Genomic DNA, 60,948 nt, shown 5'->3' with positions numbered 1-60,948 from the left:
AGTTACCATGGATACAGAAATACCTGGAATTGTCAGGGGAGTGTTGATGGTGGTTGTTGATTTAATGGTGGAGTTCACATCGACAGAAAAAGCAAACTGATGGTGCGTTCGTAGAAACACGGAGAGTTGGGAGCTTACATTTCATCACACCTGTTGATTCTGCTGCAGTCTCAGGACCGTGGTTATGACTCTCCTGTTTTTTTGCGACAGTGCCATCTACTGGACGACTGCAAACTGAAAACTCAGGCAGTTTGTCATCCAAAATGAATACAACTTTTTCTAAAAACAATTTACAGTTTTAAGGATTTATTTTACACCTAAATGGATTTTAAAAAGTTTATTTCCCCCCAAAATAATAATTTTAACATCAATTTGAAGGTTTAGTAAACCCAAGTAATGTTTGTAATCAGTTAAAAGGTTTATTACACTTAAGAAAAATGTATTTTAAAATCAATTAAAAACATTTTTTAAGTTAAAATTCTAATTTAAAGATCTTTTAAAGGTTAATTACACACTATTTTTAACAACAGTTTAAAGGTTTATATAAGGGCTGTCAAATGATAAAGATGCACCAGTGTCGTTCTTTAAATCCCTGTGACTGGGGTTGGTTAGGGCGCGCGTCCCATGTATTGAGACTCTCATCTCGAGCGGTAGGCCCGGTTTGCTTCCACCCGTGGCCCCCTTCCGCATGTCATTCCCCGCTCTCTCTCCCTGGTTTCCGACTCTATCCACTGTCCTCTCTCTGAATTAAAGACACGAAAAGCCCAAAATAAATCTTAAAAAAGTTTAAATCCCTGTGACTACAGGGAGACACTGAGGAGGATTATCTACGGTGAGCCTAGAGGGACAAAATAACATGAATAATTGCTGACAGTCCTATGTACCCATGTATGCTGACTACCCTTCAAAATCAATTCTAAAATGTTGTACAGCTTATTACTTATATTGTATATTTCCAACAAAATAGCTTATTCACATCAATACTCACCTCTTCTTCAATAAAATCTTCTTCAGCCACCTCTTCAATAAAATGCTGATAATATCACACAGTGAGATGATGTTTTACTGGTTTACATGTGTCCTGTTACTGTATAAACTCATGAAGGTGGTTTTCGCCTAATTGACCAACATAACGTGTTCTAGAGTATCCAGAGATTTAAAGGTCACATATTCTCCTCCTCTTCAACCAGTTTGTCTCAGAGCTCCTCAAAACATGTGTGTGAAGTTTCTTGTTCTAAATCCACTCTGATCCTGTATTTGATCATGAACTATGAACCCCTCTATTTCAGCCCTGCTCAGAACAGACTGTTTCTGTGTCTGTACCTTTAAATGTAAATGAGCTGTGTCTGACCACGCCCCCTCTCTGGAAGGGCTTGGGTGTCTCTGTCTTTCTCGCTCCATGGCTGTGTCCGAAATCACTCATTTATTCCTTCTCCCTATTCACTATATAGTGAGTTTAATACAGTGGACTATATAGTGCACTCACTCAGCAAAATAAAAAAACCTTTCGGACACTACTTGCTCACTCACCGGCCGCTGACAGTGACGTCATTGTTGTCGCGCAACTGAAATGCGCAGCTTAACAACGGTCGAGGATCAATAACAATGGTAAATAACAGCATGAATTTCCGTGATAACTTATATTATACACTTGTAAAATATTGAATTTTACAAAATGAGACATGTTTTCAGACCAAAACTAAATTATTTAAGATCACAGACTCTGGTTTCTTGTCTGTCATCATCATGAGGACAAACTAACATCACAAAAGTTGACGATCTTTTAATCTTTATTAAAACTGATCATAGATTTCAGTAAAACGCTCTGAATATGAACTTTACTGAGTTTCTGTGTTCATGCTGCTCGCTCCTCTCGTCCATTTGAGAGCAGCCGAGTCAAACGCCACTCTCCACTCGTAAAAATCTTTTGAACCACAATGCATGATGGTATATATTGCTCGCATAGTGACCATCGATCATACACTACTTTTTAAAATGCATTGTGGGATACATTGAGTGGACTATATAGGGTATGACCATGCTCACTCAGAATTCGGACAGCATTACAAAATGACGTGTCCACTATATAGTGGATAGGGAGTGATTTCGGACACAACCCATGTCCTATTGTTTACGGAGAGAAGGCAGACTCAGAGGGCAGAACAAACACCAAGGTGTAGGAGTGCCCTTTGTGATGTCATGAAGGGAAAATCTCCAAACAGCCTGTTTGAGCACACATTTTCTGAAAAGTGGAGCAGGCATAAGACAGAGAGGATGGACTTTTCTCATCATTGGGGGGTTTGTAGACAGACTAGAGACACATGTTAGAGTTTGAGAAACATGGTGAGGTGGATTCTTTTTCAATATGTGACCTAAGGCATTGAGAAGATGCATGCATATATTAAACTTCACGGTAATGGACCAGAGGCGGCCACAAGCCGTTTTGTTTTGCTGAATATGAAGCTTACAAGAGATCGAATTATCGATTAAGAATCAAGGTATTTATAAGAATGTTCAGTTTGATCTCTGTCAGCCCACGTTTGGATGTACTTACTGACTACATGAACCAGTTTCTAAAGCTTTGGGGTAGTTACATTTATGTTGTAACTTTGACTACGACCACGGTTACATGTCTGTGGAAGGCAGAGAGACAGGCAGGCTGACTGATCATGTGACATGCACATAAATCAGACTGATACGAGGTGCTTCTTGAGCAGCAGAGAGAGATAGCGAGGCTGTCCGGCATGCACAGCAGATGGACCACCATGCAAGTGCAAGGACAGAGTCAATCTGTTCTCAGCCCAGTCCTCCTCCTCCCTCCTCCCCCTCCCTCCTCCCCCCGCCGCAGTAAATAAGCACCTGTTAGACAACAAATTAACTTGTTGACTGTAAAAACCAGGACAGCTTTATGCCTTTTTTTATGATAAGGAGCTTGATTATGGGACCTGGAATTATCTGTTAATTAGTGAGTCCTTCAGAGTCTGAGAGCAGAGGGCAGGGAGGCAGGCGCACAGCAATGCGGGCTGGTGGTCAAAGAGACGCGGTGTTTATCGTCTGAGGAGAGAAGAGAGAGGGGAGAGCGAGCAGGGAGACACGGATTAGAGGAAACACAATACGGGTGAGAAGAGGAGAGGAGTCAAAGTGTCAGCATTGAAAAACAAAACGTACAAATCCACTCAGTTGCTACGGGAGACGATTAGGACCACTGAAGAGAAACACACAGTGGGGTCGGACTTTTTTAAGGCTACTCACTCTGAAGTCAGAATCCTGGCATCAGGGTCACACTTTAAATAAGGTCACAATATTCACCTTTAACTAGCTGCGTATTAGCATGCTCATTAGCAGCATACTGGCTGCTTATATCTACTTTATTCTAAATGATCATCTAACAGGTCTTAAACTAAAGGGTGTTAAAGTCAAGACCACATTAACCGAGACCAGAGTGCTGTAAGACCGAGACAAGACCAAGACCAAGGCAGGGCGAGACTGAGACAAGACCAAGACATTTAGGGATCCAGAATGAGACAACACCAAGACCAAGACCAAGACCGAGACCGAGACCGAGACCAAGACCAAGTCAGGGCGAGACCGAGTCAAGACTAAGGCATTTAGGGATCCAGAATGAGACAAGACCAAGACAAGACCAAGACATTTAGGGATCCAGAATGAGACAAGACCAAGACCAAGACCAAGACCAAGACCAAGACCAAGACCAAGACCAAGACCAAGACCAAGACCAAGACCAAGGCAGGGCGAGACCGAGTCAAGACCAAGACATTTAGGGATCCAGAATGAGACAAGACCAAGACCAAGACCAAGACCAAGACCAAGACCAAGTCAGGGCAGGGCGAGACCGAGACAAGACCAAGACATTTAGGGATCCAGACTGAGACAAGACCAAGACCAAGACCAAGACCAAGACCAAGACCAAGACCAAGACCAAGACCAAGACCAAGACCAAGTCAGGGCAGGACCGAGACAAGACCAAGACATTTAGGGATCCAGACTGAGACAAGACCATAGCAGGGCGAGACTGAAACCAGGTGTTTTTAGTCAAATAAAGTGAAACGATATCAGAGTGAGACAAAGTAAAAAGGTAGTGCTGAGTTCTGTTCAAATCAGTAAATGAGGAAACCAGGAAGAGGACTCTAACTTAGAGTTTTTATGTCTTCTGTTCTGAGGAAGCTGTCGGAGAAGAACGACTTTAACGATAAGCAGGAAGTCAGAAATGATGAATGATGAAAACACACTTTGAGTTCCTCATCTTCCAAAGGTTAAAAACTCTGACGTCAGCTACCATGAAAGTCTTTTGGCAGTCGCAGTGGACCAGATGCTCTGGAGGTCTGCGGTATTACAACAGGGGTCTCTGAATCCATAGCAGGAGGTCACGACCTTTCCGCTCCGCTGCCAGAGCGCGCTGATGCTTCACTAGGATTACAGTCGTGTATGTGTGACATGTGGGAGCTCCCCCAGCTCACTGTAACCTGACAGGACCATTGATATCAAAAACAAGATCTGACACAGGTGTTGTGTCTGTGAGACGAGGGCCACACTCTGACCTTGACGTCAAACTGTTGCCATCCTCGCTTTGCCTCGACGACCAATCCAAAGCTGCGTGCGGCTTCCTTCACTGGATTTATCTAAATGGTCGTCATTAATGATCTGAAAAGGTCAACTAAAGGCAGCTGTGTTTATTGATCTCTGCACGTTTTGTTTTTTAAGATTTATTTGTTTTCCTTTAATGGAGAGATAGGACAGTGGATAGAGTTGGAAACCAGAGAGAGAGAGTGGGGAATGACATGCTGGAAAGGACCTACAGGTCAGATTCGAACCCGGAGCCTCCATACATGGGGCCCGCGCACTAACCACTGAACCACCAGCGCTCTGATTTACATTTTTTATGTTAATTCCTTCTTTTTTAGGAGCCCGGGAGATGACATGGATAACTTCTTTTTCTAAAATAGCCTACTTGTGTGCTTTCTATTTCAACCACGTTTTAGAATAATTGTACGCACTTATTTATTAAGACACATGTACAATGTATTTATCTGCACGCGCAATTTATTCACGCGCACACCTGACCTTCTTTATACTCAGTATTTATCTACCTCTGCACATTTGTGTTTGGTACGAGTCTTCTTCTTTTTTCACATGCCTGTTTTAAACTCTTTTAGTAAGTTTAGTAACATGGCTTCCTTTGCGGATGCTTTGAGGAGGAGAACATGATTTGTTTTGGGCGGCGGTAGCTCCGTCTGCGTGTAGCGGGTTGGGAACTGGAGGGGCGCCAGTTCAGGTCCCGGTGCGGACTGTGCTCGGAAGTTGGTGTGGTAATTGGAGAGGTGCTAGTTCACTTCCTGAGCACTGTGGAGGTGCTCTTGATCACGGCACCGAACCCCACCCCTCACCTTAACATCTCTCCATTAGGCCACAGGATCCCGTTTGTGCATGCGTGATTGATTTTCTCCTTGCGGGATCAACAAAGCAGATCTTCTTCTTCTTGCGAGTGCGTCTTTATCAACACGTGCTCACAATTCATGCTATTTATTTGTATACACGCTTCAGTTTTAGTAACTTGCAATAAGATCGAGATAAAGAAATTATTTGTTTAATGAAGATGTGCATGTAAGCTACTTAAATGCTCATTCATAATTCATATAACAGGAAAACAGAAAGCGTGCAAGTGTTTACAAAATAACCTTTTCCATGTCTCCTCTTGGGCTCAGAACTTTGACCTTCATACTCAGTATTTATTGATCTCTTTCACTTCTGTTAATTGAATTACTATTTATGCTTCTTTTCGCCTCCTGTCTTCATATTTCTAACGTCTTAATTTTAACTAACTTTTCTTGAACAGATCTGACCTCCTGTGTTGATATCTCTGTGACAAAGTGAACAGTGTTTTACTAATATAGTCACTAAATTCCTTTTAAATACAACGTTCAGACATTTCAGTTTAAAGGAATCTTTTGAGTGTCGTTCATGTGACACGAGGACTTCAGTGAACTGAGCTCCGTGTAGAAAAAGTTAATTAAATATGAAGCCGACTAAAGTCGAGACAAAAGTGAAAACACTTTTCTCTCTTTACCTGAGACGTTAATCTGGACCAATCAGGTGAGAGTTTCATATCAAAGTGTAATCAGGTGCTTTGCATTAAACTCCTGCTCAGTTGTTGCAGTGTGCAGCGCCATAGCACCACCTAGTGGTGGTCACAGCAATAAGCAGACTCAAACTCAGTTTAACTTTGAGATCTTTTATTATTTTTGTAACTTTTTCTCATTACATAAAAAGGAACAGAAACATTTTTAAAAACCTGATACGAGCTTCAACGTGTGAGCCGTTTGATTCCAGACGATGGATCCAGCGTGGAAAAAAAAGACAAATACAAACAAGACCTTTGATCCCTCAGAGGAGTGGCGTGCGTCACCACAGGGCCCAATCAGATGAGGGTGAATCGTTTCTGTTTTTAAAGATTTAAAGGAGCCGGTTTGTTTTTCCAAACTGGACAAAGCGTGGATCATGGAACTCAAACTTCTCACAGATTGAAGCGACTCTAAAAACGAAGAGGAATAACACGATACAGAGTAACGAGCATAAAAAGGAACTTTCAACGTTTCAAACAGCGCGTGGTTATGAGCAAGTATAAAGAGTTTACATGACAGTAACCTTTAAGGTGAACGCTAACAGAAGCAAAACAACGTCTAGACGGGTTTGAGACCCCCTCAGGGTTCTGCTCCTCTTCAGGGTTTCACTTCAGCCACTCTCGACTGTACACCTCGAAGAGCTTCTCATGTCACAAATTATTAAAAAGAGAAAACGTTCAAAAAAGTCTGTTAGAAAAACACCGTAACAAAAAGGTACGAGAGTCGTCGTCAGAAGGCGATCAGAATCTCCTCAAACACACAGAGGGTTCTCTCTCTCTTAATGTCGTGTTTCATCGAACTGTGAATGTGGAAAGTATCCGTACTACATGTCCGTCAGTTAGAGCGGGGGAAATCACATTTATCTACAGCTGTAGCGATTGGTCCATGAAGCTCGGCGTGGCTGCGTTGTTTATATTTAAAAGAAGGACTAAAGCAAAAAAAAAAAAAAAAGAGGCTGGTGGATCGATGAAGATATTTCTGTCTCTGGACCTTGATGTGAAAAAGGCTTCGAGTTACGCAGTGCACTGGGGGGGAGGAGGGGGCGAGGAGGAGGAGGAGGAGGAGCTGAAGACGGTTAACCATGTGTGGTGTCATCCTCCACAAAGTCTTTGGCCTGCTCCGCGGTGATCACATCGATATGACTCACCTAGACACAGAGAGAGAGAGAGAGAGACACACACACACACACAGAGTTAATGAATAATCAAAGCTTTTGTTTCAGACTCTCTGATTGAGCTGTTATTATGAATGTTATGAAACAAAACAAACTCTGGAGGATTTTGTTTTTCTACTTCAATCAACAGTTTGTTTATTTAGGGAGAAACTGAAAAAACAATCAGACGTTCCTGTGAAGCTGCTTGTCTTTTTTAGTAACCGATGGCAACAGCGATGAGACAGTTGTTTTTTGTGAATGGTTTCTGACACCAAGTGACAACCTCGGCTGTTGCAGTTCCTCGAGCGTCCACTTGAGGCTGGCTGCAGACGCCCCGTTTACCCACGTGTTAAAAAGCTTCATGTTTACAGTGAAGTAACAAACAGGAAGAGGTCGTAATCGCTCCTTTCTTTATGGGAACACCGCACACAGTTGGGGTTATATTGAAAGCTTTCGTGTCCGATCTCTGTGAATCTCAGTCCCGCTGCTCAGATTCCTCCCTCCCTGTGTGCAGATCATTAAACTTTTATGGTCCTGAATCTTGCTCCCTCAGCACGCCTCACCTTGTTTCTGAACTTGACACCGTAGAACTTGTCGGCGGACTCGAGCAGCTCAGGCCTGAAGGTCGTAGTGATGAACTGAGCGTGACCGGCCAGCTCCACGATCATGTCTGAAATGAACACAACGCAGAGATGTGATTGGAGCTCTCTTTACAAAGGCTGAAAGAGGAGTCATGAAGCATCAACACTGCAGCTTTTCTTGCTGCCAAGGAAACGAGTCGTTAACTGTAAAACCTGGAATACAAGTCACACTGGTGAGTAAGACGCAGTCGGTTTTTAGGGGTCTCCCAAAGAGACAAAAAGGTTAAAACTGTCCGGGACATTTAGCACCTTCTCTCATTTTCCAGGTTTTGTCCATGACTGGAAATATGGTCAACTGTTTCCAGGCTTTCCAGGACACGTGGGAGCCCTGGCTGTGCAGCTGTTATTAAGATTTATTTTGATGTCTTTTTATTTTAGAGTTAGAGTCAGAAACCGTAGAGAAAGTAAGGGAACAATATGCAGGAAAAAGGGGCTAAAGGTCGAATTCGAACCCAAGCCGCCAGCTCTCAACGACTTGCAAGCACCGACTGCTAGGCTACCGGCGCCCTAAGCTCTTTTAGTACCATGTGTGACTACATGACGCATACACACCACACATTCCAATCTGCACTTTGACACCCTAGACACTTTACACTGTTTACATTATTCTATATTTTGTATATTCAAATATTTCTTTTTTTAACTTTACATTATATTTATATATTGCTGTATTTATGTGTATCAGTAATTTGAGTGTTTATTGCATGGCCTTGCGGAACAGTCTTTACATTTCACTGCACATTTGTATGAGCATGTGACAAATAAAAATCTTGAATCTTGAATGTGTTTTCACCATGTTGAGTTTGTCCCAGTGAGTCGTGCTGCCCGACTCTGCTGGTCACTCGTTGACTTTAATTGAGGAGTTCTTTTTTTAAAGATTTTTTTGGGGTGCTTTGTGCCTTTAATGGAGAGAAAGGATAGAGTAAGAAATCAGGGAGTGAGAGTGAGGAATGACATGCAAGAAAGGAGCCACAGGTGGGATTCGAACCTGGGGCCGCCCGCTTGGAGGACTACAGCCTCCAAACATGGGGCGTGCACAATAACCACTGCGTCACCAGCACCCCAATTAAGGAGTCTTTAATCAAACCAGCGCTCCATACGGTTTATTTACTGAACAGTTTACGTAATGATTATGACCTAATGAGGGAGAGAAGACGTTAAAAGTGGCATTGCTATGTTTCCCAGGAGAGCTTGCAATACACACTAAATGGTGGTGAAGTTTTAATCACATCAGGTGGCGTGCAGTGTGTGATGGTGGCGGCTGCACTCGCAGTAATGGCGGCGCGTGTCAGCAGTTTATTCTGGTATATCGGTTGCAGCAGTAAAAAGGACGCAACGCACTTTCTTTTATTAAAAAATTAAAGGTTAGTCGCTAAGGTTTTCAAGACTACTGGAAGAAGTATTTTGACACTTGGGTTAAAATACTTCTTCCAACAAAAGAAAATCAATGACAATGCAGGTTTCAAAGTTAAGGTACTCGTTACCTCCATGACTCATATTTACATAAAAATAAAAATAATATAATAATAAAATAAAGGTTTTAAAAGTGCGTCTGATACAATCGGCGTTACGGTTACTCGCTCTGTGAATGTCTTCAAAGCAGCACGTTACCTGAGACAGCTTTCCTGTGCTGGGCGTCGAGGGCCTGGTCGATCTCATCAAACAGGTAGAAAGGGGCGGGGTCACACTTTTGGATGGCGAAGATCAGGGCCAGAGCCACCAGAGACTTCTGACCTCCAGACAGCTGCTGCATCTCTCTCATCTCTCCCTGCTTCCCCGTGAATGACACCTACAGAGGGAGAGGGAGGCGGAGTCATTAAACCTCGAGCATACACACACACACACACACGCACGCTGACTTAGATTCTCTGTTCCGAGAAGGTAAGGTAACTTTATTTGTACCCGTAGGTACATTTGGTCTGCAGCGTGAGTCGGCTTCTTTTTACACAAAAAATGACAGCACAGGACAAAACATGATAAAGTGACAAGTCCGTCAGTAAAGAAACACAGATAAAGTAAGAATAAGACAAATAAAAACAACTGTGGGCAGCCACCTCACTCTCAGACCTCTCCATTAGTGCATGTCCATAGGATCCTGATTGTGCATGTGTGTGTATTTCGGCCTATGTTTGCATAGCATGTTCACTAGACAGAGTGTAAAAAACGAACTTCCCCTTGCAGGATTAATAAAGTATAAATTATTTATTATTATTTATAAAAATGAGACTATCGGTCAAGTAAAGTAAAAGCGAGATAAGAACATGATTTTACCACCGATCAATAAAACATGGTGAGTAAAAGCAAGGTAGAAATGAGACATTAGTAAAAACAAGATAAAGAAAGACAAGATAAAAAGTGCAGAGATTAATAAATAAACTAAAAAAGCTCCAAAAGAATGTTGCTCCTGCATTATGTCTTATTCATCTCACTGATGGCTGCTGGGACAAAGCTGGTATAGTATCTCTTTGTTTTGCAGGGTGGTACTTTATACCGTCGTCCTGACGGGAGGAGCTGGAATTCATTATTTAAGGGGTGGGAGTCATCTTTTAAAATGGAGCCGGATATCCTCTGTAAGTGTTTAATGTACAGGAATTCTGTGTTTAGCTGTGACTCTCCGATCAGAGAAGAGAGACGATCCAACAGATGAGCTGGATGCTTCTGGAGGCTGCTGTGACAGCTCTGATGACGAGCCCATGACCGGTCTCACCTTGATTCTTCTCGGTGAGGATGCTTCAGATCTCTAAGGGAGTGTTCTCGGGAAATACAGATGTAAAATGTTTCCAGACCAAACTAAAAGAAATCTATCACATCCCGAGGGTCCAGTGTGACAGAGTCGTTATGTTGTGGTTAGAATGGATTAAATAAATACTTGATTGGACGCTTACCCGAATGCCGACTCCTGTGAACTGGTCCACCGAGGGAACGCTGCTCTGTGAACCCGAGCCTCTCTCGCTGTCGCCGCCGCCCTCGCCCTCATCCTGAGATTGGCTGCCTTCAGCGTCGCCCTTCTTCATCACCAGCGTAGCTTTGCCACCCGGCACCAACTTCTGGAAAACCTCACTGAAGTTCTTCGACACCTGAGGAGGGCAGATAAGGAACAACGGCAACAAGAATCAGAAATACTTAATTTATCTGAGTGATGTCAGAGCGTACACGTCCCCGTGCGGACACTCTTGACGAGACACGTACCTGTTTGAAGGTGAGCTGGATGGCCTCGTACTTGCGCAGCTCCAGGACGTTCATGAGCTCCATGATGGATTTGTAGCCGCGGTCCAGCTCCTCCTGACGCTTGATCAGCTTTTCCTTCTGCTCAGAGAAGTTGACAAACTGGTCCAGAGCTTTCTTGTTGACGTGGCTGTACTTCTTCAGCTCCGTGTTGCACTGCTCCAGTTTCCGGAACAACTGTGAGAGTTTGAAAAGAAGAAGAGAGGAACGATTACATCACCATCATCTCATTAAAACTGTCTTCCTGTGAGGAGTCCACAACAGCCAGTTAGTGTGCAGCTGTATAGCTCTTTTAGTACCGTCGGTTTCCACCAGGTGGAGTTGTAATCCTGCGAGCTACTCGCATGCTACTCGAGCTCTCAGATAAGGTCGTGTTGACGATCGTGAAGTAGAAACCCACAGCATGAGAGTCTCTCTGCCCACCTCCTCTGCAGCACTCCGCAAGCTTTACTTACTGAACAGTATACCACCCGTTCTTTAAATGCATGACCATGACCCGGGTCTGAGATTAACACCCATCAAGGGTCTAATGTGGGCAGATTTTATCTTTGGCGAGTACATTTCACAGATCTATTAGCCACACGGTGGTTAGGTTGGAGTTGTAGCAGCAGTGGTGAAGTGGAACAATGTTTTAGTTGCATGCAATTCTTTTAAATTCTTGTCATTAAAAATAATTGTTCACATTTGTTGGACAAAATAATCAACCAACAACCACCCTATTGTCATAATCCGGCTAGTGGCTAACGGCAAAACACAAGAGGAGTCAGAATTCTACCAAAGAAAATTAATCATTATTTTGAAACTCATAAAAGAAAAAAATCAGCAGTGGTGCACCACCGCTAGATGCATATAGGGGAAACGTTGTGTTAATACCCGACATTCATGAATAAAAACTATGCTGAGTATTAAGTGTGTTTGATTTTGATGTAGCTGCAGCTCCTTCTCCCTGCTCCTCCGCTGAGACACACCAACATACATTGCTGCACGAACGCACGCCACTTCACACACCTGTTTACTCTTAGTGCAACAGAACATAGCTGATCAGTGCGCCATGCGGGCCGAGTCAGATACACACCAGGTGGTGAGGTTTTTTTTCTACCTTGGTCAGTGAGTGAAAACGTTTCTGACCCTGATTGTGATGTGGAAGAAACGTGTTTAAAATGTGAAGCTTCCAGCGTCGTCTGCGTTGCTACGTATTTCAGAATGCTTTGCATACTGAGGCAGCCCCTTGTGCAAAACACAGGAAAAAACGGGGCTAAGTGTCAATCACGTCATGTTGAGTGCAGTGAATGATGGTGCCGGCTGCATTTGCGGTCATGACGGTGTATGTCTCAGCATTTAGTACCATTCTGTAGGACGCAGTCCACCTTTGAGATTAAAAAATAGGTCATAAAAGTGAGTCATTTTAGGGTATATTAAAAAAAAGATAATCATCTTTGTCATCATTAACTTGCCGCACATAATCCTCCCACCAGATATGCAAAGTTCTGCTGCTCACAGAAGCAGAGTGAGCTTCTTAAGGGACATAAATTCAGATCCATTATAAACACCAGAACAAGTCTCCATGAATACTCTGCCAGAATCTATTTGTGCCTGAAGATGGCATGACGTGATTAAGAGCGAGCTCAGCCTGGCTCAAAAGGCAACACGCACTCTCCAAACTATAAATCCATCCGTCTGGATCTCTAATGGCCTAGGAAACATGAGCGAGAGGCATTATTACACGACCCTCTCATCCACTTCTGCAATCACTGGCAGCGTCTTGCCCCTCCGAGCAGAGACCCGTGGAGAAAGATTAAGTATGTGGAGTGTTTATGAGAAAGTGTGAGGGCTATTTTCAGCGCTGCCGAGGAGGTGGTAAGGGGGGTGACACACACGCATGCACATACACACACACACAGTGCATGCTCAGACACTTATGAAAGATGCAACCAAGTCCCTGCAGCTCACAGTCTGCACCCAGAGGGAGCTGCCCGGACACAGGGCACTAACTGGTGTCTGAGTCACTGTGAGTGGGAGGGATGTGACCGCCTCAAGCTTTATAGACCTGGGTCTGTGTGTGTGTGTGTGTTCCCACTCCTCAGTTTGACTCAGATAGTACGATGGGATACACAGAAAAATTGACCTTCAGAAGACCTACTGAGCTATTGTTAGAGCTGCTGCTGCTGTTATGTCTTTAGCGCAACGCTAACCAAAAGGTCACAGTGGGCTCGGAGACAGCTTTCTTAACCTCTAGCACTTTAACAATTTTCCTTCAGAGCACTTATCACCTCGACGGGCTCAGACCTGCATTATCTTTTGCTCAATTCCTCAAATGACTGTTTGTAATGTGTGATGTAAAAGCTTGTAGTGAAAATTCGTCTGAGTATTATCGCCCTCCTGCAGCTCCACTCAGCTTCAGTTTCTTTCTTTGTTCGGGTTTTAAATATATAATCCTACTATTTTAATGTTGGTTTCGAATGCTTACTGTGACCTCGATTTCAGCCGCAGACATTTTCAGCTCACAAAAAAACAGACCTACAAAGAAACAACAACGCTGCATGCCCACTTTTGTTGTTACAGATCACAAATCCCACAGTTCAGATCGGATCACAGATTTTTGACCAAAAAACACACCGGTCACATAGCGGAAGTGTGCATGTCTCTGTACGGGCTGCAGTGCCGAGTCAGACAAAATAATCGGCGTGCGTGCGTTTAGAAACGACATCTTAAGATTTTGGAGTGAACCCAGCACTCTGTAACAGAGTTTGTTAACATCAAGTTAACAGCAACAGACAACAGCAGGTTAATAGGATGCGACTGATTGTTGTCACGTGCAGCCACCAGCTGATGTCGGCATGACAGCAGACGGGTTGAGAGAGAACGCAGAAAAGACAAAGTAGTGTTTGAAATTTCACGCTGTATGACCCGTTTCTGTAACGTCTTCCTTTGTATAGCGGATCGACTTGGCACAACACACTGCCTTAGTTTCACAGCGCTAGAGTTGATCACACGAGAATCTGAGGATCACGTGCGGCCTGAACTGTGGGGGCTGATTCCAACTTGTCACAGATAATGGCTGATCCGTTTCACCGCTAATGCCCGCAAGGACGTAAAAAAATCATGTTAGATAAACAGTCAAATGTCTTAGACATAATACATGATTCATTCATACACAATTCATTGAGAAAGCACATTTAGAAATACAAGAAATACTAGCAAAAAGTAACTGATAGTCGACTGTTTACAAAACATAACAAATATTATATATACTAGTGTTATTATTTTTTAAGTGGGATGGTTTACATACCCAAGACATATGAATTTGGACTGGTGTTTTGATGTTACTGGTTTGTTTGATTGTTTTGTTTTTGTTTTTATAGTATGCTTTACATACTGGTATGTCTTTTCGCTATGTCACATTGGTGTTTTACTTTTGGAAAAATAAAGTACAAAAAATAAAAGAATTAAAAAAAATAATGCCCACAAATAACAGTGGACAGAAAGAAAATCCCTGCAGGTTAACTGGTGCAATAATTTGCAGTGAGAGGGACGGACATAACACCTACACATTTGTTGAAGAGACGACCAGAAACAGCAAAATGTATATTCAATCTGGCGGACTGAAGCACGACTCTAATCGTGTTTTCTCACATGCACAAAACGGGATAATTTCCCGTCATTTTCAGGGGGAGTTGCACATGCAATCAAACAGTGGAATTTTTCCTTCGAGCCCACTGGTTCAGTTTCTGCGTATTCTGGAAACTTCATCCATAGCGAGCAGTCGGCGTGATGACGTTAATGTCCTGTGACTGGTGAGTGTCGGGCTTCAGGCGTAACCTCTGAGCACGTAACAAACCTGCTTCATACTTTCTTTTTTGCTCGCCAGTATGTGTAAACCACTCATCTGTTGGTACTGTGAGGACGTCCAATTACATGTAGGATTGATATGAAGGCACAAACTGTCATCATCGCGTCACTCGTTTCCTTTGTCCAACATTATAGGGATGTAAGGTCACCAAAACAAAAGGGTCTCGATACCGTCGTGGCAGAAAGTGGCGTTCTGCTATGTGTGTGTGTGTGTGTGTGTGTGTGTGTGTGTGTGTGTGTGTGTGTGTGTGTGTGTGTACCTGTTTGAGTGTGAGTGTCTGGTACTTCTCGAAGGCCTCCTGAGGCAGCGAGCCCAGCTCTCTGATCTTCTTCATGCACTCCTCTTTCTTCTTCAGCAGCATGCCCTGCCTGTTGGTCATCTTCTCCAGCTCCTTGGTGTCGTGGTTGATGGCGTCGTTCTGCTCCTTCTCGATGTTCTTCCAGCGCTCCATGCTCTTTATGTGGTCCTTTATCTCCCCCTCTGTCTTGTCCACAAGAGTATCCAGATCTGGAAAAGACATGGTGATGTGTTATAATGATGAGACATTAGTGCAGCCATGTTACAGACAAGGCCAATCGCCCTTTGCACATGCACAAAAGGAATCTCTTGTTTAAAACCTAGCGGGGGCAGCCAGCACTCCCTATGATCATCGAGGCTCCTACATTTATAGTCAGCGTCCACCTTGTTTCTGTTTGGCTTGACAGCTTTTATCAACACCCTCCTAATGTGGACGCTTAGTTTTCCCCTTTGATTTTCTTTTAACAGATTGTTCAAGGAGGCATGAATACCAATCTAACATGAAAGAGTTCTAAAACAAAGGGCAGAATGTGAAGCCTTCTTCAGAAAGGTAATGTTGTGAACATGTCTCCAATAATTCAAATAATATATGAATCAGAGAGAATTATTCAGGAACAAGTGCTTCTGACAACCGCATGCTATCAGCCTCGTCTGAGTCACAGAGCGGCTGGAACATTTATAGAACTGTGCAGCAGTGAAACATATTATTCAAACTGTGAATCCATAGCTTTGCTGCTGGTGGTCTGGAAACACACAGAGGAGAGTCTGTTTTTTCTCAATGTAGATTTCCAACTGATTGCAATAATAGGGCTCGATCGAAACTAAATTAGAAAAGCTCCTTTTTTTTTTTGACCCGCCTCACAATATTGCAGTGTGAACAGAAAACGACCCGATGTGTCATTTTATCATTTGAATTGAAACAAAGCACACGAGCCGTAGGTGTGAAAACTCTCTGAGAAAACATCACGACTCTAAAATGTTCCCAGGATTTAATCTTTGTAGCAGGAGGCTCCCCTGCCTTTTCGGTTGTTGTGTCTTTAGAACAATGTGTACCTTCGGATCGGGCCAGAGTGTCTTTCACACGCTTGTTGATGCCGTCCAGCTCAGACGTGGTGGCTGTGAGCACCGTGCCTCCCTCCGTCTCTCGCAGCTCGTTCAGCTCCTGTGTCGATGCAAATGAGGCCACATCAGACAAGTGGTTCACACTAATAAAAATACTGTTCTCTAAAAAAATTAGAGCATGCCATTCAAGACTCCAATAAAAAGGAACAGCGTACCTGCTCCACTTGGTCAAGACGCTTCCGTAAGTTCTCGTTGAGGTACGTTTCCACTCTGGTCATGATGCCTTCCAGCTTGATCCTCTCGTTCAACAACTGTCTGTTGTCCTGTGGGTGGAAAGAGGGGTAAGCAAACAAATGTGTTGTTAGCATACTCCCAACATCTTGTTATGTATGTTTCAGTATGTTTAAGTTAGCTCTGTTTGAAACAGAAGATAACTTGTCATGTAACAAGTGTTGGGGCCACACCAAAATGTAATTCATCTACCACGCTCTTAATGAATGTTATGTAGCAGGCGATAGAATTGATAAAAACATGAACACTGCAGCAGAACTATACATGAAAGGCTCCATGTTGCGTGGGCGGGGCTGTTGCACAACGCTTGCAGGAATGGCTGAGAGTTCATTGAGGGGAGAGAGCTGAGAGCAGCTGGCAGTGAAAGAGAGAGAGAGGAGGCAACGCTGGATCACAGGAACATCCCACACACAGCTGCTGCTCTCACCTCAGTCAGGTTTGAATACAGGAACAGGAGGCGGAGAGGGCAGTGAGACAAAGTAATATCAAAGTGTAGGTAACCGCCATCATGTTCTCAGAATGAAATAAAAGCAGGCAGAAGGATGTGTACGCACCAAATGTTTCAGCTTAAAAATACAAATACTACTAAGTATTCAGACTCTGAATACTTTGTTGTATCTAAAAAAGTATAACTGCAAGCAAGCAAGTCAAAGCATCGACATTAAAGTCAAGACAAATACAACTCACTGGGGGTCCTCTCATTTTTCTAATATCTGTCCCTAGTTCGTCTACAAACCCCCCCAATCATGAGAAAAGTCTGTAAATATGACTAATTATTCAACAGAGCCTGTTAATGAATAACAGACACAGATGGCATCTGTGTGTAGCGTTCCCGCTGACCTGCTGGAGTTGACGGATCTCATCGTTGAGGTCATCGACGCGCCTCTGGTCCTCCAGGCTGAGCTGAGAGAGCAGATCTGTTCCCAGCTCGGCCTTCAGTGACTCCCTGGTGGACTCCATGGCGTGCAGGCTGGCCTCCAGACTTTGAAGACTGCGTTGCTGAAGAAGAGGAGGGGAGAATCAGTGAGCAATGAGCATTGTATTGAGTGTCGTCAGTGTCTAGAGCTCGTGTGTAAAAGACGTTTATAAACACCTTGGGCATGAACGTCTTCTCCGACTGTTGCCTCTTCTCCTTCAGCATCTTCATCTCCGACAGGATGCTGTCTCTGGAGGCTTTGAACTTCCTCTGCTGTGTCTCGATCTGCTGCATCTGGTTCATCAGCTGATCGATCTCGTTGTTGATACGTGGAGTTGGGGATTAAGGAAGTCTACGACGATGTTTATGAGAGATCACTGAGCTGTCCACGTCCACTCTGCTGTGATGCCATTTACATTACAACACTACTTTCAAACGAGCATAAAACAGAACCAGGGATGTCAAAATATTTGAATATTTGCAGGTAAGGGGGCTGTGGGGGATCAAACATTTCATTTCCTCATTCTGATAAATACTTCTACTCCGTGATATAATTATGTTCTAGTCTTGTATTCCCTTTTTGAGTCTTTTAAAAGCTTGTACTTTTCATCTGGCACAGCGTCACTTACTTGAAATACTTTTAGAAACATGTCAACTTTAACCCGCAACTTTCAAATAGAATGCCACGTTCAGTAACGTGCAATACAGCGGCGTTCACTTCCACTCTAGTCAGGGATTGTGTTTCAACAGCATGCGCCAGCAGCGCTCCTCTGCTCTGCTCCTTTCTAAATACACACCTGTAGTCTACTTTTTAACGGAGCCTGCTGCAAGCACGCGTCAAGCTGCACAGAATAGATCAACCCGGACAGGAAGTCAGAAAAGGAACCAAGGGGAGACATCACATCACTTTGTCCACAAGCTTTTCGATCGTCTACGGCGATCCAGCACAGACTTGTGCAAAAACAGAGGGCTTAAGCGGCTGTAAATATGGGCTACCTGGGCATACCAAGATAAAGTCTGCTGGAGGGATAATTAAAGTATGTGTGTCCTCACATTCCTGAGAGGGAATGAAGAGTGAACTCTCATTAGCAAATATTAAAGGTCACAGGGCAGCTTGTAGGATTTTTAGCGTAACACAGAGTGCTTCAATAGTGTGATTGGCCCTCGAAGGGGGGACCGCACCATCTGTGATATCAAGGGAGAGGATCAAAGAGGGCTACACAAAGTCAGCATTAAGCTAAGTTAACAGACAGGCCTATCGATCCTCCAGGACTACAACACTCCTCTCGGCCTTTGAGGTTTTACAGGACTCAATAAACACCCGAGTCAATCAATCAGCTGGTTTACAAAGAGGCCTGAAGGACGGCCGGTTTCTCTGCATGCTTCAGGAAGAGAAATCGGCCAGATATAAAAATATTGCATTCATGTGTGATGACAACTTCAACTCTTATGAATAAAGAAAGAATCACTCCACACAAAGAAGTCTGTAACGGTGGCAGCGGTGCTTTCACGATGAAGCTCATTACATCATGACCTCAATACTTTGACTGTGGCGCGTCTCTGGCGGCTAAATGAAGAGGGCAGCTTTGACGAGGAGGGACGGGCTAGGTGCATCAGGGTCATGCTTGTGGACAGCAAACAACAAGAGGCTTTTAAATAATTGATGTGTTCTCTGACTCACCGCCGCAGGAGTGAAGGACGAGCGCCGTGTCATCACTTCAGCCATCCCCTGCCTACTCACACATGTACGTAATCACCACACACACACACACACGCACACGCACACACACACGTGTGCAAAAACAAACGGATAATCATACCTGGGTGGAAGTGACCATTTCCATAAACGTATAGTACATAGCACACACAAATCCTGGTTGATCCGCATGCTCGGCCCTCACAGCGGCGTGTCAAGGCTCTGGCTGATATGACCTAACGTACACTAATCCTTCTTGACCTGCTTACACACCCTCATTGCATCCTAATCAGCTTCCTGCTGGTGGAGTTGGCTACATAACCCAGATGGATTGAATCCACATTTTAAATACAGGTGACGTCCCTCTGTTATCGAGTGAGGGCTGCACTAACGGGTGATATAACTTCTTTCAAAAGAGCTCACAGACAAGAGGGAAGGCTTTCGAACACGGAGCAGCGGCTGATTAATTCAATTGAAAAGGTGTCAGTGCGGGGGCTGTCTTTCTTTTTTTATAATCATACAGTTTGAAGCAGCGGCTGTAAAAGTTAAAGCACAAAGCCTGAGTGACATCACCCCTCCGTTCTTGCAGGGGGCTTTGAAGTCCTATCGATGGCGGTCACCCTAACTCGGTGAACATAACGACAGACTAAAGCCGTTTTCACATATGCACTCGTGAAAATATCTAGATTTGGTTTTAATTCACATTTCTCCCCAGAATGAGAAAAACTGATCATTTGGTGAAGCCTTTCAAGATGCTGCATGAGTCACTTCTGAGTAAACAACTCTGACCGCATTAGAATAAGTAAGACTTCTCGAACCTTTGGGTTGTCATTTGTCAGTCAGACAGGCATCCATCCGTCTGTTTTCTTCCTCTTATCCAAGGTCAGGTCTCGGTGATAGCAAGCGCTGTAAGTCAACCCAGACTTCCCTCTCCCCAGCAACCTTTTTTCCAGCTCCTGTGGGGGATTCTGAGGCGGTCCCAGGCCAGACTGGATATATAATCCCTCCATTGAGGTCTCCTCACAGTTGGCCGAGCCCAGAAAACATCCAAAGGGAGGTGTCCAGGAGGATCCTAATCACCTGAACCACCACAACTGGCTCCTTTAGATGCGAAGGAGTGACTCTACTCCGAGCTCCCCCCGAATGCCTGAGCTCCTCACCCAACCTCTAAGGCTAAGCTCAGAGACTCCAGAGGAAACTCATTTCAGACGCTTGTATCTACGATCTTATTCTTTCAGTCTCTACCCAAAGCTCATGACCACAGGTGAGAGTCAGAACGAAGGTTGAGCGGTAAATCGAAAGCTTTGCCTTCCTCTTCAACACCAAAAGTCCGGCACAACGGCCACATTACTGCCGCCGCTGAACCCGTCAATCTGGCGGTCCACATTACCCTCACTCATAAACAAAACACCGAGATACTTGAACTCCTTCACTCCCATAACAGACTTTAGTTTTTAACTCTCACACAAATCTAGCAACAGAAATCTTTTAAATACCATGCTGTGATAATGAAGAGAAGCCAACATGTTCTCATACTAAAAGAAAGGATATGTTCGATGTTCCTGCGCAGGTTCTCGTTAAGCTTGGCCTCCAGCTCCCCCAGCTCCTCTTCAGCCTTCCTCATGTCTTTCTGCAGCTCCAGCCGAGACTTCCTGGTGTCGTAGTAGCCTCCTGTCAGAGCTCCACGATGGCTCACCTGGTCACCTGGAAGGTCACAACACAATGTACCACATAACATGTAAGACATTAAAGGTTTTCAGCAGGACTGGAAGTACAATGAAATATAAGATCAGCAAGGTTCAGGTGTAGAGTCAAGACTGTAGTGTTGGATTAGTACGCTTTGAACCCAAACAGAAGGGCAGCAAAAAGTAGGACCGTACTGAACCGGGCAGCTTGGTGGAAACAGGGCTTTTATGACTGGCTCCGTCTCATACTCTGTTTTATTGATTCCAGTTAAAGTTGCCACCGGGCTTTTCTAATCTTGTGGTTTTGATATGAAGAGTGTTGGGAATCACAGGTGGACTTACCCTCCAGAGTGATACAGTCCATGGTGAAAGCTCTGGCCAGCTGAGTGGACACCTCCATGCTGCGACAGATCAACGTCTTTCCAAACACGTGCTTGAAGGCTTTGTCAAAGTTGGTGCTGTAGCGCAGCTTGCTTATCATGGGGATAGCGTCCTGATGGGGGGAAAAAAGGATAAGGGTATAAAACACAAACCTCATAATGATAAAAAAGATGTCAGTCATTGAAAACACCCGATGCGATAAGCGTGTGTCTTACATTGGTCTCTGGGTAGGCCGTGTCCCTGACGTCCAGTTTGCTCAGGGGCAGGAACGTCACTTCTCCAGGCAGATTCATTTTGTTGAACTCCATCAGTATTTTTGTGCTGACTTCATCGGTCTCCACAATGTGGTAGAACAGCCTAGAAACATTAAAGCATCTTTAAATCTCAGTTCTGAATGACATGAGCAGTGATGGTAACATGTGACTCTGTGGTCACAGTGTGTCCTCTCTCAAAGCTGTGATGAAAATTAGCCCCCGGACTCGACAAACGCCATCAGATCTCTGAAGCGTCCTCCTTCCACAAAACTTAAAGGGAGCAAATCTCAAGTCACCGTTATTTCATTATACGCTTGTCTGGACATAAAGATCATCTTCTCCGCTTTGGTTTCATCACGACGACGCGTGCTAAGTTAGCAGGGTAATGATATGAAGTGAGACTTCCTGTCGTCTGCTTTAACCTCACGTGGTTAACCATCAAACAAATCTTACGCTGCATGTTATCGTCATCTTTTGTTTTGTTTTTTAAAATGTACTCTCACCTTTGGAGTATTGTTTTTTTTTTTTTCACACTTAAATGTAATAAAAATCAAGTATATCCTCTGAAAATAACTCTGTGAGTCATGACTGTCTACAATGGGTGTAACACCCGAGTCCCACTGTCTGTGATGCTTTTAGAGTTTTCCCGAGTCATATTTTCAGTTTGTTTACATTGCCGGGATGGCCAGCCGGCTCGTCCCCTCGTGTATAAAAGTTGTTTGATTGAGGGACTAGAGAAAAGAAGAATAACATACTGTACTCACTGCTTAACTGTGTTTCTAGATCACGCTCATTTCGAGTAAATTTACATGCAGTGTGAAGATACGAGCATAATAAAGATCGCTAGCATTAGCATGCTAACACAATAATGCAGCACAAGTTGTTTTGGTTTCATGCTGTGCTCAAGGGCGACATCTGCTGGATTAAACAATCACATATAAAGCCTTTAATGCAAATATTTATTAATATTCTAATCAACAACATCCCAGGGAGCTGACAGTGAACATATAAAAAGCATCCCTCACCTGGTACCCGCTGTCACCTCCACGCAGGTGTAAAAGGCGGGCTCACACTCAAAGTTGTTCATGACGATGCCGTGGTAACCGTTGATGACGTGCTGGTTGATGCCCTTCCGACGGAAATGCTCGAGGACTTTGTTGATGCTGTCGATGCCGTTCAGAATAGCCTGGAGCGTAAAAAAACAATTATTCTACTGCGTAAACGCAGAAGACGATCCTGAAAGAATCCTTTTCAAAACTTCTAGAAAGCCCAGACATGCTCGTTCATTGTTGACTCTAAATTTGAATGTGATTGTGGCTGGTTGTATGTCAGGCCTGTGATTGGCAGGCGATCAGTCCAGGGTGTAACCCCACCTCTCGTATTATGACAGCTGAGATCGGCTCCAGCCCCCGCGACCCCGAATGGGAAAAGCGGTAAACATAACAGATGGATGGACAAGAGCGGAAATGTTCCCCGTAATTATTAAAATGTGAGCGAGAACAGGTAGAGTCTGTGAAAGGCTTCGAGACAGGATGAGTCAGCCGGGACCAATCAAAGAAAAATAAATGCAGGACATTTGCCCGTGAAGCCTCCTTTCATCTCATTATTCAGAGGAGATATTTGATTGATGTTTCTGCCCAGAAGAAACGACTGGCGGTAGCTGAAGGGGCAGAGAGGGATGAGTCATATGTAAATTTAGCACACGGCGATAAGGTGCCAGTAGCGAGGCAGATGAATGATTCCATTTGATATACCTGTCCTGACAACTGGCTGAGTCACAAAGTGAGTCTTTCGCAGTGCTCAGGTGGGCTCGTTTGAAGAGAGACAATCAGGCTTTGATTCATCGCCACTTGCCCGTTTTCTCTCTCACAGTTCCGCCTAGAAGTGAATGTTTTAATGGATGTGTGGCAGATCTAGCTTTGCGTTCTAAGTATCACCCAGAGAAGAAAAAGAAGAAGTGAAGCGTCTGCGTGTGAGTAAGATAATTGGCGTTTTCACATATTTCTGTGGTGTCCAGACAGACACATTTTGTTGCCTGTGGTCGTGTTATGCAAGTCAGTAGAGACACAGTCATGTTCAGCAACACAGACCTTGCCGGTGGCCGCTCGGAGCAGCTGCTGTTTCTTCTCCAGATCCTCTCGTTTGGCTGCCAGGGCCTGCTGCTCTGCGTTCTCCTCACGCCACAGGTAGCTGGACGGACACAGAGCGTCACACACGGTTACACTTAGGGTACAGGAAACCAAAACCAAACTGACGCCATTATCTCACCGAAAAAAAGAGAGACCAGTCAGCGTTTAAAACACACAAACACTGTGACAGTGGACCAAAGACGCTACGTCACAATGTATGTGTTTACGTGGACTTGAGTATTCATGCTAACATTTTTCCTGCCTTTCCCTCTGCAATGACCATTTCAATTTCAAACGTATTCCCACCAGCCCAAGTCCGACCGTCCAAAGCTGTTGTATGAATCAGCAGTGACCTCGGTCGTCCAATCAGGCGTCTCTGCTCGTCAACATAGCAGGAGAGTAATTGTGTGTGTGTGTGTGTGTGTGTGTGAGCATGTAAAAAGTCCAGTTAGCATCATTAGCACCAGCGCTAGTTTGGTTACATCTGCCATCGCACTAATCTCATGTAAACTAAAGAGACAGCGTTGCATGATGACATCACACAGAGGAGAAACTGGTGCACAGCGTGATGTTACAAGAACTAAACTCTGTTTTCACCGTCTACACAGAAACACCTGAAACAGAGTTTCTGAACATCCTCAGCCTGGAAGGAGTTTTACTAAAAGAGAGTTTTCAGTGACGTTAGAAGCACAGAAAAAGCTAAGTGCTCATCATTTAGATTTTATTGTTCTACATTGACAACATTAACTTTTATCCCCGACTGGCACAGATTGTCTTAATTACTAATAAATAATCTTATTTGCGTAATCAGAACAGTAACAGTGCCAAAGCAGCCTCCCTCTTGTTTCCATAATGATCTCCATCTTTGTGTGATACATTCATATATTTAGATCTCACAGTCCTGACAGCTTGCACCTGTGTGGTCGGCATGCCGTGTTCTTTCTCTCAAAGCCGTCATTATGCTACCTTTTCACCCACTGCACAGGAACAATGGATCCCAGTGGACGGGAGAACGCCGGATGGATTTAATGTCAGACGAACACTGAGACAGCCCGTCACTTTTTAGTTAAAGTTACAAACCTTTAAAAAGAAGGAATATGCGATTTTTCGCACTTAAATATAGCAGAAATCAAGTATATGCTCTAAAAAAAACTCTGTGAGTCATGACTGTCTACAATTAGTGTGACACCCAAGTCCCACTGTCTGTGATGCTTTCCGAGCTGTTTACATGGACGGGACGGCCGGCCGGCTCATCCCCTTGCGTATAAAAGTTGTTTAATTGAGGGACAAGAGAAAAGAAGAATAACATACTGTACTCACTGCTTATTTGAATGTCACATTAGTGTTTTTAGATCACGCTCATTTCGGGTAAATTTACATGCAGTGTGAGGATATGAGCATAATAAAGAGCGCTAACATTAGCATGCTAACACAACAATGCAGCGCAAGTTGTTTTGGTTTCATGCTAGTGCTCAAGGGCGACATCTGCTGGATCAAAAAGTTGCATATAAAGCCTTTAAAGAAGCATGCCATTTGAATAAATATCTGGAGACAATTTGCTGTCTTAACTTGCTGTCTAAATACTCATCAACAACAACATATTCTCCACCCTGATTTACCTTTTTAAAAGCAGCTGTGTGTCAGTCAGCAGATGCCTGAGGCATCATCCTCTCTGTTATATAAATTAAGCTCATTGGACGGAGACGCCCGTCGGACATTCACAGCAAAGCGCACAGTAATCTGGTATGTGACTAACGGTCGCCAGCCGGAAGCAGCGTATTGGCAGAAAGAAAGAGTCAATAATTCAACCTTCCAGCGACATTCAAGACAAAGCTATAGCTGAAGTGAAGGTTCATGAAAATGGTGTAATGCTTTAGCTTACGTGCAATAAAGGAATCAATACATTAAATCTGAATCAGGATGTTAAAGAGGTGCCAAGAGGGAAAATTTAGGTTCTTACTTTCTTTCGCTCTGCAGCTCGTCCTTCCTGTTCTTCACTTCATAGTATTTTTTGTCCAGCTCCTCGACGCGGGTCTTCACCTCGTTCAGATCTTGATCAAGTTTCTAAAGAAGAAAAGTTCATAAAGTGTCAGATTTAGACACACCTGTGGAGAGGTCACGTTCACACTGCAGGAGAGCGTTTTATAAAGAGAGTATCATTTAGGATTTTCTCCCAGTGTGTTCAGGTCAAAGACCACGTGACTTCAGTTCATTTTACAGATTAGAAAACAAAGCCTGATTGAGTCAGGATCATAAAGGCCAGGACTGATTTAAGAAGAAGGAACGTATGACCATATTACTGATGTCGACCTCTAATGTAGTGATCTTTCCTCCTTGTATATTGCACTGACTCTGGACCTAAATGACTATGCAAAGGTGTTTCCCACAGATAGACAATATTTGGGCGGGCAACCAGGTAGAGGAGAGAGAGAGGGAGAGAGAGAGAGAGAAAAGAGAGAGACAGAAAAGAGAAAGAGAGGTAAGTCCACACCATTAATACGACGTCTCGAGTGAAAACAGAAGCTTCTTAAGCCTTTGTTTTAATATTTTTCTGCAACCGACGTCATTCTGCACTCTTACCCTGCGTGTGCGTCTGCGGTTAAATGCACATGAGGCTGGCCGGGATCGTGTAGTCTGTGCATGGAGGGGAAAAGTTGGAGGAAAGGGATGTTGCTGACGATATCTGTGCACTGCATCAGTCGCCTGAGCTGATCTGATGTTTCTACTGATTATACTATTATTTTAGTTATAATCTGAGAATTAAGACAGTAGTCCTTAAGTGTTGCCATGTCTGTAGTTTACAGCCAACACATCCAGTTGATCCTTACTGCCTGAGCTCTCTGGGGAGCCCTCTAGAGGTATTCTCCAGTAACGCATAGGCATGTATGAACGTAGTTTATCTCTTAGACTGTAACTCCTCCCAACACTCATCCTGGAAGTAAAACATTAAATGTAACATCTCCCTCATGGTGATCTGGTGCAGCAGTGGTTTATTATTTTAGATTTTCCTTACACTGTACTGCTCGAGGTTCTTCTCCTTGTTGGTCTCGGTGTCCTCCAGGTCTTTGTGGATGGCTGCGATCTGCCTCTTTTTATCATTGATGGCCTGATCCAGAGACTTCAGCTCCTTCTTGATCCACTTGTCCCTCTCCTCCTTGGAGGTGAACTGGCTGCCTCGACCCTGCTTGGCATACAGGTCTGTCCTCTCCTGGGTAGCCTGGGCCAGTCTGGGGGGAGGGGGAGCCACAGAGGAAGATACAGATTTTCAAACGTTATTAAAAAATTCATGCAGAAAGTCAAGGAGCCAGCTTAAACCTTGTGAAATGTGCAGTAGGGATGTTGCGGTAAAGGACTCTCCACCGCAGTGATCCAGGTGGGCTCAGTAGCGTGCAGCATTATCACACAACACCTTTTATATTTATTTACCAAAATTGTTTGTGAATCAGGTGTCTACAACTGGACTGTCAGCAATGATATCTGTTGCCTCCCTTCTCTATGGTTGGCTTGTTTACACCGCGGTAAACGGCTTAACACCTTGAAACAGGTATGTGAATGCATATTTCTAATTTCTTGCCCGCGGTGGATGTTGCTTCGATCTTTTGCAGCCCTGTCAAGCAGAGTCGCCTTAATATAATGTACTTGATGCTTTCTCTGTTTCCTGTTTGGATCCTTTAAAGGAACAACACAGAACTGTTTTTTCAAGGTCACCTTCGTATTGTTTTGGATTCCAAAGGTGTTCAGCACATCTGCATAAACTCCTCTGTAGGAGAATGCATACATTTCTCATGTGCACCCACCTCTCTAGCTCTTTCTTTGTATCAAAGTGTATTGAAAATGCGATGACTGACTCATCGAGTTACGCCTGCTGCTCAAGGGACCGAAGCAGAGAATGAGTCATCTCTCTACCTGGATATGCCCCGCTCCTCTTTCTCCTTAACCATGTTGAATTTGGGTTCAGTCTCCTGCAGCTCTTTTTGCTTCTCCTCGATTTTTTCCAGCAGCTTCTGACGCTCTTTCAGCAGGCGTTTCTGGAGGAGTAAGATCAAACAATCTTATTTAGAGATGGAGAAGAAAAGAACAGAAGGGAAACGTGACTGCAGGAAACTGGAGGAGCAGACGTGAGAGACAGATGGAAGAAGGATTATTTTAGTAAGAGCAAATATAAATGTCATACTTTAGACTCTCTGTACAGACCAAGAAATCTAAACACACTTATTGATTATATTTCAACATATCATATCCTCTGCTGTACAGATTACAAACTGCACAAAGGGATTTTAATCTAAATTATTGTTTAAATGAATCAAATAAAAGCTAAATAAGAAATCCAGCAGCCAGTATGTCCTCCTTCTAACTTTAGATTCTGGTCCTGAATGCTCTGCATTTGTTTGGACCAGAGAAGGTAGGCGGTTTTAAGGCCCCCCCCACACGGCCGTTTTGGACGCCCCTCAGTTTGTCAGATATGAGAGCAGTTATCAGGTTAAACCAACAGGTGTTGCAGCGATGGAAGCGGGCAAGTGAACTGGTTCAGATAGAAGTGATTGTATCCGACCTAAAAAGCCTCTGCATGTTTCTAGTAAGCTCCACGAGCAGAAACGTGCTCAAACTAGGATCAATATTGGAGATTCCAAAAATGGAGAGAGGTTAGAACTCAGAAAGGTTTACAGACCGATGCAGAGCTGGCTAAACACTGAAGCTTCAGTGTCCACCACATGGCAACCTGCATGAGCATCAACTCTAGAGGGAGGGGGTACCCATTTTGAACACTAGGTGTCAGAATTACATACTGCTCCTTTAATCTTTTGTAAATAAATGGTATTTTTATAAAGAAAAGGCTGAAATGTTTAACACTAAATAGCCTCTGTGTAACTATTATATATAATATACTGTTACACTGAGGCTTCTGACAAACAGATGTACTCCAGGGGACATAATCGACCAGGAAATGACAACGTTTACAGTAATTAAAGTCTTGCCTGGAGGACGTTTAATGCTAACTGCTGACGGGAAATAAAGAGAAATTTGCCTCCGTTGTCAGAGGCACATATCCCCGACGGACAATGATAGACAACAATCATTGGTGGGTTCTGAGAGTGTTAAATCATGGAAGATGCCAGTAATCCTGATGGTAAGTTAAAGTAAATGAACCGGCTTTGAAAATACTTGTGCACTGTTGGACTTTAAGTTCCAGTCTTAAATCTTTCTCCCTCTGGCTCTTTATAAACCAAAGCTTTCATCTTAACCTCCCCAACAGTCACCCAGACTGTGTGTAGGGGTGGTTGGGTGTCATCAGGTAGATATGTAAACTTCTACTTTCCCCCTCCAAACGAGGCCATCTCAAATCAGCAGCTCGTGACGCAGTTCTGCTCCCTTTTGCTTTTTCATTTTGCTCCAACAACTTTTGGCTGATTGTGTGCCAGTAAGAGCCAGGTGGGCTTAATCCAACCAACAGCCAGCACGCTGCCTTGGACCCATCCCCGTTCACATACAGACTGAGCCAATAAAAAGCTGTTATGTATGATTACCGTCATCGCACTCACACGTGCACACAAACACACACTGAACACACAGCCATATGGAGAGCGATCAGTGCCAGATCCGTGCACACAAGCTTGTGCCAGGATTGATGTACAGTCGACGTGATTGCAAACTGTCTGCTACACGCCAAGTTGTTGCTTCCTCCATTGTGGTTCAACTCATCGCACTATTGGACCAGCAAATGTTTCACTAAAAGGGTCCGCACTCAAACTGTAGAACAAGTTCCGTGTTTGAATGGACATTAGGGGTGCAAACATGCAAAATTTTCTCTAATCAATTACTCTTCCCATTCTTAAAGCGAGTACTCAAGTAATCGTTTTGTAGTTATTTTTGTCTGTGATTCTTTTCCCCCACGGGAGGCCCCGCCCCCAACTATGACCCGATGCCGACTGTATCTATTGATTAATTTGAATCTTAGGGATTTTAATAATTGTTAGTAATAGGCCTACTTTGTATTAACGTTCAAATTAGGAAATTTCTTACTTCAACAGACAGCAAACCTCAAATAAAAACCGGGTACCCGAGTACTCGTTTGCACCCCTAGTGGACATATTTAATAAGACTGGAATTTGTGCATTGATGGTCCAATTTAAGCTAATGAATAAATGTTTAAAAACACAGATCGTAGGTACCAGGGTGGCAAAACATAACTTCCATTTGAAAAGAGTGGAGTGGGTGTAAAAGTAAAGGATGAACCTCGGAATCTACACAGACTGATGATGCAGGGTAAAGAAGAGGGGCAGTGTGCTGTTGTCAGTGCAGCATCACGTGTGCAGAGTGACGCAGATGGGAGGCTTCCGTACCCTCTGTTCGCTGTTGCCCGCCAGCTCGTCCTGCAGGTCCTTGGCCTTCAGCTCGAGCTTGGTCCTCTGCTTGATCTGCTCCTGGCGCTCGGCCGAAAGCTGCTCCCTCTCTTCCTTCATGGCAGAGATCTTGGACTTCAGCTCACGAACAACACGCTCCGTCTCCTACGGAAAAGGGAACCAAAACAAAGACACTGGCTGTGAGATTTCATTCAAAGAGAGTTCATACGTTTGTGTTTTATTATGTGTGTATATTTTTATATTTTGGGGCCTTTTGTCTTATTCAATAATCCTGAAACCTCTAAAAATGTTTTATTCTTTACCTCTACTTTGTCTCGGGCATCTTGCTGAGCGTCACGCAGCTGTCGGGATTTGTCTCCACAGGTTTCTCTCTTGGATGAAAGCTAGAAAAAAAAAAACACCAAAAATACAAAAGTCTTGTTATTGAAGACGTACACAACACCAGAAAATCCACCCTTTGGTTAATTCTGGCTTTCACTTCTTTTAGGGTTGTGTCCACAGACAACGTTTTTTTTTTGCATTAGCGGTAGTGCTGGGCGATATATTGTGAAGCTCGATTGGATCAATATTTAATGAATGCTTGTTATGGAAAAGGGAACATCGATTTTATTTTTTAAACTACTTCAAAGTTTTCTCGCGATATTTCCGCGGCAGAGCTTGTTGCGCAGAGACGAAAGGGCGGAGGAGACTCCACTCCTGCCGCTGAGTAGCCTCGCTCTTATAAGCGACCAACACGGAGGAGAAAGAGAACGATGAGAGCGAGGCCGAATTACTTCCAAAAAAAGGCTCATAACACAGGGCTCGACATTATAACTGGCCCGCTAGCCCGGATGAATGATTGACAGAGTCCGTACACTCGCACACAGATTTTAGCGCAGGTTTTCTCTACTAAACCACAGATCCCGACAAAAACCGAGCTAAAATCAGCTTTCAAAGAAAAAAAATCACTGGAAAAGTCGAGAGTGACAGCAGGGCATGACGAAAACAGAAGGGAGAAAAGTTTGAGCCACAGTGACAGACAGCTGGAGGAGCTGGAACACGTTAAAGTTAAAGACTAGATCCTAGTAAAGATAAAAGTTATTCACAAAGCATCTTAGCCCTTAAGAGAGCTCCTAAAGTAAAGATCTAAGGATGAAGAGTTTCTCACAGAGAAGAAAGAAGGAGAGATTCCAGCTCTATCACAGCCTCATATTAATGTCAGTCGAATTAAGTAGACTCTTACAGTTACCAGCATGGTGAATAAACAGGAGCACATAAATATAAGAAAAATACACAATATTTTTATAATTAGAGCTCAATTAATTAAATAAAAGTTGTAATTGACTTTTGCATCAGAATGGTTCAAGAGTAAATTGGTGACTGTTATTTTTCGAATCAAAAGTAACGTTCCTGGGCCAGTGGTTACAAAGGTCGGGCCAGTGATTTTTTTTTTTTTTTTTTTAAACAGTGGAGATTCAGTTTTATAGGCTACATTTATAAACTTTAATACGTTAAATATCGAGTCATCTCGAATATCGACATTAGGCAAAAAAATATTGTGTTATCAAATTTAGGTCAAAGTGTGCCTGTTTTCAAAGTGAAACCAATGAAGTCCATTTATGTCTTCTATGTCAGCTGTTCTTTGTTGCTGCACTCACAGCGCTCTCAGATGAAAACAGTTCAACTTTTGGAACAGCACCATGCCCGTCAATGTCACTTGTCTCTCACCGACTAATCAAAATCAAGAAAGGGTGGGACTTCTGATATCAACTTTATCAACGACAATGGCGGAGATGCTTGTCTGACACAGTTTCCAGGTGTAGAGCTGCTGCTGATGTCAGCAACAATTTAATTAAAGCAACAATTAAAGACAGGGAGCTAAAACACACCTAACTGACATTACAGAGGGAAGCAGATGATAACTTTAATAACCTAGCAATAATGAGCGCTCATGAGAAGCTAACCCATACCCTTACTTTGAAAATGATCTGATATCAAGAATGCTAGCTGTTGGGAAAAAAAAGGTAAATCTGTTTGTGTAAAACAGATGTTCATTACAATGTGGCTCAGTCTTTTATTCTGTGCATACACTTTGAGTTTTTCGTCTTTTACTTTTAATGTCTTGAGTTGGTTACCTCGTCCAGTTTGGCCCGGGTTTCGTTCAGCTCCTGGTTGTAGATGGTGTACTCCAGGGCTCTTCTCATCTTGTCCCACTTCTGGTACTGAGCCAGCTCCTCCTTCTCATCCTCCAGGGTGTGCAGACGCTCCTCAATGTACTTCAGCAGCTCGTTGATCTTCTCTCGCTTCCCCTCTGAAGGAAAAACACATCGGCCAATTTTATTGTCAACCAAGGCTGGAACTTTTATAATATAAGATTACTTCTGGAATGAAAATAGTACAAATCATGTTTCATTTGGTTTCGATGAAAGGGGATGTTACCTGTCTCCTTCATGAGAGAAATACTCTCCTCTTTGCGCTCATCATAGACACGTGTGCCTGCCACCTCCCTCAGCAGCTTCAGGCGCTGTGAGTCAGGTGCTGTGGCCATTTGGTTGATCTGCATAACACATTGAAATATGATGGAATAACCTTCTGTTCAATCGAAGTAACATATGCAATCCATTTCAAATGAACATAAGCAGATCATTGTGTACAGTGTACATGACAAGCTGAAGATGGCTAAAGCGCAGCCTTGCTAAGAATCAAAGCAAACTGTTAAGTGTTAAACTAGTGCAAGGTTGGCACACACTCCTTTCTCACCTTTCCCTGTTTGACGATGTAGTAGGGGTTACTGCGGGAGAAGCCGGCACTCTCCAGAAGGTTCATGACATCATTCTTACTGCAACAATCACAGACGCCATGAAACAAGGGATCAGACGGGGGTTCACAATGTTGTTATTTCCTGTGATTGCATGGACAGTCACAGCAATACTTACGTCACCATCTTCTTGTCTAAGAAGTACTGGTCCTTCTTTGCGCCGATGACTCGACGAAGGGAGACTTCCTCTTTGTCGATCTGGGGGAAAGAGAGAAATTAATCATTGGTCGGGAGGTGAATTGCACACAGCAGCAGAATTGTGTGTCACAGTTTTACCCGGTAGCATGATTGCAGTTTCACGCACGGGTAGAGGCAATCTTTCGTTCTCTAAAGTGGTGCAAACATCCGGCGTTCATCATCACAATAATAAGCGGTGTGTGTTCTGTGGTCAGAGGAGTTCTCAGATGTTTAAGGGCGATGTTTAGTTATGAATGGGACACCGTGAAAACGGAAAATGTAAGAGTTTAAATGGAGGCCCAGACTAACAGTTTGAAGAAAAGTTAGAAGTGGAGATCAAATTTTTTAGATCTTTGCCTGCTGCAGATGTGCTGATTGTGAAAGTCAGGAGCCGATACTGATGTTTAAAATAACAATTTAGCAGATTGCCGGTCCAAGACTACGTTTTTTCATTACTTTATTTTTCATTGTGCCTGTTTTTTTAAAGTGATGTGAAAATCTTGGCACATCACAGACTACAGGATTTCCCTGAGAATATCGTGCCTGACGGAGGAACGCAACACCTCATGCGACCTCACGTAAACAATCAAGTCGGAGGTTAAATCTGCGATTATAATGTTTTGTGCAGAGAGAACAAAATAAACCAACACTTTTTGGTTGAAGAAATGTCTGGAGAGACGCGGACAACATGGGTTGTATGATCTTCAGTGAGAGCTGGAGGTCAGATTGTAACTGTCATATGCATTACAGTAGACCAGCGATTGCATCCTGCCGCCGGTTGCCGTGACTACTGTCCACTTTTGACTCTCCTCCCTGGTCTCTCGCTGTTATTGTAGTCACATACAACTTCAAGATTTTAAATTCTAAATGTCAAACATGTTTGAAATAAATCGAGACATTCACAGCGATCCCTGAGCAGATCATTGGTCCTGAGCAGCTTCGAGACGGGAGCGACCCTGCGATTGTCAGGAAGGAAGAATCGGACGATTTTCCTGCAGTCTGAGCCAGGCTACTTTACTGAAAGGTGTAAATTACCCATTCAGTGTGTTTCCATGACAACAATAGGATCAATATGATGTGTTAGCCATTCTTACCGGCAGCCGGTTGTCAGAGTTGTCAAATATAATCTCCACAAAAGCCGAAATGACACGAGGACCAGTTCCCTCCTACAGTCACAGACAGGAAGAACAGATTTAAATCAACAGTGGAGTGCATAAATTCATGAAGAGCCCTGCATATTGAATTGTTGTGTTTCTATAACCCTGTGACGAAAAGGTCGTATTGAAACAAAAAAAGAACTAAACACTTTTATAACATCTCAGTCATCATGAGTTATACAAGCTCTGACACTGTAAGCATGTTTAACAAGATTTCATTTTTGCACAACCACTGAGTCACTTTCAGAGCAGCAGCATGGATATGTATTATGTCCGACATGTGCCGGTGCTTACATGGAGCAGGGCCAGACGCTGTTCAGGTCGCAGGTGACTGAACTCATCGCTGAGCACAAACTGGATGGCTAAGAAAGCAGAAAGAAACCAGAGTGTTAAGTTAAAACAAAGAAATGACAGCAGGGGGGAAAAAAGCTTAAACAATATCCGGTGAAATTCATTGTGGATTACTTACCGTAGAAAAAGTTACTTTTTCCAGATCCATTTCGTCCGACTGTAAAGAAACACAAAAAGGTCACTAACACATTTTCATATCAACTAGGGCTGTCACTTTTTATTCTAAATTAGATTATTCATTCAAACCTGGTGGAGAAAGTTAACATTCAAACTGTAATGAGCCGTTAGAATTCTAAATATTCAGTCTATCAGCGCATCAGGCCGTCTGAAGGTAGTTTGCCGTCGGCCTTCGTCACCACTAGTTCTTTGCAGTCTGCTTGGCGTGTCAGGGCCTTAACTTGACCATTTTATGCACTCTTAACCTCAGCTGATTAAGACGGTAATGTTGTGGCAAAAGCTACAGGGGCGTGATTCAGGACAAGCAGACTTACATGAGGGAGACTAATCTCTCTGCAGACAGCAGCACACTGATTGGTGGACAAACCTGCAACTCTCCAAGCTGGCTCGCAAATATTTGTGTGTACCAGGAACGTACGAGAGCTCTGAATGGGTGTTCTCATCAGCAGGTTATATTGTAAATAAAGAGAGCTGCACTTGATACCGATCAGGGTGATAGATTTGTGTTTCTGACGAATAATTTAAAAATTAAATCGGTCCATTCAGATAGTCAACAGGCTGTTTTTAGGCTCAATATCGATACAGTAAAATGAAGAAATTAAAATGTTTTGTGTCTAAGCGGCAGCTGCATGGCGCTGGGTTTGAATGTGTTTGAAAATGGCTGTGTCATCTAAATTCATCTGAGGTTGTTCAATTGAAAGAATGAGGAATCACATTTGGTATTTTGTAAATTAAGCAGGTGCCGTCTTTTTAAATGAATTCTCTTACACTCATATTGACAAGCTAATGAAACGCACAGTACAGTATAATAAAAGCATACGGGACAAAAGGGGATAAGATACTCACCAATGACATTGTGCTTTGGACTGAACGGGTCCACCACAGTTTGGTCCCGGTAACTTCGGAACCCCTGGATGATGACCTGCACAAAAAACCAAAGACCACCATAAGAACAGAGTCCACAGCATCCTCGCCTTTTTAATTTGAGCTTGTGATGCTTAAAACCCGCCTCAGCTCCAGCTCTCAGCCTGTCGTTGGGTTGACTGAAAGTTGGAGTTAGGCAGCATTTCCAGCACGGAGACCGCCATCAATGGGACTCCAGCGCCCCCCCACTAACAAATGGGTGACGTCACTCAGACTTCATCCATTATTATTTACAGTCTATTGTGTGCTTGGCTGTGCACTACATTTTATGCCTTAACAGCCTCCAGGGACAGTAGGGGTCCCCAGTCTCTGGCACCCTTATTTTGGTAATCGGGAGATGAAAAGTTTGGGAACCCCTTGGTGACTGGTGATGAAACAAGGAGATGCATGATACACTGGATCGAGAGTCTGTAAAGTGGTGAAGGATGCAGATACAATATGACACCAAAACATGGGGCAGCAGTAGCTTAATCTGTAGGGACTTGGGTTGGGAACGGATGGGTAGCTGGTTTAAGTTGAGGTGCGGATCAGGTTGGGAAATCGGTCTGGTTGCCGGAGAGGTGCCAGTTAACTTCCTGAGCCCTGCCGATAGGCCCTTGAGCAAGGCAATGAACTACTGCTCAGGCACTCTTTCATGTGCAACCCCCCTCTCACTCTGACATCTCTGCATTAGTCCAGAGGATCCTGTTTGTGCGTGTGTTTGTAGCATGTCTCAACAACAGACTTTAACAAAATATATTTTTCTTCTAATCAATCAAACAGAAATGTGTTATTACTAAATATAGAAACAACTTAACAGCTTAAGGGCATGGAAATGAATCATGAAAACAAGATCCTCGAGATGAAAAGATGACTAAACTCGCATTGCTCCCGCTGCTTCAGTGGCCGTGTATGAATGGATTAGTGTTGCTTTGGATGAAAGTGTCTGCTAAGGGAATTGTAACATTGTAGTTATATTTCAGCACTACGAACACAGATCTCTGTCCCACATCTACACACGTGTTGGTTGGCGGTCACCTTAACATTAAGAAGAAATAAAGAAACAAAAACATGACTGAATCTAGGAGCCACACAGGGCTAGTGTTGGTACTTCAGTAGCAAGACAAGAACTGTTCCTGAACGCAGCAGTAAGACTTCCTCTACATGTCTGCATCGTAAACGAGCTCAGATCTCGACGAGGCCTCGGACAGAGTCCACCACAGGACAGGACGGCTTCATTAGCGGCTTTGCGTGGATGCACAGTTAAGAAAAGCACACATTACTAAACCTTCTACTTAATGTGACGATGCTGCAGAGAAACACAATAAAACTCTACGAACAGCAGCGCTCGCGTTAGCTTTAGCAGCATTAGCTCAACATGCCGAGAAGGAGGATGCGTGACTCATTATTAATCCATGTAGCATTAGCCACGATTCACAGTAAAGCTACTTAATTTATAACAGTCTCTGATGTGAGTTAGTCAGCTTTGCAGTCATATTCGACTCAGAATAAATGTGCAATTATCGGCTTCATTCATTAAGCTAACTGTGTGGACGTTTGGCTAACATGTACCAGCCGTTAGCTTACCTGTTTGATGTACATGGCGGTCTGAGCAGGTCGTCTGCTCGGCTGATTTTGTGGATAAGTTCCCTCCCTCCACTAAACCGGAGAAGCCGGGAGTTTAATAACCCAAACTTGACAAAAATAATAGAAAACGATGCATTAAAATTAGATGAAACACTGTGTGGTTAAAGAGAATAACATGGAAAATGGCGGCGGGGGGGCGGGATAGAATGGATAATACCATTAAGAGAAAACAGTGTTTTAAAATGTATTAAAACATTAACGAAATTATGTGTAATAAGGAATTTAAGAATATTATGTAACGATGAAATAATGATAAGTGATATACAGGAGAGTTAATTATTGATCACATGTTTATGTGCGAAAAGAACCTTAGTGGTCCGATTTCTTTTAATGGGTCTCCCTATTTTACGGAGTTGGTACAGTCCAAATGCCTCTGTTCTAGGCGCCAAAGACAGAAGAGTCAGCGATGAAAGCGCTAACCACCGAAGAAGAAAAGGAGAGCCCTCGAGTTAAATGGAGTAGAGTTAACTGTTTTTCCCCTTGATATATTTTTTCAGCTGTGTACATTCATTCTTGTAAAACATTTTCTTTGACATTGTATTTTTGAATACGGATAAATTATAAATCAATGTATTATCGCAGAGGCCCTGAAGTACCAAACAATCCAAAAAACAAATAAGCATATCTTGTGCAAATGTGCGCACAATATAATTTCCTTTTGCACACAACATATTAACCTATTGGGGCTGGTCAATTATATCGTTATTGCAATGCGATAAACACATCATGCAAGTCTGATTTTACCGCAACAAATACAATTATTTTTAATGAAGCAATGCATTTTTCTTACTCAGCATGTGTAGGATACATTATACCTGTTGGATGGACACCTGAGTGAAAAGTTGATGCCCCCAAACCACTATGATGCAGTCAGATGAAGCTAAGCGAACTATAATCTATCCTCAGATTGATTAATTGGTGCCAATTTAGTTGACAAATCAAATCTCTTTTTGGATTTTTTTCTGTATTCAGGAGGAACATGATACACTCATTGTGTAAAACATGAAGACCAGCAGACAGGCTGAGTTAAAGCTGATATGCAGCATTCTTTATTGTTCACAATCACAATTCGTCATCTCTTAATATTAAGATAAGATCTTACTTTATTGATGCCCAGAGGGGAAATTCAGGCAATGCAGCAGCACAAAGTCAGAAGTAGGTAATACCTTACAAAAGAAAAATCAAAACAGAATAGATAAATTAAAATAAGAGGTGAACAATACAGGACCATTAAGACTTAGAATTAATTGAACACTGTTGTGCACATTGCATATTATTCTCATATCGTTCAGGCCTTCTGGGTGTACGCAATGATGGGTTTCTGGGACAGTAGTTCCCAAATTGGGGGTCGGGACCCCCTGGGGGTCATGGAAACTGAGAGGGCAGAGGGGGGGGGGGAAACGGGAACAAAAATCAACTTGAACTAATATTATTATACCTTAAAACTTCAAATAGAAGTTCATCCCAATTTAAGGCCCGGCTCCCATGTTGTTGCCGGATGTTTGGACAAATAAAGGCAGGTCTTAATCAGAGGCCTCGATGCTCTCAGTGATGATTCGTTAGGGGATCAAACATAAGAAATTAAATGTTGAATGTGTCTTAATCTTTATTTTAAGTTGAGAGACTTTAAAAAACAAAAGACTGTGCAACAGGTCAGAGAAGTCTTACTAAGAACAAGTGAGTGATTTGTAATTGAACTCGTTTATCAATAATCATATTCCATACTTTATGGTGTCAATTTATGATTTCATAGTCTTTCCCATACATCGTTGCTGTACTCACAAATAACTTTTAATAATAAAAGGCTCGTCTCGTGCTGAAGCCTGTCCCAAATAAAGGCCGGGTCATTTTAACAACTGATGGAAATTAAAGCCCGGGCTATTTTACGGTACATAACATTTTGATGTATGTCTTTTTAGATGTTATTGATCGATGCATAGCCAAAGTTTTGTTCCTTTTCTTTTACAATCTTTCAATAATTTAAAATAAAACAGAAGACGACATATTGAATGTAATTAACAAGGGAGAGGAATATGTTTACTGTTACGATGACTGCTGATTGTTGTTGAGACAGAACTTGTAAAAGTCTGACACATTTTAATTGTTAATAAAACATAGAAGCATTTTAAGAAGCTGTTTGTGTCATTTTTGATATTTGCAATCGTGGTGTAAAAGGAATTTATGAATCTTTCTTTGAGCGGGGGGTCTCCACCTGAGTTTGATGCTATATGGGGGTCGTTGGCATGGCTACATTTGAGAACCCCTTATCTAGGAAATCTGTTTATGAAGTCCAAGTCGGTCACTGCAGGTGTCACTGTTGTCTCTCCTGCTTTGGTCTATAGACTCAACGTAGTAGCCAGTGATGGAGTCTTCCATCTTGCTGACTGGTAGGCAGTATAAACCATGATTGGTTGTCGGGCGGCTGCATAAGGCTGAGTCAGTTTGTGAATGTGTATGAATGAATGAGTTAATACTGATGGACTCTTTACTCAGCAGCCTCTACCATCAGTGTGTGAATGTGTAGGTGTGACCTGCAGTGTGAAAGCACTTTGAGTCGTCAGAAGACTAGAAAATCGCTTTTTTTTCCAACAAACAATCCAACAATGACCACATGGCAACAAGCTTTAATTTTTGTGACGAAAACATTTATTAAACACGTTAACATCCACATTATTGAAAAAATCAGACAGACTGTCATTTTAAATAAATTAGGTTTCAATGCCTGACTGTATTTGTGAATAGGCAAAAAATCACAATATCAACCTAAGGCATGTATATTGCAGTTAATCACTGTGCTGTGTTGTTCCTCAGCAGCAGTTTAGAAGACGGGGAAACAGCACGTCTGATCGCAGGTCTTTCTACTGTGCTGGTTTCAACAACAGGCAAACAGAGCTTTTATTTTTTAATATTTCAAGTAAGACTACAAGCAGTCGCAGTTCCTTTAAGGCAGTGCAGTTATTGGGCTCAGTTTGAACTGGTGGTGGACCGGGGACTGCAGGCAAGAGGTAGGGAGGGTGAACACAGACGGCTCAAAGTTTTTGGTGTTGAAGGTGGTGGCGAAGTCGTTGGCAAAGAAGGAGGCGGACTCAGGTGCGCAGGGTGTGGCCGGTTCAGGTGTTGCAGCGTGAGCTGGGGCCGTGGAGAGGACCTCTGACTCGAACTGCAGCAGCTGACCCATGAAGCTGAAGTTAGGAGAGACGACTGCTCGACGCTGCTTGATGATGTCGAAGGCCGCATCCAGCCGTAGCTGCTGCGTCCTCATGATGTAAGCCATGCAGATGGTGGGAGAGCGTGAGATCCCCGCCTCGCAGTGGACCAGGACCTTACCCCCTGATTGCTTCACGTGATCTGGAAGGAAGAGAAAGGGACGAGCAAAGGTCAAACATGTGCTGTGAGTATTTTTTTTTTTCGGTGAAAATGTGGTTATAGAATAACAAAAGAAACAATTTATCCAATTTAAACCTTATTTTTAACGCCCTCCTTTTGTTGGGAGTCGATTATTTATAATTAAAAAGTCAAGTTATTTGATGGCGAGGTTACAGGGAGCACGCAGAAAATTAAAAACACTGAATAATAAATGTAAAATCACATTTTAACTGTGTAATCATTTCCCACACCTCACTTAACTATGCAAAAACACTTTCTGCTCATGCAATCAGTCTCTCTCACACACACACACACACACACACACACACGCAGCAGCAGCAGGATATTGTGGACAAACAGGAAAATCAGACTTTTCATTTGCAGGGACGCAGAAGTGTACACACATTCTCTGTGTACACACATTCTGTACCAGTTTCAGTCAAGCACACACTGCAGACATTTGTGAAGATTATCTGAGTCACAGAGCGCAGCTGTACCGAAGACTTTGTCTCTCCTACACTGCTGTGGGGGCGCCGGGCGCTGCTGCACAGTTCTCTGGGGCACCGTGTTCTAATTTAGAGGCTGCAGCACTCCTACACACGGATCTGTTCATGATCTCATGCCTACATTACAGCTACTTTCTGTTATCTGCAAGTTCATTCTTAAAATGTGAAGAAACACCTTCATGTCGCCTTCCCTGTTTAATCTGCCTGACACTTAGTCCCTCCTTCACATTTTGTCCCTCTGCTGTTTAATAGAAAACAGATTGACAGCCACTTGTGCGCGGTCCTGACTGTCTCTGCAGTAGGTTGATTTCTGACAGCTCTCATCTTTGATACAGAGCGCATGAATGAATCATGAACTTCCCATCTGGAGTGGAGGATGCATAAGAGAGGGAAGAGGGAGGGGGAAAAGGAGTGACAGCAGCAGTGGGTGTTTTAATGATCATCCTCGGGTGATGGGCGCTCATTGGCTGGAGATGCCATGACACGTTTCGGCAGCTGTTTTCATCCGGTGGGGGTCAATAATATTTATCATCTCCTCCCCTGAGTTACATCAGTCACCGGGGTCAGCAGGCTATCTGATTGCTGATCGATTTCCATTGGGGGACCAGCTGCAGCTCGGTGAGGATTTATGTGCTCCATATTTCTAATCACTTGGGCATTGTCGAGGACATTTTGTAGGCCGTCATTGGATGCAGGCTAAGCCGGACCCCAGAAACTATTTCTGGCCTTATGTAATACAAACAGGCTTGCACAAAGATCCCCTAAAAGTAGGACCGCATCCCCAAATGATGCACAATACCAACAAAAGCAGCCATCAAACACTGGTCAGGCAGGCTGCTGGTGGGTGAGCTTTGTCCTTGGCTAAAAATAGCCACCAGCACATTGTGTACATCTTTTTGCTGCTTCTATTATCCTGCACCTCTCTCCTCTCCCACACACTCTCTGCTCCTCTGTGTTACATTCACGTACCTGCTGCCCTCTATGATTCTACCTGCCATTGCGCTTTCTCACCGTGAGTCAGTTATTCTACCTTTTTATCATCCACCTAACCATCTTAAAACAACCATGACTGATTGTGTGTCAGTCAACCCCCCATCCTCCCCCCCCCCCCCCCCCCCCCCCCCCCCGATTACTAAACAGGGACAGCTCACCCAGTTGTCACACTGACTGGCCACACCCGGCACAGTAAGCCACAGAGATTAGAGAGGCAATGACGGCATGGGAGCGTCTTTTCCCAGTTAAGACACTGTGGGGGGGGGGGGGAGTGGATGGAGTGAGGTCGCAAGGGAATGGGGGAAGTGAGCAAATCCTGAATGAAAGCAGACTAGCTGGATATGTTTGTAGGGGATTTGAAGCAGGCGATCAAGTTAAACTGATTACAGCGAGGTCACTTATAGCCCTCTATTTCTGAATGGCAGCCGGTGAGAAGCAACAGAAAAGAGGGGCTTATAGAAAGCCGCAAAAAATACTCAGATCTATGTTTAGTCGTCTCACTTACTCAGCTTGTTGGTCATTTTTAGAAACTAAGGGTAATGTTGCACCAGAAATATCAAGACGCCAGGAAAAGACTCTAAAGCTTGGTGGTGGTGTGTTTAATTCCCTTCCTGTGAGTTACTTCAAGTGTTGAGCATCTCCTTAGAATAACGCATCAGAAAGTCTAAAATCCTGCTGTGACATTTTTAAAATTCAGACTCACACATAAAACTCTGTCCTTCTAGAAAAAGTAAAGGTTCCCCCTTCGACTCACCGATAAACTCTATCGCCTCCTGGAAGTGGGAGCTGATGTCAGCCATGTTGTTGTCCTCCACTGGGATCCACTTGTAGTCGAAGTGGCCCTTGGCCGGCTGCATGTCTCTGCGGGACACGTTGAGCAAGGCCGTGATGTGAAGGTCGCTGAGATAGTCCTGTCTGGAGGCGTGGTAGGCACTACCGAGGTAGAGGAAAGGCAGGATCTCCACGGGTTTACCCTGAGAGGGAGAGAAAAGACAAAAAGGGACATGAGTTCATTCACAGAAAAGACTCAAGTATAGAACACAGTGTGATTAAAAACATGGACGGTCTCCCTGAGGAGAGACGCATAAACACCTGTCATCCCCAAAGAGCTCGAGGCAGAACATCATGTTCAGGCACAGACTAAACGTACGCAGACGCATCAGCTGTGGGATTACATTCCCCCCTACTTTATAAGGCTCTGTGTAAAAGTAGCCACAATATTCCAACACAGACACAATCAAGTGTTGAAGCAGCCTCGTGTTTGTGTTTGGAGGACACGGAAAGGTCAGGGATGAAAGAGCGTTTCTCTCTCTCGGAGGGGTCGTCGTGCTCGCTGCCTTTTCTTAGCCACACATGAGATGACTGAAGGTCAGAGAATATCAAATGAATGCTGAGAAAATGTTTTGATGCCAGATATAAATCTCATGGCGCCAAGCGTCTAGTTTTTTCTTCTCCTTCTTCTTTTTATAATAAGGTTAAAAATAAAAATAAAAACCCGTGTGGCCTGTGTATGTATGTGTGTGTGTGTGAGAGAGAGAAGGAAGTGGAGCTGTGAACGGGGTGTTTCCATACCTGATCATAATCTGGTTTGTGGTGACAAAGCTTCTCGCTGTGACTGCTGACTCTTTTCTCAGTTTCAGTTCCGCCCTGGTCGATGGTTTTCACCTCAGTGCAAAGTTCAGGGTACTGAGAGTGGAAGTTCTCGTATCCTCCTGAGAGAGAGAAAAGAGGTGGGGGGGGGGACAATAAACACACATGAATAAGATTAGAACATTTCCACCTCTCCCCTCCTGACACGCGCGTAAATATCTTGTGAAATGGCATCGTTTATGAAACAGTCTTAGCAGCGGGATTATAACCTTTATAACCTGATTATGAGCGCGTCATTAATTACAGGAGCTCGCGCTGGAAGGACCGGTAATCCTTTGAGAGAGACATCCGGAGGACGCAGAGGTGACAGACGCAAATGGATGCGTTTTAACACATCACAGCCCAGATGGATTAAATCAGCTAAAAGAAGAGTCTGAGTGTGGGGGGGGGGGGGATGGGGGGTTGAGTTTTCTGTTTCTTGTTTTTATCAATGAAAGTCATCACACCGCCAATTTGTGTGCGTTTTTCCCTCCCGCACTGACTCATTCGCTCCGTTGACGCACACATGGACCTTTACCTCTCCAAGAAATGTGAGGAGAAAAAAAAAGACATGTAGGCTGCTCTCAAGATGACCTGGCCTTAACGAGATCAGGATTTTATAGGATTTTAAAAAAAGTTATAAAGCGGTTAGAGTCATTAAAACTAAGGAAGCCGAGGAGGAGAATAGTTCATGTTTGAAGACTGTTTCACGACACACATTTTTCTTTTCTATAGCCTAACTGAGAGTTCCTCATTTTGAGGGTTAAAACAGTTTAACATCTCAAAAGCTCTCACCTTTCAGGAAACAGATGCTCGCCCCGCTGGCTAGATGTGAGAGGGTGTTTATTACTATTTGTGCTACACTGTCCTTTTTCAGCTTCTGCCAGTGGGACGTCCGGTCATCCAGAACTACGATGGCCGATATGTTCCCTTCCCGAAGCCGAATCAGGGCTCTCTCATCCGGGATGACAAACTGCAGAGGCACCGGCCCTCCTCGGGATCTCCGGACCACCACGGAGTTTAGATTGACATTGACAGAGCCTGTGATGTTGGAGTTCGTGAATGACAAGTAAGGTCGACAATCCACAATAAGGCAGCTCCCTGCACAATCCTTCCTGATGAGTTTCCTCATGCGCCGGCAGTCGATGCTGGAGACTTTCATGGTGGTAGCGGCCCCGGAGGTGTTATTATTGCCTGAAGAATGGGAACGGATAAATCCTTAACGGCGGAAACGGGCGAGCGAGGAGTCCCGTGCGCGTCCGTGCCTACATGTCCTCCAAGGGGATTCCGGTCGAGCAGTTTTATCTGAATGGAACCTCCGGCGCGTGACGTCACGAACCATATTTGGACACCGGCGAGGTGTAAGCGTAGCAAAAAAGACCTCCCATATCCGTGACGAAACTGTGGCTCCGCCCCCGGCGCTGGTAAACAAGAAGCTCCGATACTGCAGTGAGTTTGATTCAAGCATTACTCACCTCTGTGTTCTTCCAGCACAGAACACCTCTCTATTAAAAAACACAACAACACATTTATATCCTCTGTCATCACATACAACCTATCCTCTCTTCTAAAAAAAAATACATCAGTCCTCTACCAGAACAAATCTATCATCTACCAGCACACACACCTGTCATTTACCAGCACACACACCTGTCATTTACCAGCACACACACCTGTCATTTACCAGCACATACACCTGTCATCTACCAGCACACACACCCGTCCTATTTCCTAAAAAAATGTGATGTTATGTGAACGGAAAATAAAAAAAAAACAGAATGTGATGAACTGTGTAGTTCCAGACACTGAAACCACAGTTAATCGGAAATTGCACAAAGACAACATTTCACTTGTTGAAACTGAGAAATTTCACTGTTAGAAAATCTTGCCATGCAGCAACACCTTTCAGATAAATTGGGACATGATCTTGTTTACCCCATTCTTGCATCACCTCTTCTTTTAACAACATTTTATACGAGTTTGGGAACTAAGGAGGATTTCAACAGTTCAGGGTCTCTCTCGCGCTCTCTCTCTCTCTCTCTCTCTCTCTCTCTCTCTCTCTGTCTCTCTCTCTGTCTCTCTCTCTCTCTCTGTCTCTCTCTCTCTCTCTCTCTCTCTCTCTCTCTCTGACTATGGAGCTGTGACTCATTTCACAGACTGCCAGCAAGAATATATGAGAAACTCAGAAAGTGCTAAAATGCTAAGTCTGGTGAGAACTGGCTCCACTTCCTTCTTGTTTGAGCTCAAATCCTGATGCTCTCATCGGGTCACCACAACAGCTGGAGCCAAGGCTTCTTGGAGAGTCTACTCCATTGGTTCCCGACTTTATTCGGCTCGTGACCCTCTTTGACTTCACAAAACACAAACAGCTTTCTGCTCACATTTATTTGTTTTCAACCATGTCTCTCTACTGCGATCCAGTAAACATTCACCTCAGAGCACATTTAGGCTTTTTCATGTTCGTGTGGACAGAGGAAGAAAGGCTGGGAGGTCATTTCTGCACGATAGACGGCAGACAGACAGAGAATCTGAAGGTTCATGTTCAACAGTAACCTGCTGTGTTCAATATCGTTTTTATTCATCAATGAATACACATTTCAGGCGACCCCATTCCAATTCCATGCGACCCCAAGGTTAGGAAAGCCTGGTCCACTCAGTTTTCAAAACATGCCGACATGCGCCTCAAACACGGCTCAGGTGAAGTCAGGTTAGTGAACCAGCTGAGGTGACACCTCTACTAGGACAGCCAGCTGCACTCACCTGTCCCTCCACCTGGCCGTGCCCTTAATGATGCATCAACTTAAGCCTTGATGTGATTTAAATGGGAATGTTTTATTAAAAAGAATCCCCTCAGGTGTCATGAATAGAGGAATTAGCTACAAAGCTCAAATTCCTTTGACCCGTGTGAATGTGATACAAAGATCGCTCCACTTCGGGTGCCAGCTTTGTTTCACAGATTGAATATTTAAAGCTCCCGTGAGGAGTTTTTAGCAGGAGACGAGTCAGACTGATATTAACATTGAAGCCTCTTAATGACGTTCAAAAGCAAACAAAACCATCAACACAAACATCAACATTTTCTATATTGTAATTTTTAATGATTGAAGCTGCGGCCGGGAGAAGACGTCAGACGTAACTTCAAGCTTCGAAGATTCTTGATGAGTGATTTATTTGAATGTTACGGGACAAACTCAGCAATCAGACAAGAGGTACTGCTTTGTCCACAGGGGGTGACAAAAGCCCCGTTTACATTAAATGGCCCGGTTTGTTTTTTCCCCCTGTGGGTTCAGTACGCATTTATTGGCTTCAAAAATTGGGAATTGTACATAAATAAATTATACATACTGTCCTACTTTTTTGCTAGTGCCTAGCATACTGATCCAACGCTAAAGGGCGGAGTTAGACACTCTGTAGTCAGGTGACATCATCTGTGGGACAGTGGTTATAAGGGACTAACAGAAAAAGCGGCATGTTTGAATATCCTGTGGATGGAGCGCAGATGGCCTAACGGTTAGGTCACACCTCATATATGGAAGTTATGATACGATAGGTTTACTTTATTGTCTCCTTGGGGAAATTAGTCTTGGACTCACAGTGCTGCCAAACATCCAGCTGCTTCCGGTTATAGTCCAGGTTATAGTCCTCGAGTGGGCAGCCCGGGTTCGAGTCCACTCCAGCCTGTGGCTCCTTTCCCGCATGTTATGCCACTGGCTCTCTTTCTCCCTGGTTTCCCACTCTATCCACTGTCCTATCCAGTAAAGGCTAAAAGCCCTAAAACAAACAAGGCTGTTTTTGTGACTAATGTCAGCGTGTAGCTTCGCCCCATGGACGACCTCGGAGGTGCCGACCTCTGCTGGACATCCTCCATTGTTGCCCTATGTTTACTGTGCTGCGTTCTTCTTCATTGTTGAATTTATTGATTGTGTGCCATTGCTATGATTTCATGCTATTACCTAGCTTGCGCGGCTAGGGTACGATTGGCTGTGGAAACACAAGCAGAGTACCAAAATGTACTGAACCAAACCCGACTGCTTTCTGGAAACTGGACTTAGTCGGCCTATGAAATTCATCAGCTGATTGTTTTAGATATTTAAAGGCTTTATATGCGATTTTTTGATCCAGCAGATGTCGCCCTCGAGCACCAGCATGAAACCAAAATAACTTGTGCTGCATTGTTGTGTTAGCATGCTAATGCTAGCGATCTTTATTATGCTTGTATCTTCACACTGCATGTAAATTTGCCTGAAATTACCGTGATCTAGAAACGCTGTTAAGCAGTGAGTACAGTATGTTATTCTTCTTTTCTCTAGTCCCTCAATTAAACAACTTTTATTCGCGAGGGGAGGAGTCAGCTGTCCGTCCCGGTGATGTAAACAAACTGAAGATAGGACTCGGAAAACTCGGAAAGCATCACAGACAGTGGGACTCACTTGTAGACTCACCATTGTAGACAGTCATGACTCACACAGTTATTTTCAGAGGATATACTTGATTTCTATTATGTTTAAGTGTGAAAAATCGCATATAAAGTATTTAAAGAAAAGCTGCACATGGACTCCATATTGTAAAACATAAAAACAAAAACTTCTGTTGCAGGAGAAACTGAGCCACCATAATGCATTCAACTTCATCTCATGCTCTACCTGGATGTATTTCTTTTAGGTCTTAACATATTTTTTACACTTGTGCAACACATTTTTCTTACTGTGTAAGGAGCATTGTCCAGCCTGTGTGTCCTTTTCCTTCTTCAGTGGATGTTTTCACACTGTCCCTATGAGGCCTGCACTCACGCTAAAGCCTTCCCTGATCTTTGTGTATATTGTATGATAACAATAAACTCCTCATTTAGCACCACTCCTACTGAGCAGTAAATCAACAAAGGGGGATATTTCTGTTATTGAGGCTTTTTGTAAATCATCTTCTGTGAAGTTCTCGGTGATGTTGGATGTTGTGATGGATTTCAAACAGAGCTCAGAGTCTGAACAACAAGTAGCACACCTCTGACTTCCGCTCTGCGCCTTGTATGAACCCGCCTTATATCCCTCTAATCCCTCAAACGAATTAACAGGTTTAAACGTCACTCTGCACACCATCACATGACCTGCAATCGACGCTAACAAGCAGCTCAGGCCTGCGTTTGGCTTTTTGTTTGTGCATGTTTGAATGTTAATGTAACCATTCTGATTTCACATTAAAAGGATACTGATGAAAGCGCCGTTTCATTCCCGTTCATGACGTAGATTATCAACCATAAACCGCTATGCCAGAGGTGCTCTCTGTAGGTGAGCCATGCATTGTCTTTAACTCACAGGCAGTAACGGTTGACTCAAGCTGTTTGGAAACATCTGGCTAAAATTGCGCAAATTGCAAACGCAGATGACTGAGAAGTCCTGCGTTTGCATCAATAATGTTGCGTAATAGGGCGCTTCCGGATGTGTATGCAAGCATCACGGGCAGGATGTGCTGAGGTCATTTGGCCTGGGCGACAGGGGGGAACCAGAGTCTGGTCAGGGTGGCCTGGGCCCCACTTCAGATCTGACCGGCCACCCTAAAATCCCAACAGGCAGCGTCGTACACTCTTAGAAATTCCCCTGTTAAAAACGGTAAACAACTGGCAGTAGGGTTGCCAGGAAGTTACTGTAAAGTTAACGGTATATTGCTGTTGCTGAAATTTACAGTCTTCTACCGTTTTTGTAAATACAGCAAAAAGCTGTTATTTTAAACCTTAACAGGAAAATACTGTTGAAAGGATTAACTGTTTAATACTGTTTATTTACACTTCTTCACAAGAGGTATATTTGCAGATTTTTACTGTGAATTGTATCTACTACACCTAGCTATAGATTCAGTTCCTTCTATTAAAATGGACACAATATATTTATTTTCTAAACCTAGTGATTTGATAAATTAATCCTTGCATGTCTTGTTATAAAACACCATGTTTTATAAACAGTGCCATTCAAATTGCAACTTAAAATGTTAAGACAAATAACAAAACTTCAAACTGTCTTCTCAAACCACATCTGTCTTTATTGAAACTGTGACAAAAACAAAGAAAATACAATTTAAGAACATGAAGGTTAAATAGGCAAAAAATCTTACACAAATATTTACATTAAGACATTTAGCAAAGGCCATTTCCAATGTATATAAAGTGTATAAAAGAGTTTTGGTAGATACATTTGAAACAGAAGTGAAAAAAATGATGTTATAGTTTCATAACTGAATAAACAACCTGTCCTCTGAGGGAAACTGGGTCCCTGGACCTGCACCTCCCTCTGATTTCTCCTTCCAGACTGAAACTGCCACAAGGATTCTGTAAAGGGAAAAAACAACATTAGAACAAAGTCAGCTCCAGCTGAACAGGGAACATTATCATGTGGACAATCCTTTCTAAATATTCTCCATAGACAAAGACATAAAGTAAAAGTATGAAGTAGACCTAGTATGAATAAAAATAAGCCTTGGAATTACTTTAAGTATGAATTCAGGATGTATGGCAGCAGCTTTATGTGTTAAAACAGTAAAAAACAAAAAACATGCTTCAGGCCCATTCTGGCAGTCTCACTAAAGTTTCCTTTTATACATTTTCAAATACTGTATATTATATTATTTATACTATGGCCATATTGCCTAGTAGGCCCAGCTAATCATCATTTCTAATTCAATATTTCATCAATAGTCAGTGTCAGTTGAAGCTGAAACAAAGATAAAGTGACTGTTGATGTTAGCTTATCTTTCCATTCTAGTACCACCAGGCAAACAAGTCAAGTCATTATAGCCCAGCCACTTAGTTAACCACATTACAGGAAAATGTTTAGTTTTTTTCCCATTTAGTAACTGTTAAGATCTGTATTTCAAGCTAATGTTAGCTGGCAAAGAATTCACTCACTGCGTGTGTCTGCCTGCAGTGTTTCTATGTAATTTCCAACTCTAGCTAACGTTAATCTTACAAATGACTTCAAACTTAGTAAGTGATGGTTTTTGCCTATTCTAACTAGCAAGGCAGGAAGGCATTCACCTCCTAATTGTCAGGATGGAGATGGATGACAATCTGGCAAAGCCAACTCCACTGTCCTTTCAACCATGTGGTCTCAACTTCTTTTGCAAAAACTACGGTAAATTACCATTTTGTTTCCTTCAAGCAATAATACAGTAAAATATTGTTATAAACCATTATAATACAGTAAAGTCCTGTAATTAAATTTCCTTGTAAATTTACAGCAGTTTCTTAGAGTGTAGGTTTCTTTGCATTTAAATGTACATTTCAGGTATTTTAAATAAAACACAAAATACATCAACTTCACTTTGCAATTAATTGTGATTTAATCGATTGACAGCTCAGTTCAGGAGCTTTGAAGGGGACATATTAAGAAAAATCATCCTCTACAGTGTTTTTGAACATATGTTTGGGTGTCTACTGACCTAAACAAAATGTGAAATAAATCCATCCAGTCCTTTGTTTGTGGTCTGCATAAGTCTTACAACACAGAGAAAAATGCTCTGTTTCTAATGTACTCTCCTTGTGATGTCACAGTGGGATTCTGGTAAAATAAAAATCCCCTCCCCTCCCCTGGTATCTCCACCCATGGACTCCACCCCCAGCCTAGAACAAAGCTTTTGAGCAGGTCGGCCATTTTTATTCTCACTACAGTGGAGTGATGTCTACTGAAACAACTCAGGGGGGGCTCATTGCATTTAAAGAGACACACACACCAAAACGGAGCGTTCTGAGAGAGCTGGTTTATACAGGGTCACAAACCTCCTATGGTGCTTGATTCATGTTATATTTTGACCAAAGCAGACTAACTGCTTCCAGATTATAACGTCCAGTTTTCCTAACAGGGATAATTTAACAAGCTGCTATCGATGTTTTCAGTAAGAAAGCCTCAAGAACTCCTTTTCAGCAGCTGAGACGCTCACCCACACACCCATCACCTCCAGACTGGACTACTGCAACAGCCCCATCTACGGTTCATCGTCAGAAACACTCAAGAAACCTTCTCATACACTCCCATCTTCACCTGTGACCACATTGACCCCCATCCTTCATAACCTCCACTGGCTCCCCATCCCCCCAGCGGATCCACTTCAGACCCTTTATTATCCCCTTCAAAGTCTCTCTCAGGTCTGCTGACACAAACCTCCTGACCCCCCCACTCTAGCAGGACTAACCACCGGTCCTGGGGGGACAGGGTCTTCTCCATTGCACCTCCCATCATCTGAAACTCACTCCCAAAACATCAGATTCCCCTTTTCCACCAAGCCAGTTCCAGAGCTGGTTAAGAGCCAGTGCCTGAACTAGCACCGGTTCTTTGTGACTCTGGGCCAGAAGAAACGGTTCCAGAGTAGCACCAACTCTTTGCTGGTCTACAAGAAAGGCCTGCTCACGTCAGGGGCTGGGGGCGGGGTTATCGTGACCACCTCAGGGACAAACCTGTTTACATTTATTAGGTAAAAACTTCAGAAACGAGTTATGATCAGAGACCTTCACTCACTTTCCACCATCAAGAAATGTTGAGAAAAATCACTCTCTACGTCTAATGAATGATTATTAAAATGTTGAACTATTACACATATGTGTTCAACTATAAACACATAATGGTGACTAAGCTCACTTTCCTGTTAAACTCAAGCAGTCATCCACCTCTGACCTGCGACCTTTATGTAGATATTATTTGTTACGTTCAGACTTTTCAGTCCAGAGTGTTATGAATGTTTTTGAGCTTTCAAGGCAAAGCCGCTGCTAAAAAAGCAGCCGCTGCGCCGGGTAAACAAGAGGCCCTGAAAGCCTCGCTGCTGAAACGAATCCAACAAACATGTGTTACATCATGTTGTGTCTGCTGAAGGAACGCGTGGGAAAGATAACTAGAGCAAGATGGAGAGGAAAACACACCGAAGAGAGAGAGAGAGAAAGAGGGGGAGAGGGAGAGAGAGAGAGAGAGAGAGAGAGAGAGAGAGAGAGAGAGAGAGAGAGAGAGAGGGAGAGAGAGAGAGAGAGAGAGAGAGAGACGGGCGGTGAAAAACAGAAATGTGCAAAACAGAGAGGCAGCGACTTCAGAAGAGGTGACAGAAAAGCAACAAAGACATAATCAAAACAAACAAGAGATCGACTCTGCATGCGGTCTATATGCCTGTTTCTGATTGGCTGAAAAAGAGGTGCAGTTTAACGGAGAGATGAATGAATGTTTGCATGGCGTGTAGCTAGAGAGAGAGAGACAGTAAAGATGAATGGGTTGGTTGGGGTTGGGTGGAGACGTGCTGGATGGTGGCAGTGGATTAGCGGGACAGCAGGCAGTGTGCCATATGGTCCAGTCTAATCTGGGCTTGTGACATCATGGCTGCTGGGGCGGGGGGGCGCACCATCCGTTCCCGAGCAGTCATTTCATTATGGAGTTTGTAAGTGTCAGCTGTAAATAACAACAGAAGAACCACACAAGCCAGATCAACAATATGTGCATTCAACTGGTTTTTCACCGGAGTCTGCACGCCGTTCTTTCTTTCTCTACTCGTCTCTCACCCGTCTCTTCATCCCTCTCCTCCGCCACAGGTGTTTAAGCCTGTGCATGTCTCCCTAACAGGCTCGCTTCATGATATCAGAAGCTTTATAATAGAACTAACTGATGTAGGAAGACGCCATGTTGTGCTAGAATCCTGCTGTTGGATTATTACAACTTGTGTCCAACAGCATGTTTTCACTGAGTGTGTCATCCCAGTGTTTGCTGTCACAGGGTCACAAGAGGTTCAATTGATTAATCCGTAAAAAGTATTTGTGATGTCATGTGCCCGCTCTATTGTCGTCAAGCCGATGCTGATGGAAAACACTTTGCTCTAGTTGTGTCAGTACAAGTAAAAATAAAAGGAAGTCACATACACACCCATTCTAAAAAGCCTGTTTTTACAGCAGAGATTAACATGTTTACAGCCTGGTTCAAAAAGCTGACCTGATTGACAGGTGGGCGCAGTGTAACGGTTTGTCAGGAGGTTTAAAACCTGCCTTAGCTCCAGCTCTCAGCCTGTTGTTAGGTTGACTGAAAGTTAGGTTGACTGAAAGTTAGGCTGAGACAACATTTCCAGCATGGAGACCGCCACCGATGGGAAAAGCATGTTTTGCTTGCATTTTTCCTAATTATAGACTGAATACTTTGGCCACAGCAGCAGACAATAACTGTTACAGACTGCATTAGAGCGGTATGTAAGTGCGTCAAGTCACTTCCTGTTCAAAATCTCCCCTTTCCATGGGACTTCTAAAAAGCACCAACACACAATAGGCTGCCTTCTCTGGAACATGTAACCCCCTCCACACACACCCTCCCCCCCTTTAGCTGCACAGGTGCATCCTGGTTCTCTGCAGAGCCCGCAGATGATGATGCTGTTCCCTTTGATTGCCCCCATTACTCATCTCAACCAGCTGACCACTGAGGACATCTCACTGGAATCCCAATCGGGTACCAAAAACGGACTGGAAGGCAGAAGTTTCAGAGTATAAATACAGTTAACAGTCTGAAGTACAGTCATCGTAAAAGCTGCAGTCATTTCTGGAAATGTCACAATCACAATAATAAAAGAACACATGACCTGAGTGTTTTTAATCAGAACCAGCTTTCCATGACATCAGCGTGACAATGACATGATGATTTTTAGATAACACACTCTCTTTGAATTGTTTAAAAGGTCAACAAGAGAAACCTTAAAAGTCACATATTCTCCTCCTCTTCAACCAGTGTAAATACCTCTCAGAGCTCCTCAAAACATGTGTGTGAAGTTTCTTGTTCTAAATCCACTCTGATCCTGTATTCAATCATGCCTATAAACCCCTCTATTTCAGCCCTGCTCAGAACAGGCTGTTTCTGTGTCTGTACCTTTAAATATGTAAATGAGCTGTGTCTGACCACGCCCCCTCTCTGGAAGGGCTCGGGTGTCTCGGTCTTTCTCGCTTCATGTCCTATTGTTTACGGTGAGAAGGCAGACTCAGAGGGCAGAACAAACACCTAGCTGTGGGAGTGTCACCCACCTGGGGGAGGGGTTACTGCCCTTTGTGATGTCATGAAGGGAAAATCTCCAAACGGCCTGTTTGAGCACACATTTTCTGAAAAGTGGAGCAGGCAAAAGACGGAGAGGATGGACTTTTCTCATCATTGGGGGGTTTGTAGACGGACTAGAGACACATATTAGTGTTAGAGGAACATGGGGAAGAGGATTTTACATGTTACTTACATGCTTTAAACTCTTGAACATATCCTGACCTTTTCGAGGTTAGCTGCATGTGTGAAGATGGACACATTTTTCACCCTCCCTTTATCTGGATTTTTCTTTGAAAATGAGTTATTTTTCATTGTGCACACAGTCACTGATGATGCAGTCAATCTACACTTTGCTGGAGAAGCTTTTTTACATCTTAAAGAGTGAGCTGCACAAACAGAACTCTGGAGTCCACCATTGTTGTTGTATATAGCCAACTTTATAACCCACTAAATGAACCCAATGAGGCAGAGAAGCACAGAATCCGGCCACACTTTTGGAGTGATGCAGCTGTCATAGACGTAGAGTGTGTAGAAGCTGATTACAATGTTCAGTGAATAAACATATGACGTAAATATTGAGTCTCTAAAGTGTTGTTAGCAACAAAACAACATGAACCACTGCGAGTTTCTCAACAAAGTCAACCAAAAAGAATTTCAGGATTGTTGTTGTCATGTAGTCACATGTCAGATCCAGTTAATGAATCTTCAATGAGACGCAGCAACAACACACACGCCAGCGTGCTGAGTAACCGCACACACACTCAAGTCCAATCACATCCAAAACACCGGGCGACCAGAGGCTGCCTCATCCAATAACGCACCAGGAATGTTTGGCATTCCAGAGATCAAGTCATGATACGATGGCCCAGATGACACATGCTGAGCACACACACACACACACACACACACACACACACACACACACACATACACACACATACACACGGAAGAGAGAGCTCTTTTAAAGGCCTGACTCATCACGCCCTGCTTCCACCCACTGCTCACCGTCATGTCATGACTCTTCGAGGAAAGACAAACTCTAAGTCAAGGAGAGAGCAAGACTCTGTGTGTGTGTGTGTGTGTGTGTGTGTGTGTCTGTGTGTGTGTGTGTGTGTGATTAAAAATAAGGTAATTCACCCCTTTCTCGTCACCAATTAGAGCAGTCCCTGTGGGTCCCTGGTGAAACTTCCTGTGTGTATAAATAGTTGAAGCCTCAGGTGTTGTTATATTTGGCTCTCCCTGTTTGTGCCTCGGAGGTGAAAGCGCTCTCAGGGACGAGCTGGAGGTGTTTTCACGCCTCTCTGTGACGTGTAAACCATAAGAGCACACACCTTGTTATTTATTTGTACACCCATGTTGTTGTGTTCAACACAACTATGTGTTTATTTGACAAAACGCAGCACCTGAAGCGGAGCTGAGTTTATTCTGTTCTGCAATGATTCACAGCGTGACCCGGTTCCAGAGGAGTTTAAAGAAGAGCCCACGCTCATCACATCTCTTAAAATAACACAAATGCGCATGCATGCAGAGCTGTGAAAGAGGACGACAATCGAGCAGAGCTGAGTACATGTTGTGCACCCGCAACATATTCACACTAACACACATCATCCAGAAGCACATCATCTTCTTACGCACACACACACACACGCTCAGTGTGCTACTTCCTTTCAAGACAGCTCATTAGTATCTGTGTGTTTCCACATATATGCCGCGTTACATTTACCTCGGGAGTCAGAAGTCGGAACTGGGAATGACATCACACCAGAGTTATCTGCGTTCCAGAAAAGCAACATGGACGCCTCCAGGAGTACCTTTGTTTTGTTAGCTAATACCAGACGATAAAAACAAACTATGTGATAGTTTCTGACCGAAAAAAACATGAAACACCTCCAGAGAGAGAACTTAAACGATACCATCGGTCTGATTGATTTAGATGTTGATAACAACCTCTGTGCACATTGATACGCTGCAGTATACATGCCAGGCCAGTAGTCGGGAGTGTGACTTTCTAATGAATCAACACACACAGGTCGACAGCAACGTCCATCATAACAGAGGAAATAATCTCAATCAGACCAAACCACACAAAGAGACCACCACTTATCTTTGTTGATTCTCTGAATCATGAAAATCTAAATTAATCTTTTTTTTCAGATTCTAAGTGGACGCTCTGCTGTAACGGCATTTAACCTCAGCTGGGCTGTTGTTTACTTCCTCATTCCAAGACCAGAAACTAGCTTAGCCTGGTGTACTGCAGAATAACCACCGACTGGCAGAACATACAACATAGTACTGTCCAATGAAGTACTACAAACTACCATCGATAGAAGGTGGTAGGAAGGGTTTTAAAAACAGCTGATCTCTTCCTTCTGCAGAGCGGTGAGGTGAAAACATACAAACATTGCTAACACAAGAACGGACGATGAGGAGAGGTCGTTACTCAGAGAAAACGTTTAGGGGAAAAGTGGATTAAGAGTGAGCAGCAGGAGGCGGCCATTGTTGTTGTAGTCCATCTAATCGCTCATGACTGTTTGCATAAAGTCTCAGAGGAGCAGCATACTTACAGTTTACACGGCCAAAGAAATAGTGAGTGTCCTCCCCCGTCTGTTCCTGCAGGGGGCGCTGGAGTCCCATCGATGGCGGTCTCCATGCTGGAAATGCTGTCTCAGTCTAACTTTCAGTCAACCTAACGACAGGCTGAGAGCTGGAGCTGAGGCACACATTCGCGACCCACTGAAAACAGCTCCACGACCCACTTTTGGATCCCGACCCACCAGTTGAGAACTACTGAACTAGATGATTTAACTGGAATTGATTATTATTATTTATTATTTAGAAGCAGGAACAGTGTTGGCTGTTTATTTTTGTGTGTGTGCTGGATGTGTTGACATTAAAGGTATAGACGATTGTTTAATAATGTTTTAGCTTCTTGTTAATAGTGAGTATATTTACAATAAAGATAACCTTACAAACAGACGACTGGCACAGAAGGTAGGCTGCACCTGACCTTAAAAAGCAACGCTGGGATGGGTATATCGAGTGTGTCGATAAAGAGTCGATGAAGAGTCTGAACTGATCGGCATCTTCTGTGCCTAACACTTACAACCCCACATGAAACAAACACAAACTATCCCTTTAAGAACGTTAAAGACTCATGACAGCTTCATCCTGTTAGACGAGAGTAACCATTGTTGTCATAATCAAAGCTCTCACAGCCCGGGTGTGCCTCCATAATAACCCTTGACAGATGTGTCATGTGTTTTTTTCTAAAATATTATTTACATATATACGGTCGGTGGCTGACGAGGACTCAAATACACAAATGATTGACACCTGCAGAAACTTAAACATCAGGGGGAAACATGCAGCAAATTAAGAAAAGATTCAAAAACACGGCAAGACTGGATTCACAGCGTTTGTCTCCGTGCAGAAGCTTCTGAATATATGTTTTTGATTTTTTTTTCATGTGCAGCTCAATGTTCATGAAGTTGCAACACGTTTTACATTGTTTCATTCGTTGGACTTTTTGTGTTTCGAATTTGCTGCATGCACAAAAACAATAATAACTTTTATTTATGCAGCACTTTTCAAAATCCAAGTGACAAAGTGCTTCACAAAGGCAGCCAAACAGAACAGGCGGGGGCATTAAATCAAAAGCAAACAATGCTGTTCAAGCTTTTCAGATTTTATTGGTGATGTTGTTGCTTTACTTCTGTTTGTAAAATTTGTTCCAACTGCCTCTCAGTGTTTCAGCAGGACATTCTGAAACATCTCAAAGCTGCACTGCCTCTGTAATGAATCAAACGGAGAGAATGAAAGTGGCTCATAGTGTTTGAATAAAGTCGCCGGCATGTCTGCCCGCTCCGCTTTATAGCACCACATCCTCAGCAGTATATGCATCATGCAAAGCCCCGCCTTCCTCTGCAGCTTTGCTCTCTCATTTTAGCATCTATAAATATACATATTTGTGTCACTTTATTGTTATCCTTCTTCACTTCCGCTGAGTGCAGCAGGTCACAGAGGAGAACGAGGAAGGAAGCGAGGAGATAAACACCCAAAGGGACTGTGGTGAGACTGAAGCTGTTAGCATCTCTGAGGGTGTTAGCGGTACTTTAAGAAGGAAATAAATATCACTCTAAGCCTTCAACTGTGAGTCAGCCGATGGATCATCAGAGCCCTGCGGAAAAAATCCTGACCTGCACTTAGGATGATAAGGGGGAATATCTTGATATACACAATATGTATATCAAGATATTCCCCCTTAGAGAACAAAACATTCCCCTAAAAGCAAACTTAAGTTTTTATTTTCAAGGTCATGGCGAAGAACGCAGGACTCTAATGAAGCTACACGGCTGGAGAGCTGATTTCAAGAAGCTCTGAGCAGTCAGAGTTTGGGGTGCATGATTTTCTTCTTCTCCATCTTTGTAGGCATCATCATCGAAACCTTAAAAAAAAGAAACACATTGATTTACAGGAGAAACAGCATTCAGCTTCCACTGAACATTTCCTGAAGCCTGGCAAACCGGCCTTTGTTGTTCCAGGAAGTACGTTCTCCTGCACGCTCAAAAACATTCCTGCAGACAATTGAGTGGTGGTCTCTGCAGCTGTTTGTGTGTTTGTGTGTGTGTGTGTGTGTGTGTGTGTGTGTGTGTGTGTGTGTGTGTGTGTGTGTGTGTGTGTTTCACAGGTGAAAGTGTACAAAAAAAGCAAAGCCTGCGATTGTTTCAATCAGATGAACAAACATTATCAACACTTTTGAAACGAAATCCTGCATAACATCGGACTCTAAATTCAGCCCAGTTTGAAATGTGATCACCTGAAACAGGGGTCCCACTGAAAACGGCTCAGTGACCCACTTTTGGGTCCCAACCCACCAGTTGGGAACCACTGACCAAAGCAATACAGAGCATTCTGCAGTTTGCATGAAGACTTTAACTTTACTCAATAAAGTTGTGTTCACACCTGCACAAAACTCCCCAAAAAATCCCGAAACTTTTGGGTGAACTGCATGTGTGAACGCAAATACCCGACATTTTTAGTCCCTTTTTATCGCAACTCTTTCACGCCAATCCCTCATTACATTTTCAGGGTGAAGTCAGGGTGAGTCGATGTGAGGACGCAGCACAGATATAATTCACCACTTTGTCATTCTCCACTCTTTTGTTGAAACCGGGAATTTGTCAAACTACATGCAGCACTTATAGAAAGGCAAAAATGGTCAGCATAATGTGTGACTCTGTTGCTTCAACCTTCATTCTTTTCACGTCAAGGTCAGGCGGAGACATAACGCTTCTCACACAGATCCTGTGGAAGCGGGCAAGAAAACTGGTTCAGATAGAAGTGATTGTACCCGACCTAAAAAGCCTCTGCATGTTTCTAATAAGCTCCACGAGCAGAAACGTGCTCAAACTAGGATCAATATTGGAGATGCTTTTGAAAAATGGAGAGAGGTTAGAACACAGAAAGGTTTACAGACCGATGCAGAGCTGGCTAAACACTGAAGCTTCAGTGTCCACCACATGGCAACCTGCTTGAGCGTCGACTCTGGGGGGCGGGGGGGGGGGGAGACAGCGCTCTACAATGTTTAGAATTTAGACTGCAGTACCCATTTTAAACACTAGGGGTCAGAGCTACATACTGCTCCTTTAAAAATAAAATAACTGCAGGCAGAAATGCAGATATAAAAATAGCTTTGTTCTGCAGACCAGCTGGTTTTTACCTCGCTTTGGGGACTCGCTTCAATCCAAACACAATAGAGTTGCATGAGGACTGTGGCTCTTCATGAAATGTGTACGTGACCTTCATAGGAAGATGTATCAGAAATCCCCCCCACCCCCTCCTTCTCCCAGCAGATGCACTGAGAGAAGGGATTATTATTTTCTTCAAAGACCGGAACTTAAGAGTAGCTCCTGAACCCGACCCCTCCTCTCCTCCGCCCGTCTGTCTCCTTTTATCTCCCTCTCTCTCTCCATCTCTATATTCCCTCCATCCTCATCTCTCATCCCTTTTTGTCCAGCCTGCCCCCCTCCTCCTCCCTCCGTCCTCCCCTCTCATCACCTGTGTGGGAGGCACAAAGCCAAATCCACTCAGCTGGAATTAAACTCACTGGGACCTTACAGATTGCACTGCTCCGCTTTAA

At 43.5% G+C, this 60,948-nt stretch overlaps 2 protein-coding genes and 1 long non-coding RNA gene across 3 annotated transcripts; 1 reads left to right on the top strand and 2 right to left on the bottom strand.

The window, feature by feature from the left end:
- Positions 1–6,234: 6,234 nt before the first annotated feature.
- smc3 (structural maintenance of chromosomes 3) lies at positions 6,235–37,425 on the bottom strand. The gene is made up of 29 exons (XM_065954198.1): positions 37,232–37,425; positions 35,588–35,663; positions 34,683–34,721; positions 34,508–34,575; positions 34,151–34,222; positions 32,998–33,077; positions 32,822–32,900; positions 32,501–32,618; positions 32,197–32,372; positions 30,385–30,465; positions 30,062–30,226; positions 27,627–27,748; positions 26,734–26,947; positions 25,681–25,784; positions 23,682–23,781; positions 22,617–22,777; positions 21,553–21,694; positions 21,299–21,449; positions 20,825–20,975; positions 17,753–17,906; positions 17,500–17,658; positions 16,584–16,691; positions 16,360–16,468; positions 15,269–15,516; positions 11,124–11,336; positions 10,820–11,011; positions 9,546–9,723; positions 7,857–7,963; positions 6,235–7,287 (listed from the first exon to the last, which is right to left on the bottom strand). Exons 1-29 carry the CDS (start codon positions 37,244–37,246, stop codon positions 7,216–7,218), a joined length of 3,654 nt encoding a protein of 1,217 aa, XP_065810270.1. The 5' UTR covers positions 37,247–37,425; the 3' UTR covers positions 6,235–7,215.
- On the top strand, positions 7,961–8,716 carry LOC136179074 (uncharacterized). The gene is made up of 2 exons (XR_010666350.1): positions 7,961–8,107; positions 8,201–8,716. It is a non-coding gene; the product is annotated as an uncharacterized lncRNA (long non-coding RNA).
- Positions 37,426–39,914: 2,489 nt separating the features above from the next.
- Positions 39,915–45,054, bottom strand: dusp5 (dual specificity phosphatase 5). Its single transcript, XM_020653266.3, has 4 exons — positions 44,581–45,054; positions 43,729–43,868; positions 42,911–43,130; positions 39,915–40,639 (listed from the first exon to the last, which is right to left on the bottom strand). The coding sequence occupies exons 1-4, from the start codon at positions 44,945–44,947 to the stop codon at positions 40,233–40,235; spliced, it is 1,134 nt and encodes a 377-aa protein (XP_020508922.2). The 5' UTR covers positions 44,948–45,054; the 3' UTR covers positions 39,915–40,232.
- Between the last annotated feature and the right edge of the window lie 15,894 nt (positions 45,055–60,948).

Source organism: Labrus bergylta, chromosome 1, assembly GCF_963930695.1.
Source record: "Labrus bergylta chromosome 1, fLabBer1.1, whole genome shotgun sequence".
Lineage (NCBI taxonomy): Eukaryota > Metazoa > Chordata > Actinopteri > Labriformes > Labridae > Labrus > Labrus bergylta.
The sequence above is the reverse complement of the archived record's forward strand: the minus strand, read 5'-3'. Positions and strand labels throughout refer to the sequence as shown.

What these genes read in the sequence shown, in the direction of transcription:
- smc3 (XM_065954198.1), bottom strand. An exon ending in AGAAGACGTTCATGCCCAAG is followed by an intron (nt 17,659 to 17,752) that starts GTGTTTATAAAC and finishes CCTCTTCTTCAG; the next exon opens with CAACGCAGTCTTCAAAGTCT. An exon ending in TCCAGCTCACCTTCAAACAG is followed by an intron (nt 11,012 to 11,123) that starts GTACGTGTCTCG and finishes TGCCCTCCTCAG; the next exon opens with GTGTCGAAGAACTTCAGTGA.
- dusp5 (XM_020653266.3), bottom strand. Translation starts at nt 44,947, where the DNA reads ATGAAAGTCTCCAGCATCGACTGCCGGCGCATGAGGAAACTCATCAGG. An exon ending in ACAAACCAGATTATGATCAG is followed by an intron (nt 43,131 to 43,728) that starts GTATGGAAACAC and finishes TCTCCCTCTCAG; the next exon opens with GGTAAACCCGTGGAGATCCT. An exon ending in GGAGGCGATAGAGTTTATCG is followed by an intron (nt 40,640 to 42,910) that starts GTGAGTCGAAGG and finishes TCTTCCTTCCAG; the next exon opens with ATCACGTGAAGCAATCAGGG.